This window comes from Capricornis sumatraensis, chromosome 10 (genome assembly GCF_032405125.1).
Source record: "Capricornis sumatraensis isolate serow.1 chromosome 10, serow.2, whole genome shotgun sequence".
NCBI lineage: Eukaryota > Metazoa > Chordata > Mammalia > Artiodactyla > Bovidae > Capricornis > Capricornis sumatraensis.
The window spans coordinates 58,827,975-58,900,063 of NC_091078.1; the positions used below are offsets into that span (position 1 = coordinate 58,827,975).

Sequence of the window (72,089 nt, forward strand, 5' to 3'; positions counted from 1 at the left end):
TAGTTGAGGTCCCTGGGCTCTAGAGCACAGGTGCAATAGTTGTGGCAAATGGGCTCAGCTGCTCCACAGCATGTGGGATCCTCTTGGACCAGGGATTGAACCCGTGTCTCCTGCATTGCAAGGGGGATTCTTTACCACTGAGTCACCAGGGAAGCCCATAAGCAACAATCTTGACAGCCCATCATTATGGGAGACAGAATCATTAGCATCCAAAACCCGTTCACAGTTCCTAAAGGCATGAAGGATTGTGTCTTCCAACAATCCCACAAGGACTGTTTGAGCAGCTCAAGAAGGTAGACACGTGGATTTCCAGGCTTGGAAGTTGACCCTGTAGAAGTTATGGAGATAAACGTGAAAGAAGTAGGGACTGAGGGGAAGCCTGCATGTCCAGTCAAGCCCAGGTGAGTGCGTTTGGTTGGGTAGGTTGCATGCTGCATGACGCCAAGGCTGACGTCCATGTGAATGCCATCCCATGCAGCTGTGTTGGGCAGGACCATTGGGAAAGGCACTATCAGAAGCCTGAGGTCTCACCAGCTGAACATTCCACCTTCTCCAGTTTTTCTATTTTTGCAGCAGAATCTCACTTCGGATACCTCAGCTCTTCACCTGGTGATTTCTCAAAGAAGCAAAACCCTTCACCGCAATGGGACTTGGTTCTGTCCCTATCTGAGTGCCCTGTCGCATTCAACTCCATCCAGGAATAGCCCAGGAAAACATAAACCTGGCTGAGATCCTGGACACCCACAGTGGTAGAAACCCTATGATTGTACCTGAGGAGGTGGGAACTCCTGAGCTGAGTCACGTTAGCAACACACATCCCCATCATATCTATAGTACCAGTAACACTGATAAAACTTTTAGCTGTGCTTATTTGGGCCTCTGATATAGCAAAATACTCTGAGAGTGCCCAGAAAAGTCAGGGACACAGGGCTGCAGACTTAGCATATAAGAATTAATCAATCATTTGCATTCTTCAAATTTGTAAAACCTCAGGGAAAGAAAATCTTTTGCAGAACATTTTTGCAAATTTCCCCATTCCCTCACTACCCAAAGAGGCTAGAAAGATGTTAAAAAATGGTGAACCAAAACTAAAAAACAAAACTATTTTCTCCAAAAGGGCAATAATGAGTTTTACTGTCTCCCCTTAATGTTACAGCCCTTGAGTACATTCAAGGGCTTAGAGCACCCCCTGGAGAGTTACTCTGGGGGTGCAAGATGAGGAAGCCAGGCCTTGAGGAGCAAGCAGAAGAGATTACTTTATTCTTCCATTAAAATCTGTTTTCTTCCTTACAGAAATATGTTCCTTTTAGAAAGAGAGAAAACAATCGTTGACAGAAATGAATTCAATGGAGCAATTCATCCATTCCACTCTTTTTTTTTGGTCCTTTGGTTTTTGTTTTCTGGCCATGTCACTCAGCTTGGAGGATCTTAGTTCCCCAAACAGGGACTGAATCTGGGCCACAAGGATGAAAGTGTCGAGTCCTAACCACGGAACCATCATGGAATTCCCAATTTCTCTTATTCTTTTATTTTTCCTTTCCTTTATTCAGTTCAGTTCATTCACTCAGTCATGTCCGACTCTTTGCAACCCCATGGATTGCAGCACACCAGGCTTCCCTGTCTGTCACCAACTCCCTGAATGTCCTCAAACTCATGTCCATTGAGTCGGTGATGCCATCCAACCATCTCATCCTCTGTTGTCCCCTTCTCCTCCTGCCTTCAATCTTTCCCAGCATCAGGGTCTTTTCCAGTGAGTCAGTTCTTCTAATCAGGTGGCCGATGTATTGGAGTTTCAGCTTCAGCATCAGTCCATCCAATGAATATTCAGGACTGATTTCCTTTAGGATGGACGGTTAGATCTCCTTGCAGTCCAAGGGACTCTCAAGGTCTTCTCCAACACCACAGTTCAAAAGCATCAGTTCTTCGGTGCTCAGCTTTCTTTATAGTCCAACTCTCGCATCCATACATGACTGCTGGAAAAACAATAGCCTTGACTAGATGGACCTATGTTGGTAGTTTCTCTGCTTTTTAATATACAGTCTAGGTTTGTCATAGCTTTTCTTCCAAGGAGCAAGTGTCTTTTAATTTCATGGCTGCAGTCACTATCTGCAGTGATTTTGGAGACCCAAAAATAAAGTCTCTCACTGTTTCCATTGTTTCCCCATCTATTTACCATGAAGTGACGGGACTGGATGCCATGATCTTAGTTTTCTGAATGTTGAGTTTTAAAGCCAACTTTTTCACTCTCCTCTTTCACTTTCATCAAGAGGCTCTTTAGTTCGCTTTTTGCCATAAGGGTGGTGTCATCTGCGTATCTGAGGTTATTGATATTTCTCCCAAGCAATCTTGATTCCAGCTTGTGCTTCATCCAGCCCGGCATTTCACATAATGTACTCAAATTTTCATAAACCTCCACATGGATCCCAGACTCACCCTGGGAACTGGACTAATAGTTTCTTGGGAATATGTGGATATGGGACTAACGGGGAAAATTCTTACTTGACAGGTTCTGCTTTTGTATTTTTAAAGTGCATGTGCTAGAGTATACGTGTGTATACATTTCATGGTTATTATTATTTGGGGGACTATTTCATGAAATCAAGTGAGACCAGATCTCTCCATAGAAATGTTCATTTCAGTCACCTCTCAGTTGCCTTAAAAAATTCATTTACCAAGTGATAAACTATCCAAACATATATTCTAAGAAGAGAAAGAAACACCAGACACCCCCCCGCTTCCTAGCTCGCTCTCTCTCTCTCTCTCATCCTTGCAGGGAAAGCCATGAGAGGACACAGAGAGAAGGTGCCCATCTGTAGGCCAGGAAGAGGGTTCTCACCAGAAACTAACTCTGACAGCACCTTGATCTTGGACTTCTTTTCTCCAAAACTGTGAGAAAATAAATTCCTGTTGTTTAAACCACCCAACTCGGGGCTTTCCTGGTGGTCCAGTGGTTAAGACTCCATGCTTCCATTGCAAGAGTCACAAGTTCATTCCCTGGTTGGGGAACTAAGATCCCACATGCCATGTAGCCAAAAAAAAAAAAAAGAATGTGCTTAGGTTTGATCCATGGTTCAGGAGGATCCCCTGTAGAAGGACATGGCTACCCACTCTGGTATTCTTGCCTGGAGAATCCCATGGACAGAGGAGGATGGCAGACCACAGTCCATGGAGTCACAAAGAGTCAGACACAACTGAGTGATTAAACATGACAACAAGCCATCCAGTGTGTCATATTTTGTTACGGCAACCTGAGTAAACTAATACAATGGATAAATCGCAGCAAAAGCGGGAGATGGGAGAGGGGATCAGAGTGGCTGCATTTTAGAGAATGTGTACTCTTTGGGAGTAAAATAAAGACACAGAGTATCTTCATCAAGCATATATTTTACATAGCAGAGCATACATGTTAAAGACAAAAGAGTAACTAAAAGGAAGGAGAGAATATTTTTCCTCTGATCTCAACACTTCTGACCCCAAATGTGTGCAGGTTTTTTCTCAACACTAATTCTTCGTGTTGTCTGGATGTCCCAGAATTCAATGATGATACTAACTGCCTGGAGTTCGTGCAGACTATATAGGTTAAGGGCTCAGTTCTCCAAGACTGCCTCTGCTTCAGATGCCAATCACGGTCTCAGGTTGGCACCCAAAGCTCTCTGATTTACTTGGCTACTAATGGGGGTTCCCACAACCTTCTCCTCAGGCTTAATAATTTGCTATAGGGAAACACATTTATCAATTTATTATGAAGGATATAATAATGGATACAGATGAACAGTCAGATAAGTAAGTACATAAGGTGAGAACCAGAAATGTTCCAGGGGCAGTGGAATTGGGATGAGCCACCCTCTTGGCACACGGATATGTTTCCCAGCTCACTCCTTTTTCATTAATTTTGGCTGTGCTGGGTCTTTGCTGCTGTGTGGGCCTTTCTCTAGTTATGGCAAGTTGGGGCTACTCTAGTTGCAATGTGTGGATCCTGGACCAGGGGTCAAACCTGTGTCTCCTACAGTGGCAGGTGGATTCTTTACCAATGAGCCACCAGAGAAGTCCCTATGATTGATGATTAATCAATCTGCAGTCCCTCTCCTCCCAGGAGGATGGCAGGGGCTGAAAGTTCCAAGCTTCTAGTCAAGTTTGACCTTCCTGGTGACCAGCCACCCATGAGTCTAGCAAGACTTGTCTCATTAGCACAAAAGATGTTTCTATCACCTAGGAACTTCCAAGGGATTTAGGAACTCTGTGTCAGGAACCAAGAGCAGGGACCAAATATATATTTCTTACTACGTCATAGTAACCAACAGAAGAATAAAAATAGAATGTATATATTCAAAACTGGTGAATGGAAAACAAGGGAATAAAGAAAACTCAATTTGGAAAGGCAGGAAAGAGGGGGAAAAGAAGCAAAGACAAAGAGATAAAGTACAGAAAATGAAGATCAGTAAATAAGATGATAGAAAATAAATAAACATGAATCAGCAGTTACAAATTTACCTTAAACATGGAGTGGTTTTAAAAAGCACATAAAACCTGCATCCCAGCAGAATCCAGATAAGATGGCTTAGGGACAAACCACGTAGGGAGGTGGAATTCAGGAAATAAACAGGCAAGAAAAACAGAGAGAAGCTGCTGCTACTCTCAGGCTGGAAATGACAGGAGGAATAAGTCTTGTCAGACCCCAGAGTATGCTTGAACCCCGAGGAGAGATCTCCATCAGCCATGGAGGAACATGGCTTCCACCAGATAATGGAGCTTAGATGGAGGAGGGGGGACCAAGAAATACTTGATCTCTTCTCCATTCTACAACTCCTGCCTCCCACTGGCGACCTAACCACAAGGCAGCTGGCAAGAGAGCTTGGCTGATGCAGTCTGTGGGCCAGAGCAGGGAAGAGAAGGCAGGGAATGTATCTGGGGTTGGGACAAATGGCACGGCAATCTTCATACTGGATAGGAAGGACTTTAAGACAGTAAACATTAGGGATAAAGAGGAATTTTGCTTAGTGGTAACAGGAACAAGTCACCTGGAAGATATAACAATCCTGTACCTGTATGAAACTAACAGCATAGGCTTCTCATATAAAAATAAAACACCACAGGGGTTATAAGGAGATAACAGCAAATATACTCTCATCTGGGAGGTTTTAAAATATCTCTCCCAGAAAGTGATAGACCCAACAGACGATACTTTTCTAAGTCTATAGAAAATTTGAACAACACAAAAAGCTTCATATATATGTATATATGATGTATATCATCTTCTATTCCCAATAATTTAAAACATACAGTGTTACTGAAAATCTTACAAATGTCCTTCAGCTGGTGAATGGATAAACAGACTGTGGAATATCCATACAATGAAATACAATCCGGCAATAAAAATGCATGAATTATTGACACATGCAACCATATGGATGAACCTCAAATGCATTACGCGACATAAAAGTAGTCGGACTGAACAAGTCACATAGTTTATGATTTTATTTACATGACATTCTGCTGCTGCTGCTGCTAAGTCGCTTCAGTCGTGTCCGACTCTGTGCGACCCCAGAGACGGCAGCCCACCAGGCTCCACCGTCCTTGGTATTCTCCAGGCAAGAACACTGGAGTGGGTTGCCATTTCCTTCTCCAATGCGTGAAAGTGAAAAGTGAAAGGGAAGGTCTTAGAGAAAGCAAAATGAAAGGAGCAGAAGACAGATTAGAGATTGCCAGGTGCTTTGGCGGTGAGGGAAGAGGTTGGCTACAAAAGAGCAGTAGAGGTTGCTAGAATGGCTCTGGTTCTATTGTGGTAGGCAGTCACTGGACTCTGCTCATTTGCTAAAACTTAAAAACTATACTCAAAAACCAGGAACATTATGCATATAAACATTTTCCAACTGAATCCTAAAAGCATGAGTCTATTCATGCTAAGTTGCCTCAGTCATGTCTGACTCTTTGCAACCCTATGGACTGTAGTCTGCCAGGATCCTCTGTCCATGGAACTCTGCAAGCAAGAATATTGGAGTGGATTGCCATGCTCTGCTCCAGGGGATCTACCTGACCCAGGGATCAAACCTGCGTCTCATGTCTCCTGCATTGGCAGGCAGGTTCTTTACACCACTGCCATTGGGAGTCCGATAAATTATCTACACTTTTGACAAAGTATGTGACCACAAAGGCAATATTAAAGCAGGCAATATTAAAACTATCATACACACTAAATTCACTAACTACAGTATAATATAAACTCTAAAGCAATTATAAAAATCTTGCTCCCAGGGAATTTGGGGGAGAGTGGATACATGTATATGTATGGCTGAGTCCCTTTGCTGTTCACCTGGAACTATCACAGCATTGTTAAGCTGCTATACCCCAGTACAAAATAAAAAGTTTAAAAAAAGAAAAATTTTGCTCCCAAACCTCATACTTTTGGAAACTAAGAAAAGACATTTTAAAAAAATCAATGGATCAAAGAATATTATAATATAAATCACAAAATATTTAGCACTGAATAATAACAAAAATGTTCTTTATGAAAACTTGTGGAACGTAGCTGAAGTGGCATTTGTAGTAAAGAGCATAGCCTTGGAATGTAATCACAGATATATTTATATAGAAGACAGGAATTTTACAAAATAATAAGCTAACTATTTTGCTCAAGAACTTAAAAAGGACAACAAAAATTTTTAAGTAGAAAGGAGGAATTCTTTTTTAAAAATTAGCTGTAATTGTAAACAAAGGCACCTTGTAGAGAAGACTGTTAATAAAATAACAATAGAACTGTGGCTATAGCCAAACAAGAAAACTATGAGAATAATGTAGGAGCCAATCAAGCAGGAAAAAAGATAATTTAAAGCCGGTCAAGTGAAGAAGGAAGTAGGCATATTCCAACAAGGAGTGTAGAATTTCATTCCCCTAAATCAGGTGATAAAAAATGGAAAGAGATTGCAATCAAAATTGGTGCCCAAAGGGACAAGTGAAGCACTTGTTTTTAAATCTTACCCCACCTGAAAGGTTTTGACTGGGCTGCCCATGCCTGCCCAGTCCCTGGCATAGACAGGGCCCAAGTCTAAGGGAGATTTAGTATGTACCAATCTATGACTCAGGTAGAACTGGCCTAGAACACAAGTTCCTCAGACCCCAAAGAGGTTTTAGTTTTCAGGGGTTTTAACTACCATGGTTAGATAGCATCACTGACTCAATGGATATAAATTTGAGCAAACCCCAGGAGATAGTGGAGAACAAAGGAGCCTGGCATGCTACAGTGTATGGGGTCACAAAGAGTCAGACATGACTTATCCATAAACAACAGCAACAAAATAGATAACAACATGGATAAACCTCAGAGGGGGAAATCTTTCGAATGAAAAAGGCAAGTGGCAAAATAATAGTATATACAATATCAGTAAATTTTTTAAGGCAGAAAAAAAATTGGCAGAAGCAGATCTTTGAAAGCCAGGTTGATAGACATTTCAGCAGGCAGTGAGAATTGATTGTTGAATGAATGAATCGTCAAAAGATTTTGAGCCAGAAACCGACAGTTGTGCTATAAGAATTATCCAGAAGGTTCTAAACTGGAGTCCACAGACAAAACTCAGGGGGCTTACGTCCTTGCATGGGGCAGGGGGGTATACTTTTTTATCTTCAGGAAATGGAGTGCTTCCTTCAATTATGAATATAGTCAACAAAGCATAATGGTATTGGCAAGATCTGTGATTTTGTCACCAAGAGAAATCACAGATATTTTCATGTCACATTACCTCATCACACTTTGAAATTAAACCAGGCATTAGATCTGCTACTGGACCTCATGACTTAATGAGCTAATAACGAAGTATATACAACACAAGTCTGATTTTTTAAACATTTTAAAAATGCATTTCAACATAAAGATTTCTTTGCAAATCTATGTGCTTTATTTATACATTAAAAAAAAAAAACACAAAAACGATTCTGAGAATGTCCATCAGCTTCACCAGACTGCAAAAAGTGTCCATGATTGCCAAAAAAAAAAAAAAAGTGAAAACTAAGTAAGATGGCTAAGAGGGGAAGGTGGGGCAGATCCTTGGAGGCTGGGAAAAAGTCTGAACCAGTGATAAGAGAGCTGGAATGAGAGGGTGAAGGACAGGAGTGAACTCAATCCCCCAGGTGTCACTCATTTCCTGCCCAGACCCGGCACCTCGAACAGTGCTTGGAACATGAGGCCACTAAATCAAATTTTTTAAATGAATGGAAAATGGAAGTGGTGTGGAGGCAATTGTGAGGTGGAATATACTGGGCTGGTCCACTGAGTGGGCTTATGAGTGTAGAAGAAAGAAGGGTCAAAGGCGTAGACGGTGTTGCACGAAAGCTGGGGCATTCAGTGAGGTCTGGCACTGGAGTAGGTGTAGGAGGTTGGAGACTCGCAGTGAGCTACCACAGGGGAAGGATTCATTCATCTTCTGAGCCTCCACATCACCTGGAATCACACACTGATCTTAAGTTTTAATTTCACCCATCTGGTTCTAAATTGCTTTTCTCCTTTATAAATGAGACTCTAGAGCCATTGTCCCAAAGCACATTTGTCAATCTTCCTGAATGTCTTCCACAAAAGCATGTTGGAACAAAGTTTTTCTAGCCCAGAACACTTAATGCAAGGCATGACTTGCCCTATATGATACCACCCAGGCAAGTCTTGGATCCGGGACCAGAATCATAAAATTTAAGAAGAGGCAATTGGCTTTCATAATGGTTAATTTTGTGTGTTAGCTTGACTGGATCTTCAAATGCTCAGCTGGTTAAACAAATACTGGCAGAATAGGGACAGTGTACTTTCTGCATGACTGTCTTAGAGCTGGGACATTAGTCTTCTCCTATCTTCAGACATGGACTCAAACTGAAACATCGAAATTACACCATCAGCTCTCCTGGTTCTCAGGCCTTCAGCCTCAGACTAGAAGTACAGCATTGGTTCTCCTGGGTTTCTAGCTTGTCAAAAATAGCAGATCCTGGGACTTCTCAGCCTTCATAACCACATGAGCCAATTCCTCACAATAACTCCAACTATATATATATATATGCTCTAAATCATCCACATAAAAATGTTACATACCATAAGTTCAGAGAAAAACTGCTCCTTTTGCTATACTTTAATTCATTAGAGCAGCAAAAGAACATTAAGAAACATGAGGTGATGCATTGCAGTGGGATTTAAGTTTGGTTCAAACAGTGAAGGTGAGGACTGCTTTAGAAGAGAGCAGGAATTAAGGTCATCTGGGGCATATGCTCACACACACCTGTTCCACTTCCTCCTTAACCATTCTTCATGACCTCTGGCAATTTGGCTTCCACCGTGAGGCTCCATTATTAGACCTTTACTCCTGGTCATCTCTAGTCTCTCTCCAAACTCCAACCATTCCCATCCACTAATGATGTATATCTCTAGCCTTAAGCTTTCAAAAATAATGGAATCATAGACAGATGATAACTACTGTCTCCATTTCACAGGTTAAAAACAACAACAACAACAACAACCTGAGGATCCAGGAAGTCTAGAGATGTGTTCAGGGTCATGTACCTGCTGGTAATTAGAGCTGAGACTAAGAAGTCAGGTTTCCTAAATATTAGTTTAACATCCCTTTGGATAACCCAGCTGTCCCTCTGGTCTATGAGCAACTATGAACTATCTCCAATTAGATATGCTTTGTTCAACTCAAAGACTTCAAGCTGCAACATGCAGTCAGAAAGACAGCAGTAGCTTGTAAAAATGCTGACTCTTAAATGGAAAACTGGGGAAAAGTATGTGTCATATAAGACAGTCAAAGAGTTAATATCCTCCATTTGTAAGACAGCATTCTGTCCATTTGACTTATATTTATTGAGAATTTACTAGCTGCTTGACTGTGGTAGACACTAAGAATATCATGGTGAGTAAAAATAGCATGGTTTTTACTTGCATGGGATTTACCATCTAGTAGGCAGAGACAGACTCATCAGAAATCATTGTTGCGGAAGACAGTCACATGCAGCTTCCTGCCTCCTGCCTGGAAGGGTTGCCCTGGGCCTGGAACACTTCCTTACAAAGAGAGAAAAAGCCCTACAGCCTGAACCAGCCATACTTCTTTGTTTTGGAACATCTTCTCCTGTTCCAGGTTTGATGTGTACTTTTTTGTTCTGCTTGGGCATCTGGCTCATTAGCCCTCAGGCATGTCCCCACCTTTTTGAATTTCAAACCCATGTGCGGGAGAGGGTGTCCTTCAACTGCAGCAGAAAAGGGGTCCATGCACCATCTCCCTGTCTTACTCTGGGCTGTGGAGTGAGACCCGCTGACCACAGGGGATGGATGCTGGCTGTTAAAGCTGCTCTTGTTCTGTCTCTTTACGGGGCGAAAGCGTTGTTCCATCCAGAGCCTGTGTAAGTTCTCTCTTTCTTGGCGACCCTGACACCTGCAAACCTGGGTTGACACCCTGGTACTGCTGCTCCTGGTGGGAGGCAACAGGTGTCACTTGCTCCACAACTGCCATAATGAAACCACAGCTGAAGGAAAGAAAAGCCCACTGAGGGAGCATGTAACTGAAGGGTGGATGCGACTGAGCTGAGACTGGAAGTATAAACCAGAACTAGTTAGGGAAAAATAAAAGAAGAGGCAGACACTACCCTGTCCCTTAGGCAAAGGCAAAGGAAATTATGTGCAACTGGCCTATGGCAGGAGGAAATATATTTGAAAAACTGGAGATTTCCCTGGCGGACCAATGGCTAAGACTCCACATTCCCAATGCAGGGGGTCCAGGTTCAATCCCTGGGCAGGGAACTAGATCCCACATGCCACAACAAAGCGTTTGCACACCGCAACTAAAGATCCCGTATGCCACAACTAAGACCTGGTCCAGCCAAATTAACAAATTTAAAGAAAGCTGGTGTGCCCTCGGGGCATAAAGTAAGAAGAGGATGAGACTAAAAGAGGTAGAGAAAGGAAGGTTGGGACCAGACAGAGCAGGACCTTTTAGGTTATATTGAGGATTTGAGTCTGTATCGGTTGAGAAATGGCTGGCACAGAAGTGTCTGTTAAGGACGGGGCTGACACAGTGAGATTTGTCTTTTGAAAAGAGGAGGGTGGCAGCGATGGGAAAATGGATTGGAAAGGAAGAAAGTGAGACCACTGCCCATGTCCAGGAGAGAGACAAGGGTAGCTTAGGCCAGTGGTTCTCAAACTGAGAAATTTTACCCCTTAGAAAACACTTGGCAATGTCTGGAGACATTTTTGGTTGTTCCACTATGTGTGGAGGGATGTCACTGGCATTTAGTGGGTGAAGATCAGGGATGTTACTAAATTATGATACACAGAACTGACTCCACAACAAAGGATTATCTGGCCTGAAATACAAATAGTGCCAAAGACCGGGAAACCCTTGCTCAGACTGTGGTGGTGGTGAAGATAGAGTACATACTGCAGAGATAATATCCACATATTGAAGGTTAATATCCACAGTAATTAGTGGCTGATTATGAGGAATGAGGGAAAGATTATCAAAGATAACCCTCAGGTTGCTGGCTTGCCCAAGTGGATGAGCAGGAGTGGCATCCACTGAAATAAGAAAATTTTGGAGGTGGTGATGATCTGGTAGGAGAAGATAAGGAATTCAGCTTGAAGCCTCATAAACTGAGATGCCTTAAAAAGACATCCAAAGAAGTCAAACAGCCAGTTCTCTAAGTCTACAGCTCAAGGTGGGAATCCTGAGCAGGAGACATGTATTGGAGGGGCTTTTGTGAATAGAAGAGAAGGTGTGGGCATGGATGAGATGACCTAAGAAGGGAGTACAGAGTGAGGAGGAAAGAGGGCCCAGGACTACTTGTTGAGAAACTCCTGGGAGAAGAGCACAAACTAGCAAAAAGCTTCGAGGAGGTGGGAACAAAACCAGGGCATGTCACATCCCAGAAGCTTCAAAAAGGCCTGTTTTCCCCACAGCTTCTCCAACATGGAGTATCACTGATCTTTTTTGGTGATGGTGTTATATTCATTAGTTTGTTGTATTTTTAGATTTTATATATAAGTGATATCAACAGTATTTTGTTTCTTTCGGACTTATTTCACTAACCACAATGCTCTCCAAGTCCATCCATTTGCTGCAAATGGCAAAATTTTGTTCTTTTTATGGGTAATACTATACACACACCCATACACATCACCGTTTCCTTAACCATTCATCTGCCGATGGACACTGAGGTAGCTTCCATATCTTGGTTATTATAAGTAGTGCTGCTATGAACATTGGGGTGCATGTATCCTTTCCAACTTAGGGAAACTGCTGGATCTTATGGTAGCTTTATTTTTAGCTTTTTTGAAGAACATCCATACTGTTTTCCACAGTAGCTGCACCAGTTTACATTCCTATCAACCATGTATGAGGGTTCCCCTTTCTCCACATCCTCACCAACATTTGTTTTTGTGCTCTTGTTGATGAAAGTCATCCACAGATAGTTTTAGCTTTGCTATTACTTGGCTTCAAAAGTCTAATTTAAAGATATCAAAGTTTTAGGCCCAGGAAACTCTTCTCAGCTGCTGGGAAACCCTAGGGGATGTTAAGGTCAGTTACTCATCCCTTCGAGCCAGTGTTGACCTCAGGTCTAGGGGCACCGTCAGTAGCTGTTTGCGGGTTTATGACCCCCTGGGTGCAGAGAGTCCTTCATCTTTCAGTCCTAAGCCTTGTGTTTCATTGACACACAGCTTTCAATGAAAAGAAGCCTTGCAATTCAGCAAGTATTTACTGAATGCGCCACTCTAGACTCTGTTCAAATCCTGTTCAACAGTCCATGTCCATCAGACTTAGGTGAATGACTGGTGCCCTTGCATGCTCTGTGTGTGCGTGCACCCACATACACACACCCAGCTTGGGACCCTAGTCTTTGGGCTCGAAAGTCTCAAAAAACAGGGGTACTGTTCTCTGAAGGCCCTTTTGTCTCATGAAGGGTTTGGCCCTACCTGCACAGGACAGAAAACTAGTGGCGCACAGGACCTAGCTCCCAGGGACACTGTCGAGGTCTCAGCAATTCCTTTCAAAAATTCAGGAGCCACAAAGAGGGATGATTCAACAGAAGCCTGATTATGCATCTTGCTGGGATCATTCCAAGAGTCCTTGGGGGTCACTCAGAGGGGCCACAAGGCTACCTGCTGGTGCATTAGAAACAGACTCCTGGGGCATGTGAATGGCTGCATCTTTGTCACTTTTCCTATTTGGCCTCTTCTAAGAAGTGCTTGGACTGAATTTTGGCCTATAAAATGCAGTGAGGGAGATCATTGATCAGTAAGTAGTGAGAATGTCCCTGGGCATAGTGAAGGCAGTTCTGCTAAACTAAGAGGGAAGGACTCTGATTACTTTGCTCTCCTGGTCCAAGTGACCCAGGGGCCAGTCTGCTTACCTGTCTCACCCCCACCATTACAGGTGTTTACAGGTGTCCTCGACGTCGCGGAAAGATGGCGCACACCCACAGAGTGCCTAGTCTCTGCCCTGCCCTGACCCCACTTCCCCTCTACTGAGGCTTGGTGTAATAGTGAAGGAAACTAACAGATAGGTCAAAAGGCTCTTGGCCTTGACATCAAAGAGGGCAGCACGTAGAAGACATCACCCCCGCCCCACTTTTCCCAGGTAGGCCCGGGCGGGATCGCTAGTGAAGAGCCAAGGCCCCGCTGCGGTTCCCAAACCTCCCCGCCCCCACTCCGCAAGATAGTGAACTAGAAGAGGGAAGGTGAAGAGGTGCTTGGCCAGGACCAGGGGGCGGGCCTAGCACACGGAAGCCCCGCCCCGCCCCGCCCTCGCCCCGCCTCCGCAGGAGCCCCTGGCGCTCTGGCTGCCGGCTAGCACTGCAGCAGCGCCAGTCGCCTTCCTCCGGTCGTCTACGCACAGGTGAGGAGAGGACCCCGCGTCTGAGCCGCTGCAGGAGTGGGAAGCTTCGTGGGGCTGAAATCTGGAAGGGAAGGAAACGGAATCGAAATCCTCAGGGGGCCGGAGGGAGGGACAGAAGTACGCGTGCCCCACGTCCTCGGGCCGTGGGGAGGTGATCCATGCGGCCCCCGGAGAGGTGGACGCATCTTTAACCGAGCGCTTCTTCGGGTCCAAAGGAGAGCCGGGAGCTTGTATGCCTTGACTGTTGTGGGGATTCAGTCCAGAGTGGGGCCTCCTAGATCCTGGGGCGCTGGATGCCGGGGACCCGACATCCTCTTGCAATGGTCGCCAGCCAGCAGCGACAGATACTCGTCATGGATCTTGAAAGGGCGACCTCGGGCTCGCAAGCCGCGAACACACAAAGAAACCTCCCTTGCTGGCGTGCTTTGAAAAACAGCCCTGCCTCAGACTGTGAATGTTGATAATAGGTTGAAGATTTGTTCTGCCCCAGGAGGTGTGTACAGGTGGGAAAATCTGCAGAAGAAGCTCGACTTCTTCGAAAATTTTTTGAATTTAAATTTTCAGCAAGTCCGTTCTTCCTTTTTGCACGGGGGGAGGTGGCGAGAGATGACTCTAGAATATAAGCCCAGCCTTGGGTCTGCCTGGGAAGTTCTAGGTTCATCTGGCCCCCAGAAGGCTTTCCTTTGGAAAAAGTGAAGTGGGTTTGTGCTTTAACGCGGTGCAAGTTTTCGGAACTTCTTAAGTCAGGGACCAAGTTCGCGCAGTCATTCTATGTTCTCTCACCTGCAGTTGGAAGGAGAGATGTTCACGGTGCTGACCCGCCAACCTTGTGAACAAGCAGGTCAGTATCACTCAGCAGGCAGCGAGTATGATTTTGTCGCATCACGCAAGAATCCCAGCTTCAGCCTACAGGCTCTTTCGTTCACGTCCCTGGCAAATGACGGTTTAACTTCTTTGGTGGAAGACTTAGTCTCCACCGGGCTTTTACCACCGGCATTCCACAGATAAAAGTAATTCTTTTCGTCAAAGCGACACAAAACCAGGACTAGCATGCTTGTTTCGCTTAAATGGTTTTTCCGGTTTGCATAATCCATTAATTTGGCCCTTGTGGTTTCCCTTACCCAGCTGTGTGTAAGGTCTGCTTTAGAATATTGTTGATTTTGTGATGAACTGTAAAGTACTTGGAGCTTGCCTCTCTTTCCATCCAAGTTACTGCTGGCCTGGCGCCTACAGCATCCCTTCCCCCTCCGCCCGCCTCCCGCCCCCCGCCCCGCCCCCGCCCCCGTGGTCAGCGTTGTTACCACCTTTTACTGCAGGCACATGGGTAGAATTTGCACACACACGCACACACACATACACACACACTTCTGAGCTTGTCCTGCCTGCCTCTGGAGCACATTTTGCAGTTGCTCTGTGTGGAAGCCTAGAAGGCTCTGGCCCCTCCACTCTTGGGAGGCACCTGGTAATTACAGTGTTTGTCCAGCCCTAATGACAGTACAGCTCTAGGCTGCAGTTCCCTAAATGAATGAGACCTGGTCTAGTCCACTTTGGTCTACGATAGGCTTTTCTGCTGGAGCAAGGGTTTGCTTAAAGTAATCACAGCTTTTTACCTGAAAACTGCTGAAGAGCAGAAGACTGAGGAGGCTAGGCTCGTGGCTGTGGTCAGGAGACTGCTTACGTATCACCCCCAGTTCGGCCCCATGGACAGATGTTCTTTAGTGGTGCCCCTAAATTGGTATTCAAAACACTGATAGTTTAACACATATACTGTAACATCACACATGCAGACTAACTTGTTACATTCCTTCCAAAGGACAAGTTTAACTTGGCAGATTAAACTTCTACCTTGTCTTGTATATAACTGACCTGGCATACACACTGTTTAACAGTTGATGTAAAAATTTGCCTCTGTGGATAAAACGGTTTCTGTCTGGGTCATATCCTTTGATCTGGAATCACAGAAAAGTGAGCCAAGACCACTTCAGAGGCTCTGAAGGTTAACTCCACAGTAGCTGGCCTCCCTCCAGGTGCTATGACAAACGATTCCGCAGTGAGTAACTTGGTGTACAAGTCATTTAACACACTTGGGACCAGTTCTGTAGAATAAATTCCCAGAAGTGGGATTGTGAGGCAGATGGTATACACACTTGCAATTTTGATACATGCTGACAAATTCCCCTCCAGTTCACTCTCAGTGACAAGGTAGGAAAATTAAGGCACCTTGAACATCAGGATGTGTCTGTGGCAGTATTGATATGCAGGGGAATCAGGTGAGGTAGTTAAGAGTTGGCTCTTCTGAGATATTGAGACCCACTGCATGACTGACCTCCCCAAGTAATGAGCACTGTGATGTGACTGGATATTGAGGCTGAATCTAACTCTATATGATAGTAAATACATGCTCTTTTTTTTCTTCCAAGAAAATATCTCCTAGAAATAATATAAACAATAGCTTATGATGATCTAAAAGTAGATGTTCCAGAATAGGACAGGTTCTACCCCATTGCTGTTCAACAGAACTTTCTGTGATGGTAGAAATGTTCTGTAATTACACTGTCCAATATGGTAGCCACTTTTGATTATTGAACACTTAGAAAGTGGCTAGTGCAACTGAGAAACTGAATTTTTAAATTTTATTTACTTTTAATTAATTTAGATACTCAATTGGTAAGACATATTTGGATTCTCTGAATTCATTGATCTTCCTATTATGCTAGTGTTTATCATAGTTCAGCCATTTGAGTCTCACCACTTATGTTTATGCTATAATAGTTCTACCAAGACTATTATTTAGTCAATATTCTACTTTAATGTCTTTTTATCTTTAAAAAAATTAGGTATAAGTTATATATATAGTGATAGGTAGTGGTGGTGGTTTAGTCGCTCAGTCGTGTCCGACTCTTTGCAACCACGTAGACTGTAGCCCACCAGGCTCCTCTGTCCATGGGATTTCCCAGGCAAGAATACTGGGGTGGGTTGCCATGCCCTCCTCCAGGGGATCTTGGGACCCAGGGATCGAACTCGGGTCTCCACATTGCAGGTGGATTCTTTATGCTGGTAAATGCAGGAGACCCACGTTTGATTCCTGGGTCAGGAAGATCCCCTGGAAAAGGGATAGGTTACCCACACCAGTATTCCTGGGCTTCCCTTGTGGCTCAGATGGTAAAGAATCTGCCTGCAATGTGGGAGACCTGGGTCTGACACGACTGAGCAACTTTCACTTCTTTCATATATAGTGAAATGGATAGATCTTAAGTTGTGTCCCTATATTTGGTATTCTCGCCTTCTGGAAGGATTATGTTTTTAGCAAATGGACAATTTATAAGAATATTTTTTAAGGGAAATTGTATCTAAAGGAGCTGGTTTGCTGTGGTTTTCAGTTTTTTTCCAAAGGACCTTGGAAAGTTTGATAAATTTTGAAAAATGCATAAACTCATATACCCCACAATCCTATTTAGATATGAGCATTTTCATTTCCCTAGAAAGTGCCTGCCCCAAACCCCTGTGCAATCACTGTTCTGATTTCTATCACCTGCCTGTTTTAGAGCTTAACATAAATGGAGTCATTTCAGAAAGTTTCTTTCCTTCTTTTCTTTTTTTAAAAATAAACATATTTGCTGCTTTATTTATGAATTTTCATTAGCCCGCACTGGTATGTTAAGACCCAAGTAAATATTTGCTCATAATCATCTGGTTAGGAAATATTAGCTTAAATTGAATAAGTAGAAATAGTCCATTATGATATATTATATATTATCATATATTGCATATAATTATCTTTACTTAGAGGCTATATATTTAGTTGACAACTCATATGCTACATTTTTTTCTTTTGCATTTACATGTTATGATTAAAATATAAAATATAAACCCCAGAGATTACATGACCCCTTTGGGAGGGAACATGTGGATTGGGGTCTACTTACTCTTCATTTGTAAAGATGTCTACGTCTTTACTATAGACACAGGGAAAATGACTGAGATTGAATTCTTACTGGGCACCCACACATCTTCAGAATTCAGACACATTACCATTTGTTTGACAATGTCACCACATACTAAACTTTATAATCATTGATTGTATCTGAAATACAATAGGAATTTCTTATGTATCTGAGGTTATTTTTAAATAGAATATTATATCACCTGCTTTAATAGAAAACTCATAATTTTCAAATGTACATTGAAATAAATGTTGCTGGAAATCATCTCAGGGACAACCAGTAATATGCATAACACACTTTGGGAAATACCAGAGAGCTAGACTATGCACACCCTCCTTGCAAACGCTGTTTTAGTCCACTCTTTGGAGGAAAGATACTCAAATGGGTATTTGAGCCCAGTTGTAGTTTTAAATGTTTGGGTCTCAAAAAAGCCAGAGGAAGTGACTTATGCATGCAGCTAAGCACCCAATTCACAGATTCTACGGAGAAGGGCAGGGCCCTGCTCCTGATTCCCCCTCACATGTCTTCTGGGTTTCCTCATTTTAGGCCTCAAGGTCCTCTCCCGAACTCCAGCCATCATCGCCTTGGTGGTCTTGTTTTTGAGCACTGTGGTGCTTATGGCTATCACACTCATCCAGACACACCAGAAAGAGGTCCTCTTTCCAGGACCAAAGGTAGGTGTGAAGGGGTTGGCACTGAAAGGAAGAAATGGGCTCTGGCATCAATGACTCTCAAGCTATGAGTTAGAAGAGAAGAAAATTCTTGCCCTTCCTCACCTCCAGCTGGAGCCAGGGAAAGGCGGGGTAAGGCCCAGGGAGAAAGACTGGACATGCTAGGTTTGTGGTGTTTGAGGTGACAGATTGATAGTGGTGACACCTTCTCCTAGGATGATGTGGTCTTGCTTTGACTCCTGACTGTTGGAACCAAAGCCAGACTTTGTTGCCAAGAATTATGGATGGCTACCAAAGATTTACCAGCTTGTCAGTCTCCCCAGATGACCCGACCCTGCTCATGAGCGGAGACCAGGAGACTCAGGCTCTTCTTCTGGCCTAGCCTGGGTAAACAAAGCCAAGGACCTGAAAAGTCTCCTTGATCTGTGCTGTGCCACCTCTCTTGAGTCTAGAAGTATGCCATGATCCCTCTGACTCCTCCCCCCACCGAAAGTACTCAGGACCTTATGCTAAGTTCCAGAGACCTCTGTCAGCCCTCAATAAAACCATCCCCGAATGGATGGACTCTGGTAGACAGAACTGTACAAAGCGTCTCCCTTGGCTGTAAGGGTGACAGGAGGTGATCCCCTGAGGGACTGTCAAGTGAAAGGTGAAGAGAATCAGTGAGTCCTTCAATTATTCTGAGTATAAGTCAGCAAACTTCCTCCATAAAGAGCCAGACAGTACATATTTTAGGTTTTGAGAACCATTTATTGTCTCTATTGCATATCTTCTTTTCTTTTTCTCTTCTTATGACTCTTTAAAGCTATGAAAACCACTCTTAGATGGAGGGCCATAGGAACCATGTTATTTGAATCTCATTTAGAATTTATCTTTGACCTTGGGTCTTTTCTATATCTTCCTGCTGTTAGGGATTGTTCAGAGGCTATATTTGATATAGAGGTTTTTAAAAGATAAAAAGAACCATTTTTGCCTTGACTCTGTGGTTGAGTTTGATCTACCATCCAGAGTCCACTTTGCTAAAGGATTAGAGGAAAATCTGTTTCTTTCTGTCTGTCTGCCTTTAAATTAATTAATTAAATTTTTTCTGGCTGCAAAAAGAAGCTTGTGGGATCTTAATTCCCCAACTAGGGATCCAACCCAGGGCCCCAGCAGTAAGAATGCTGAGTCCTAACCACTGGACTGCCAGATAATTTCCTAAAATCTTTCCTAGATAATAGAACTTTGTTCTTTTATATTTTACTTAAGAATCTCATCCTCCCATGAATAACATGAATAAAAAAGAAAAAGAAAAGCCTCATGCAGCTGTCCTGTGGTGAGAGGAAAACAAATTATCTGGCTGTCCAAAGACATTAGCTAAGGCCTAGAGAAGCTGTTTTCCCAAGCTCCAGGCACTGCCTTCTTCTATAAACTGTATAAAACCAGGAGTGCAACTAGAGGAAATACCATCTCCTTACTCTTTGTAAATTGCTAGTCAGTTGAGTGAGCATTTTTCCCTGAATTATCTCACTGAAATCTTGTGCCAACTATGGAAGATGGACAAGCCCTGTCACCACCATTTTGCAAGTGAGGAAACATAGGTTTGCTCAGTGGATGAGCAACATTCCTTTGCCCACCACCAGGGCTCTCTTCATTTACTTCCAACTGTTCCTTGATCCTAAGTTCTGAACAGGGAGCCCAGAAGAAGATACTGTCCTCTGATAGGAAAACATGTCCTCCTTTGCACAGGAGGGGAGGAGCAGAGGACGGGCACAGAGACAGGAAGGTGCTGAATTACAGGAGCAACTTGGGGGGCAAGTAACCATTCTCAGACCCTAGTGCCACCCTGTGCATGCATGATCAGTTGCTTCAGTCGTGTCTGACTCTGCAACCCTATGGGCCATACCCCACCAGGCTCCTCTGTCCATGGGATTTCCCAGGCAAGAATACTGGAGAGGGGTTCCATTTCCTCCTTCAGGGGATCTTCCCAACCCAGAGATTGAACCCATGTCTCTTACATCTCCTGCATTGGCAGGCAGGTTCTTTACCACTAACGCCACCTGGGAAGCCCAGTACCACCCTTAGACCCCATAAATCAAAGGAACCAGCTCTAGCTGCACTCTGGGTACACCTCTCCACGGGACAAGGGAATGTGCCCACCAAGAGCCATGCTTCCCCTTCTAGAACATGCTTAGGACCCCAGAACCCAGGGTCTGTGTGGGCCTTCCCCTGAGAGCAGACCTCGCCACTGATCTGAGGGGTGGCAAAGGGGCAGCTGCTTGCAGGGAGACTAGACAGAGTGTGGGCATGGTCTACAGTCTGAGCTAGCCCACCTTCTACAGTCAATGTACAGGTGCATGAGGCTGTTCACACTGTGGACTTGCCTGTGGATGAGAAGACAGGTGGCGGGGTAGGGGAGGGGGCAGGACAGGGCAGAAGTCTTCTCTTATAAAGAAGTGTCCCTTGGGCCCTTCAAATGTGAGGGATAGGCTGGTTAAGACAGTTGTTTGGGAAGATGAGAGGTAAGTTCAAACTGGAGGGACATGGAGAAATTAGAAGACCTGAAGAGTAAATTGAGTAGAGAAAAGTGGGTCCCCAAGCAGTGTGGAGGATGTTACTGAAGGAGACCATGTTTAGTTCCAGTGTTCAGAGGGGTTTCCCTAGTCAAGGGTGCCTGTGCGAGATGGTCATCTGGGGGTGACCCCAGGAAGCACTGTGCAGCGTGGAAGTGAGACAGAAGGGAAGGGGCTTCTGTCCCAATGGAGGGGCTGATACCCAGCAGGTTACCACTGTGGGCAGCTGGGACTGCCCTGGGAGCCAGTGCAGGACTCACCTCAGGGATGAAGTCTGTCACGGGCATACAGAACACCTGGCTCGGTCATCCGAGTCCAGGGCGTATTTACACACCAGCTTCCGTTAGTCATCGGTTGAGGGCTGCTCCCTGGGGGACATAAGCCCTTTAGTATTTCTGGCATACTGTGCGCTTAGGTTGGCTGGGCCAATGGAGACGGCCTTCAGGCAGGTAGAAAGTGCATACATAAGTGGACATCACAGGGGTGAGGGAACCCTGTGACTGTCACCCCGTAGGTAGACTATTTTCATTCCAACTTTGAAAATGAGAAAACAGAGGAACAGAAAGGGCAAATAGCTTCCTGCGATTATACAGATTAGAAATAACATAATTGGCATAGAAGGAAGAAAAAAAGCAGAGAACAAAGGCCTTAGGCAAGAGTTTGGAAGGATCGGTATGTATATCCTCATTAGCAGACACAGTTCAGAGAGGGGATTTTTAATTTCTTCAGCCCCCGCTGTAGGAGAATGAGTTGTGTGACATTGGAATATTGGCTCAGGGGCTCATCCTGTTTCCCTGAGAGAGTTAGGTGTGAGAAAAGACAGATGTTGTGGCCAGCTGAAGTGGAGTGGAATGACAGCTTGGAAGGGGGCCCTTCACATGCAGCTTTTCTCAGGCTGTCCAGAGACCTGTCCTTCTGTTGTGCAATGTGTGCTGGGGGTGGGAAGGGCAGTGTGGAGGTGGAGGCAGTGAATATTAAAAAAAATGAAAAAATATATAAATTTTTCATTGTCTATGTTTTCATACCTTGCCTCATCTTGCCTTTGCGTGCAGCTGGTGGTTCTGAGGGGCCAGCTCCATGGTGGTCTGACTATATAGGGGGCCCTGGAATGTTCCTCAAGACCCATATGAGAGGTCAAGATATCTGGCTATTAAATCCAATGTTGGCCCACCTGACCTTGTTTTATCTAAGTGTTCCATTCAGTTCAGTTCAGTTGCTCAGTCATGTCCAACTCTTTGTGACCCCATGGACTGAAGCACGCCAGCCCTCCCTGTCCATCACCAACTCCCAGAGTTCACCCAAACTCATGTCCATTGAGTCAGTGATGCCATCCAACCATCTCCTCCTCTGTCGTCCCCTTCTCCTCCTGCCTTCAATCTTTCCCAGCATCAGGGTCTTTTCAAATGAGTCATCTCTTTGCATCAGGTGGCCAAAGTATTGGAGTTTCAGCTTCAATATCAGTCCTTCCAATGAACACTCAGGACTGATCTCATACAGTGGAACTATTAAAATTTAGGCAGTGATGGAAATATCCCCAGTCCCTTTATCATTGTTACTGGTTTGACCTGCTCTATCAGCTTGAAGAGTAAACATGACAACGTTGCCTTTGTTTTCCACCTACCCTGGCGCTTTATTATCATTAAGTCTGATATCTGCCTCTTGAGGCTTTACCCTCCCAACGCCGTCACAGTTGCTGAGAAGCCCTGAAGCCTCTCAATCCCATCTGATCAATATCCCAGTGCCACTGCCACTGCCGCTTGCACCCACATGGTGTCACTGTTGAAGAAGGGCATGCAGAGTCCCAGGTTTCAGGCACACTGCTTTTCTGCCATGACCTGCTCAGGTCACATTAGAGCCCAGGTTGGGTCACACAACTCTCCAAAGCACAACAACTGGACTGGGCTGTGTTAAAACCATCTCTTTCTAACCCTCATCCATTCTCAGTCATCAGCCTGGGTATCAGGTGCCCTGTGCCCCACCCTGGTTTACCTCTTGGAAAACAAGAGTTGGGTAATTGGTTTCTTCCTTTCTAGAAAGCCCTGGCTCCTTATACACATTGGTCATTCTCCTCTCCACCCAGATCTGCACACCACTTAACTAAGAGTTTGCTGTCAAGGGTCTTTTGTCTGAACAAAGTCTGCCATACCATACCAGGCGCCTTCTTACTAATCAGTCACCCTGTTAAGACTTGTTTTTCTTCAACAAATATCATATATTAATGCATCTCTATGGAACCTAGAAAGATGGTACTGCTGAACCTATCTGCAAGGCAGCAATGGAGACACGGACAAAGAGAACAGATTTGTGAGCACAGAGTGGGAAGGAGAGGGTGGGACGAATGGAGAGAGTAGCAAGGAAACATATACATTACCATAGGTAAAGCAGAGAGCCAGCGGGAATTGGCCGTATGACTCAGGGAACTCAAACTGGGGCTCTGTGACAACCTAGAGAGGTGGGATGGGGTGGGAGGTGGGAAGGAGGTTCAAGAGGGATAGGGCATATATATACGTACGGGTGATTCATGCTGACGTATGGCAGAAACCAATACAATATTGTAAAGCAATTATCCTTCAATTAAAAATACATTTTTAAAAAGACTTGTTTTTCTTAGAACTCAGGGAAAGTATAGGGGCTATGGGTACAGGTTTGAGAGTCAGACCCCAGCTTGATCCCAAGTCTGTGACCTTGACTAATTATTTACCTCTGTGAGCCTCAGTCTTCCCATCTGTCAAGTGGGGATGATGATAACACCTGCCTTATAATATGCGACACTAAGGCCCTTTCTGCACTGCCTGACATATTATAAGGGTTCAGCAAATGCTTATTACTATCCCTATTCTATTATAGTAAGAGTAATGATGATGATGATGATAAACACATCTAAGAAAGCTGATCATGTGATCTTTGCTTTTGCTTTTCCTAGAAGCTCACACAGTCCATGACCATGGTTAATATGGAAGACTGTTTCTTTTTGGTTGACCCACTGAGTGTGTCTTCAGTTCTGCATCAGGCCAATTTTTTTTTTTTTCTGACGGTGCACTAAACAGAGGGTGACTTGCTGCTTTTCACCCAAACATCACCCACTTTATTGAACTGAATGAAATTCATTCTCCTCTTACACCTTCCTCCATGGAACCATATTGAGTTGCACTGATCTAGGCAAATGAGCTCTGAAAACTGGTTAAAGACCAATTTTTCCACTTTTGAAAATGACAGTGAAAGATGGTGGGGTGGGGGTGGATTGTGTTAGTAAGAAGTAGCCCTGGGCCTCACAGCTGCTGTCAGCACATCAGCAGGTGCACAAGGGGCCGCCATCTCTCCTGCAAATCTCAGAGCAAAGTCGCTGGAGGCACCCACTGTGGTGAAAGCTGAATCCCATTTTTCTGGAGTTAAAAATGAAAATGGACATTCTTCTTTCTTTCTGATCTTGGCCCAGGAACCCTAAGCGTTCTTCATGAAGGGTTGGAATAAAGAAGATTTGGGGGTAGACAGTGTGGTATCCTCTGGAGTGGTTGCCTTCTTACGCTCGCTCTCCTATCAGTACCTGGCCTGGAGGGGCCGGTGGAGGGGTAGTGAGCAGACTGGCAGCAGAGGGAAGGAAAGCAAGCACTGACACAGAGGCTCAGACCTCTGGAGTGCCTGATTTCCTTCAGTTTCAATCTGTGCTTTAATCTCATGGGGAGCCTCTGCCTGGAACAGATTGTGAACAATGCCTCCCTTGTTTGCCATAGAGAGGTGTCATGTCAGGATCCCAAGCAATACGCGTCATCAGACTGAAGAGCCAAGTTGAAGAGGCTGTTCCAGTTCAAATACCAGTGTAGACAGGGTGTTCTAAGTCTTAATAGAATGGAGGAGCTGGAGTAACACTTTTTTATTTGCTCCTATTTCAAATGAAGCAGGTGCTCATGGCAGAGTTTAGAATCAGGGGATTGGTTAAATGAATTACTGTACATCTCACAGTCAATGTGATGAATGTCTTAAAAATCATGATGTCAGTATTTTTACTGATAGGGAGAGATGTTCTTGACATACTGTTTTAGTAAGAAAAGAGCATTGGAGAAGCTTCTGTGTAGTATAATCCTGTGTTGATTTAAAAAATATGAAACATAAGTGTATATGTAGTTGTATGCACAGAAGACCATTAGAAAAGATATATAACAAGGTGTTAAAACAGTAGTTGGGTTTGAAGAGTGTTATTCACTTTTCTTTCCTCTTTTTCTTGCTTTGTAATTTTATTTATTTTTCTTACTGGTTTTTCTATGTAGCCTGTATTTATTGAACAGCCAGTAAGCATCAGGCAGATGGTCTCCTATTTACTTCCGAAAGGAAGTTGTCTGAAAATGATGGAATCCAGAGAGGTTAGGTCTCTTACACAATATTGGAAAAGTAGGAATCCATCCGATTTGACCTGCCTCCAGAACCCAACGTCATCTTCCTCTCTGAGACAAGCTAGGCTAACTCAGTGGCAGAAGAATTGGGGAAAAGCTGCCACCCAGAAGCCTTTGATGCCCTGGGCTGACTCCAGCCCAACCAGGTACTGACCTAGGTCAGCATAACTCATTCCTGTGCCCCTTGGCTGCTACTGCATGCTCTGTGCTGGGCAGGTCTGGTCCAGGGCCTGGGCTGGGCCACGCCTTAAAGCAAAGCTCTCTGGTAACTGCCTCAAGCTGTGTGAGATGGCTGGCAATACCCTCCTGTCCATTCTTCCACACATGAGTCACCAAAGTGAGATGATATATCAACAATCTTTCGTATTTTGTTTTTTCCTCCTTAAGTACTTCCTACCATGGTTTCCTATTGGTTGCTTATTCCCAGGCGGATAGTCCTGGAAGTTTGGAGAAGAAATGGCAGCAGGTGACTGACGATTCATTTTCCTCCTGAGACCCAGGTAGCTTCTGACCTCCCTCACCTCCATCCTGCAGAAGCTGGATGAACAGAAATCAGGAGATTGTCTTTGCATGCACAATCCTTGGGGTACTCATCTTTAATCTTGGATGCATATCGGAGTCACCACAGGAGCTTTAAGAACTGTTTGTGCCTGGGTCAATTGACAGAGATTCTGATTTAATGAGTCTCGGGTACAGCCTTGGCATTGGGAGCTTCAAAAGCTCCCTAAGTGATTCCACTGTGAACCAAGGCTAAGAACTGTGGCCTAGAACACCTGACCCACCTCCGCCCCACCCCTCTCTCCAGTCTACAGAAACGAAGTTAGTTTGGAGAAAATAGTTTTGTCTTCTTGGTCAGGTTCTATATAAAGGAAGCGGTGTGGGTTAAACTCTTGGGACGACTCAGGGTTCTCAGTGGTTCTCTGGGAAAAGGGGTCCTCAGAGAGGCTGAGCCTGTAATTAACTCTCTGTCCCCCCTTTTATTCAGTATGGAATTGTACTTGATGCCGGGTCTTCCAGAACCACAATCTATGTGTATCAATGGCCAGCAGAGAAGGCGAATAATACTGGAGTGGTCAGTCAGACCTTCAAATGCAACGTGAAAGGTAAGGCCCAAGGGAAGAAGGGAGAGTCCTAATGTCCTTTGGAGGCCTGCAGAAGTCCTGAAATACTGCCTGGAGGCGAGGAGTGAGCACTGGGCTGGGTGTCAGGGAAATATGAGACCTCTTGTTAGCGCTGCTACCCTTCAGTACAGTGACCTTAGGCTAGCCCCTTCCCTTCTCTGGATTTCAGATTTCTCATCTGTAAAAGGGGAGGCAGGGATGTCAAGAACTGTGAATGGTGTGGTACGGATGCTGGTGAAAGACCCAAAACTCCTGTCGGAAACACAGGAGAGTTTATTGCTCACACAAATGCCCAAGGATCAGCGTTTTCTTGTCCTGGTTCTCTGAGCCCCAATTTGCACAGGGTGATGTGTAGAGAGCACCAGATGGTACCTGCTTGCACAGTGGGTTGTATTACCAAAAAGGAACCCTGAGATTAGAGAACCTGAAAGATTTATAAGGGGTGCCTGCCTTGCTCTGGAGGGAAACACTATCCATATCTTCTTAGCCTGTTCATTATGCAAATATCCCTGAACAGATAGTCCAGAACAACAGCAGGGAGTGCCGCTGCTCATAAGACATGCAGAAATGCGAGAAACTCATGGAAAATTATACTCCAATAGGAAAATTATACTCTAGTTGGCTGTATATGGTGGGAGGGGAGGGTAAAAAGAGAGAGAGATGGACCATCTGTAAAGAAACAGGCTTGTGTGGCTCTGTTCCAGTAAAGCTTTCTTTATGGACCCTGAAATTCTGAATTTCCAATAATTCTCAAATGTCACAAAATATTATTAAAAAAATGTTCAACACCATCTAAAAATAATGCACGAGTATCTCAGTTCATAGGCTGTATAAAAGAACGTGGTGAACTGTATATGGCTAAGGAGCTGCCAACTCTGAAACAGAACATTATCAGTGTCTTTAATGACCCTCCATGCGCTTCCTGCTTCCTCCACAATATATCCTGAATGTTATGTTGACTATTGACTTGTTCTTTTTAATAGTTTTGTCCTTATGCATTTAGTTTTTCCTGGTTTTGGAAATGCAATCAAGCGCATATTTATACAATCGGAAGCAAACCTTTATTCTGTAATTTGCTTTGTTCATTACCACTTGGTTTTTAAAATCCATCTCTGTTTGTATGAGTACCTGGTTCATTTTTCCCTGTTGAGAGATATTTGTATTTCCCTGGTTACTAATAAGGTTAAGTATCTTTTTATATATTTATGACTATTTCTGTTTCTGTGAAATGCCTGTTCATGTCTTTTGCTCATTTTTCTACTGAATTGCTTGACATTTTCCTATTGAGTTGTGGAATTCTTTGTCTTTATTCTGAATATGAATGCTTAGTTATATTACTATTATATTGTTGCTAATATCTCTCACAGTTTACGGTTTGTCTTTTAGTTTTTCATGATGTCTTTTGACGAATAAAAGTTCTCCGTTTTTACGAAGGTACAGCTATCAGTCTTCTCCCTTTTCGTTTGCTCTTTTGTATGTTTTACTTAAGAAATCCTTCCCTAACTTGAAGTCATAAAGATATTTTTCTGTTGAAAGTTTTGGACTTCCCTGGCAGTCCAGCGGTTAAGTCTCCGTGCTTCCACTGCAGGGGTCACAGGTTCAGGCCATGTGGCACAATCAAAACAAAAAAGTGTTATAATAAATTTGTCTTTTACAATTAAGTCTTCAGGCCACAGAATCAAGCCCAGTTAGTGAGTGTATATGTATGTGCCACCCTCTTTAGAGCGCTATGATTTTGGACTTGGTCTGGATCTTCCCAATGAGTGTACAGGACAGGTTACAGGGATACCTTCAGCCCAGAGGATGAGTTAGCCTCTGGGCCAGTCACCCCAAGCAACTTCCTTCATTTCCCTCAATAAGCTGCTCAGATAGAATACTCTCTTGCAGATCGTGGTATAGAAAATGTTGGGAAGCAGAATTAGCCTTTCCCATAGAGAGACCAGGAGTTGTCTCTGGATAACCAGGGTGCATTCTGATCATCTGCCCTTCCATGGAGGGCAGCCAGGAGCTTGCTGACCCTGGGACATAGGTGTCACAGTTAGGGTCTTAAGAAGCAGATGTGCAGATAGAGGCTGGGGTGCAAGGGAGTGATGAGTGATCCACACCCGTGGAAAGGAGGCAGAAAGAGGAGGACTGCATAGAAAGAGAAGTCAGATTGCAAGTCAGGCGTAGCAGAGCTCCGGCCGATTAGAGGCGTCCTGCACTGGCTATAAATGGTCAGAAATGACTGGATGGTGATTCCTCCTGTCACTGTCAGTTATTGGATATTGCCAGCTTGGGAAGAAAGTATTGACTAAGACAGTTTTCTGCAGCTAAAGAAAACCCCGAGGGAACTAACCTCTAGACACTAAGCCTTATTTGAAGGGGCATCTGTGTGGCACTTCTCTCGGCTCCTCACAACAGGGAACTTCCATGTCCTCTGAGCACTGCTTGCATCGTTACCTGCAGTTCACCAGCAGCAGCAGCCTTTCTGAAATTCAGCCAGAGATCCCATCTCTGTTCTCCTAACTTCTGAGCTACTTCTTCACTCTGAAGCATGAAACAGGATGCTTTTTTAGGAAAGACAGACCAGCCACTCCAAGCAGAGATGATAATGTAGGATAGTGATTAAAACATCACCCTCATCCCTACTACGAAAGCTCTGGAAACTTATCTGAGCTCTCTGCATCTTGACTCCCTTATCTCTAAAATAAAAAGCATAACCCACCCCACAGGAATGATTTGGATTAAATGACATAATATGTATAAACAGGTCCACGGGATTTTTCGGGCAAGAATACTGGAGTGGGTTGCCATTTCTTCCTTCAGGGGATCTTCCCGAGAGCCTGGCGGCTACAGTCGATGAGGTCACAAAGAGTCAGACACAACTTAGCAACTGAGCACCAGCACATATAAAGCAGGTAGCAAAGCCCTGGCATACAGCAGGCACTCAATAATTGTTAGCTGTTAACTATGTGGCACCACACTTGAGAATTCTCAGTGGATATTCTTGCTAAAAGGCTGTTCTAACATAGCTGTAAGATCTGCCTCTAGCCCTGGGAGGACAGTTCAGCAAAGTCAGTCGTGACGGCCTCAAACTGTAGGAAGAGGTGGCACTTTCGTGGGGAGAGACCCAGGCAGTCTCTCAGGGGCAGGGGCCCTTGGCCCACCCTGGTTGTGATTTAGGGGAGGGGCAGGGTCATGGAGCCCACACCACATCCATAAATGGATCTTCTCTCTTTGATCACAGTACCCTCAGGGATCCATATATATACTTGGAATGACCAGAAGACCACAAACTACAGCTCAAATAACAGAGCTGAAGTTTGGCAAGTGTCATCCACTGGAAGACAAGTAGCTTCGCCAAGCATGCTCTGGGTTTCCAGTTTCTCGGCTGCAGATTTCCCCAGGACTCCCTGCCTTGGCCAGTGTGAGGGAGTGGTGAATGTGTGCTTGCCTAACGGTGTTTTCTGAACACCCAGGGCCTTAGAAATACCTTTCTCAGGGCATTCGTGGTGGGTGTCCGTCCTCAGGTGCTGCTGTTTTCTGTGAGCTCAGTGGGTGCTGCCTTAGCTCCTGCGTACCATGCCGGTGTCTGTTACTCTGGCTGCTTATTTTTAAGCCATCCTCTGAGGGTCACTGGTTCCTTGCCTGTCCCTCATCTCTGTGCAGGATGCACTGCTCAGGCTTCCTGCTGCCTACTCTCAGAGGTGACAGTCATGTTTTCCCTTTACCCCAGCAGTTAAAAATGTTTTTCAACTCCACTGAGACTAGACTTAACCATCTCCATTGAAATACCTTAAAAAGTTGCTCTAAGAATTTTTTGGGATCACATGTACACCTGTGGTGTATTCATGTCAATGTATGGCAAAACCAATACAGTATTGTAAAGTAAAATAAAGTAAAAATAAAAATTAAAACAACAACAACAACAAAAAAGTTGCTCTAGGAACCAGGTCGCTACAGTGTTGAAAACCATCTTTTGTTCAGAACATGTCTTTTGCTCCTGTCCCACCTCAAGTAAGTCTTATGCCAGCTGTCTAGCCCTCTCCTCTCAGATTGGAATCGCAGTTTTAGCTCTTTCGTTGGAGCGCCCCAGTATTCCATGAGCCTGTGAACCCAATCTCCTTTTCCCTCTGGGAGGCTTAAGGGAACCTTATGAAAATAGGTCCCTGAGGGACATGCTCAAATACCCCACATTTCAACATGCTAGCAAGGCTCCTAACCAGTTCCTGTCCAGAGATCAGCTCTTGCAGAGATGTATTTTGTTTGCTCTAGATTGAACTACACAATCTCCTTCCTATAGTGTGGTGGGCTTGATTGATTGATTCATATATTTAATAAATATTTACTTGGGTACTTGCTATTTGCCAATAACTGTTCTTGACACTGGGAATTCTAAAATAACCAAAATGTACAAAGTCTCTACTGTTACAGAACTTACAGTCTAATGGAGAGACAGCAAATAAGTGGGTATATGACGTCAGTCAGAAATGCTGTGAAGAGAAAGTAAGCCAGCTAGGTGGATAGAGAGTAATCATGCGATTTCATGGGAGAGCAAAGAAGGTGACAGCTAAGCAGAGAGCAGAGTGAGATGAGGGGGTGAGCCATGCATATGTTTGAGGGAAGAACGTGCTAGCAGAGGGCATGGCAAGAGAAAAGACCACGGGTGGCAGCGGCTCAGCATTTTCTAGGAAAAGCAAAGGGGCCAGTGTGACTGCAGCAGAACGAGTAAGAGGTTCAAGTGAGAAATGAGGCCAGAGCTGTCGCAGAGGCCAACTCGGGGAGGACCTTGAGATGCAGTTAAGGGGTTTGACTTCTACGCAAATGAATTTTGTTCAAAGTATATTGGGAAGCCATTAGGAGATTCTGACCAGGGAGCTAACATGAGATGACATCATTTTAACAGATCGCTCTGTCAACGTAGAACATGTAGTCAAGAGATCAAGATTAGAGGCAGGGAAACCAGGGCTACTAGAGCAGTGCAGGTGGGAGGTGATGTTTGGGTGGTCTAGACTAGACGCGTGCTTCTCAATGCAGGGCAGTTTTGCCCCCCCAGGGAACATTTGTGGCTATCTGGGGACATTATTTTTTTAATTATTTTTATTTATTTAATGGATTTATTTGGCTGCACCAGGTCTTAGTTGTGGCACATGGGAATCTTAGTTCCCTGGGATCGAACCCAGGCCCCCTGCATTGGGAGCATGGAGTCTTAGCAACTGGACCACCAGGGAAGTCCCTCTGGGGACATTTTTGGTTTCCACAACTGGGGTTTGTGGTGCTGCTGGCATCTAGTGGTAGAGAGCAAGGATGCTGCTAACCATCGCACGACTTGCAGAACAGTCCCCACAACAAAGAACGATCCAGTCCAAAAGGTCAGTAGTGCGGAAGCTGAGAAACACTGATTGAGAATGGTTCTGGGGAAGGAGTGAGAAGTGCTGAGATTTGAGCGGTATTTTGGAAGTAGAGCCAACAACATTTTACGATCATTTTAATGTATGGCATCCTGGCTGATGGCACCTGAGCATCAGTTCTGACCTGAGTGACTGTGTTCATGAAGGTACTGCCTCCTGAGAGGGGGCAACACTGGGGGTTGGGGCTGTGGCATGGATTAAGGAATCTGGTTTTGAATATATTAAGCTGGAGGTGCCAATAAATCATCGAAATCAGGGGACAGCAAACTTTTTCTGTAAAGAGCTAGAGGATAAATATTTTTCATTTGTTGGCCACGTGATCTCTGTTGTAACCATTTAACTCTCCTACTTTAGCAGCCATAGACCATCTGGAGACAAATTAGCATGTATGTGTTTCAAGAAGACTTGATGTATGGACACTTGTATATGCCTAACAGGATATACCCTAAGGACAAAAAGAACTTCAAGAAATTTAAATTGTTTTTAATAATCCTACAACTGGTGGTAGTGCTGATATTGTCATTGTCATACGGAGACTGTTGCATGTGGATTGTGAAATAAAGCAAATGAGTTATCAAGTTGGAGGGGCTGGAGAACAGGATTTTTAGCATAGGAAAAGGAAGATAAAGATACAAGATCAGTGAATTCAAGGGAAAAATTGAAGTTCTTAATTAGAAATACCACTAAGAATTCATGACGTTTTCTCCTGAAATAAAGTTTTCTCTAGGTCTGTCTTCTGGAAAGGCTTGCAATGAGCAACTTGACTTCTAAATTTTGGATACTAGATACTATTACTCAATAAAAGAAATCAGGATTTCTTGGAGAAATGGCAGATTCCAGATCTGGGGCAGGAAGTATATAGGTCACTGATACATCTCATCATATCAGAAAGCAGAAAAGTTCTTAAAGGTTTCTGGGATCATGTCAAAAGGACTCAGCTGCCAAACTGAAGAAAGCACCACTGGATAAAAACGGGCCATCAACAAGAATAATAACTGCAATATTACATATCAAACATATCTGTACATTCATAAGCCCTTAAAGATATTAAACAAACAAATAAAATCCCTCATTGGTTAAGAATATACTGGAGATGCTATTATATATATATATATATATATAGCACATATATAAATTTTAAAAATTTATTTGGTCACGTGGCATGTGGGATATTAGTTCCCCAACCAGGGATTGAACTTCCGCCCCCTACATTGGAAGCGTGGAGTCAACCACCGGACTGCCAGGGAAGTCTACAATCAATATTTTTTAAGCTGGTAAATAAAGGGAAAGAATCAAGCACATATCTATCCAGCCTTCCCTGTACAAACTGTATTATAGGATAACCAAGTAGTTAATGATGGGGAAGTTTTCTTCTTTTAAAAGCATTTTAGATGAAAAGTGAAACAAGAATGACGGAAATAAAATATCACCATTTCACAAACCCTAATAGGCTAATGGATCTAAGCAATGATCATTGATGCCTATTAACAGCACAAAGAGAGAAAACAAAAAGATGCTTGTGCTTCTTATTAGAAATGCACATCCCTAGAAATTACTCTTTCTGAAAAGTTCAGACCTGAATCTGATTAAGCCTCTGTGTTCAGTTACCAATTTATAGAAAACACTGAAACCAAATAACATATTAACTGAACCATGGAGATGCGGTCAGCAAATTCTAGACTTTAGGAAACTATAGGACAAATGAAATTTCAAGGGAAAAAGTGTTTAATTACAAAGAAAAATTTGAAAGAGAGGGCAGAATCTATATATTAAAGGAGACTTAAAAGACATGGCAACCAATTATAATCGATGGGATTTATTTGGGCCCTAGTTCAAACAAATTAGAGGTAGAGGGAGAGAAAAAATATGAATATGGAGGAAATGTTAATCTTAATTAGATATTTAATTATATTAAGTGATTATTTTTTAAACTTTTAGATAGACTAATGAGACTACGGTTATGTTTCTTTAAAAGATCTCTTATCTTTTAATGATACATACTGAAATATTTATAGAATGAAATGATACCATGTCTGCAGTTTGCTTCATGAGGAGAGACTGGGAGCGTGCAGATGGGGCAAGATTGATCACTGTTAAAACTGCAAGATGGGTGCATGGGTTTGTTGTACTCTTCTCTCTACTTTTATTTATATTTGAAATTTCTGTAAGGACAACCTTTTTTCAAAGCAGGTCTCAGCTCATTTTTTTTTCACTTTTGTAATTCTTTCCTTCTACATTTTGGGAATTGACTCATCTGTGTGGCCACATGGAACTTAGCACATACACTGTTTTCAATCCCCTACAAAAACCCGTTAATTTCCAGAGGTGATTTGCTTTATTTAAAAGTTGTATGGCTCTTGTTGGTTCCTGGGAATGCTAAGAAGTGATGAATGCTTGCTCTTCAGGCTCTGGTATCTCCAACTATGCGGAAAACCCCCAAGATGCCCCCAAAGCCTTTGAGGATTGCATGCAAAAAGTCAAGGGGCACATTCCAGTCCGTCTCCATGGATCCACCTGCGTTTACCTGGGGGCCACAGCTGGGATGCGATTACTGAGGTAAGAGCTGGAATGGCACAGAGGAGCCCATTGGACCAACACAGCCAGGAATGTGTTGAATCTTTCCAAGAATATAACTGTATTTCTGGGAAAGGATCCCATATTCTGCCATAAATTTAGGCTTTAAAAGTTGGGAAACTTTTAGTTTTAATACTCAGAAAGAAACAGTTCTATATTTGATTCCCTTCCCCATGGTGATTTTATTCAGAACTCTGAAAAAAAAAGTAAAGTAACATGAAATCTAGTCATGGGATGTACCTCTAGTGTTCTTGAAAAGTAGAAACTGTTTCTGACCACCAGGGATTTCCCTGGTGGCTCAGTGGTAAAGAATCGGCCTGCCAGTGCAGGAGACCCAGGTTTGATCCCTGATCTGGGGAGGTCCCCTGGAGAAGGGCATAGCAACCCCCTCCAGTATTCCTGCCTGGGAAATTCCATGGACAGAGAAGCATGGCAGGCTATAGTCCATTGGGTCATAAAAGAGTTGAACACAACTGAGCGACTAAATAACAATTTTAATACCCGTGCATTTAGTTCCACTAAATGTAAGCCACTATACTACTAAGCTATTTAGTTTCTATCCACATACACAATGTCACCAAAGTATCTGCTTTCAAATAATGGGAATTCTGCTCCTTGCCCCAAAGCCTTTGGAGTTACTATAAAAAGTAAACATCTCATTTCATTCAATTAAGCAGTTCCTTCTAAATTTTCAGCCATGACTTTTAGCCCCATTGTATTGTTTTTGAATGTTCTTTCTCATTTTTTTTCTCCATGAGAATATTTCCTTGACCTTGAAATAAAAGAAAAACAGTTTTTAAAAAACCCATCAAACTTAAAACTACTGAAAATTAAAGGGCAGATGCTGCCGTAAACTTTGAAAATAAGGCTTTCTCCCCAAAAGATGACACTCATTTGGTTGCAAAGTCACTTTGTCTATGATCCTAGGAATGTAAAATTACATGTATTTTCTTCACCACATGCAGAAACTTCAAAGGAACAAACAGAGTCACTTTCAGATGATAATCAAAAAGATCACGAAGCACTTTCAGTTGGATTGAGCCTTTTTCTTGTAGTTTTTTCTCTCATTTTTTTTCCTATTCCTATGTCCTGGTTGACCAAGTAGAATGTGGAAGTCAGGTTTCTTTCCTTACTCTTGGATTCTGCAGTATGTTTTCAAGATTACTGTGTTTACCTGAAATTGAAATGATATAAAAATCCCTTCCTTCTGTCTTTTCTTTCTAATGGAAGCAAAGAACTCAACTTTGTCAACTTCGTCTTGGTTGCTTTTTTCTCCCAGTCCTCTCAGTGAGAAATCATTCAAAGGCTCTGTAATTTATAGCCATGAAAAAAAAACATGGAATAGAAAGTTTGCCACTTAGCGAGAAGGTGAATGTTACGCTTGAATAAATTAAATGCTGACGCTTCTTTGTGAACTCTTCCCCAACTTCCTGATGGTGATCCATTTCTTCTGAGGAACTAGTTGATATTTTACTTGCTAGAAAAGTCAAATATAGAAAAAACAATAATTTGAGTCCCTGGGATGGGAACTAATAAAACTAGGAAAATTATTCATTATTTTCCAAGCAGTGATAAATTGCTACTGAACTGGAATGAACTTCAGCTTGTGGCACTGCTCTTTCTTCTTCAGCCAAGAGTGAGCCAGGGTACCCCGACTTTCTTTAACCCACTGATGAAAGGGAAAAGAGTGTTCCAAGTGAGCCTTCTTCCATAAAACGGCACAGATGAATGACACAAATACACTATGTCATGGGTGACATGAACGCTATGTCACCACTCCTCCGTGGGTCAGCACACTAAAGGATTTCAATTCAGGGGCAGCCATGATGGCCATCATATCCCCTCATGCCAAAGCCCTCCCAAAGAGCAAAGCAAGGACAGCGAAAAAACCCTCTTCCTTTCCACCTTCCTCCTAAGCTCCCCATCCTTCTGGCCTGATGAGGGTTTCTTTGTATAGTGCCCCAAGCAAATACTTATGCTACTCGTATGCCTTCACTAATCTCCTCTCCTCTGCTGATCTGAGACAGAGCAACAGTGATTGAGTAGGAGGCTCTTCAGCTGGTTGCTAGACAGCAGAATAGGAACAGGTAAGGGAGGAGAGAACAAGTGATATTTTTACTGGTAGCTATTTCCCTGCTTGGCAGTTTGACAGGTAACAAGTGCAGCCTGACTTCATGGTTGCCTGGGAAGCTTCAATTTGCAGAGGGGGGTTCCTGTGTCGTACCTACATCTGGAAAACGGTCCCTGCCTGAGGGAGTGGGGAGGTTATTTTAAGACTGTTGTCTGGGCACTCAGCCTTTTATGTTCTGTGCCTTGCATAGGTTGCAAAACGAAACAGCAGCTAATGAAATCCTTGAGAGCATTGAAAACTACTTCGAGTCTCAGCCCTTTGATTTTAGGGATGCTCAAATCATTTCTGGGCAAGAGGAAGGGATATATGGATGGATTACAGCCAACTATTTAATGGGAAATTTCCTGCAGGTGTGTGAAAACAAATGGTTTTTAATCTCACTGTTTATTCTGTCCCCTGGGGTTGGTAGCTTAAGCAGAGGTGCATGCTGACAGGGCCATCTGTCCTGCATCATTTCTTCAGGGAAACAGCAGTGATACAAGAAAAGACATGTATAGCTGGGACAAAGCCTTGGATCCTAAATAAGACAAATGCATGGGGGAGGGGGAATATCATTTTACCAACCAACAAGAAATGTGAGGGGGGAGGGAGGATCTAAATCTTGCAGTAGGCCATGAGTCTTTTGAAATACAGCTAGAGAATGACCCTTCCAAGAAGTCCTCTGGCCGTTAGGAATTTACAGAGCCCTCAGGCAGCCTTCTGCCCACTCACTCTGTGTCCTCAGGTCTCCTCACACTCCGCTCTCCACACTCCCTGCTCCTTTGGGGCAGAGGAAAGCTGACGCGGAAAAATAATCACCGTGTCACAGAGGGTGTAAACTGAGGATGCCTACCATGTCCAGCCCAAGACCTGTTTTCTTCTCCCTTGAACATATTTTTAGAAGTTAATTAATTTAGTTAATATTTTGGAAAATTCACATAGAAATCCATGATTCTAGTGTCTTCTGGACTCCCTCACTCCCTAAAAGCTGGAAGAGCCAGTCACAGCAGACTCACATTCCTGCATGCCAACAACCAACTGGAACAGAGTCTATCTCTCATGCATTCCCCAGATGGCCACAGTCCTCACCATTCCCTGTTGTGCACACCTAATCTACTTACTCATTTATGTTGCCTGTCCAGTCCCTGAAAGCATTTGAGTTCACCACCAGTGAAACAAAGGAGAGATCTGGCCCTGAATGCACCCCATGTCATACTTCTTAGCAATAAGAGATGGATCCTGGGTGATGAACCCTGGCCAATCAGAGACGGCACCTTTGGTCTTTTTTCTTGCTTCTTTTTCCAACTGTGTAGAAGAGCCTATGGCATATGTGGGTGCATCCGAGTGGAAAGGAGACCACAGGTGCCCTGGATTTGGGTGGTGCCTCCACCCAAATATCCTTCGCAGCAGAAGAGAAGGTGGGGCTGAACACCAGTGACATCATGAAGGTGACCCTGTATGGCTATGAATACATGCTCTACACACACAGCTTCCAGTGCTATGGGCGGAATGAGGCTGAGAAGAGGTTTCTGGCAACACTCCTTCAGGTACCTGAGCCAGGGGGCAACAGGTGTTCCCTTGGGGGTCTTGGCTGAGGGGAAGATGCCTTGCCTTCTGGGGTCTGTCCTCTCCATTCCCACAGGGAGTTTAGCCACCCCTCTCTAACTGGGCTCCTCTTTCCTCTCTCCTTTTATTTCTAGCAATAGTTAAGGCCCCTTCCTCCAGCTCTGGCCCGAGAAGCGGTGCAGGGTAGAGCAGGGAGAGCAAGGCTCCTCTTAACTTCAGATGGGAGAAAGGAGGCAGGGGAAATCACCCTTTGCCCAGGGTGAATCCAGGTTTGAGAAGCTAACCTCTTAAATTTGGCTGGCCATGAGGGCGTGTGTATGTATATTTGTGCACACACTCCTACAGGATTTATTAAAGAATTACTGTCTATGTATCCAACAGTCTACAGTAGAGAAGTGAATATTCCACCTGGGTGAGGTTTCATTTGAACTTGAGAATGCAGGTCTCAAGGTGTAAACCCAGGTCTGGGGGCAGAGGTGGGACACCCCTTCCTCTCACTGTATATAGTCAACTCACAGGGACAGGGGGCATCTTCAACTTGCCTGATAACATGTGGATGCCTGAGAGAGTGGCTTTGCCCTCTGAGCCTTCTGACTCACATGTGGGGAAGGATCCTGGTGTGATGGGGATCACCCACAAATGCATGTCCCGACCTGCCTAGCCAATACTTTCATGTTCCAAAGATGTGTTGCCAAGCCCCAACTTAAAGGTTCCCAAAGCTTATTGCATCATGAACGCTGCCTGAGTAATTGCTTCCAGTCCAGGTCTCAGTTCCTGGACTGAAATATAAATGGCTACAGAGTGTGGTGAGAGTGACACCTAGATATATGAAAAAGTCAAAGTGTTAGTCAGTTGTGTCCAACTCTTTGCAACCCCATGGACTGTAGCCTGCCAGACTCCTCTGTCCATGGAATTCTCCAGGCAAGTATATTGGAGTAGGTTGCCATTTCCTACTCCAGGGGATCTTTCTGATCCAGGGATCGAACTCAGGTCTCATGCATTGCAGGCAGATTCTTTACCATCTGAGCTACCAATATATACGTTGCAAATTATTTTCTTAATTAAGGGGTCTCCAGTGACCCCAAGACTCAAGTCTCACTCTGATAGCATGTTAGACATTAGGGACATGCATTCACTTTCTCTCCCTTGTTAGGTAAGATTTTTTTCTTCTGGTTTTAAAGTAACACATATTCAGTGGAGTGAAAAAAAAAAAAAAGAAAATACAGACATAAAGAATATAAATAATAAACAAAAAAACTTGGCATTACCATCATCAACATATTATTGCATTTTATTCCAGTTTTTTTTTTAATGCAAGAATATGTGTATTTACAAATTTGGCTTCATATGGTATATATATGGGCTTGCCAAGCGGTGCTAGTGGTAAAGAACCCGCCTGCCAAAGCAAGAGACATAAGAGACACAGGTTTGATCTCTGGGTTGGGAAGATCCCGTGGAGGAGGAAATGACAACCCATTGCAGTATTCTTGCCTGGAAAATCCCATGAGTGGAGGAGCCAGGCCAGCTACAGTCCATGGGGGTTGCAAAGGGTCAAACACGACTGAGCAACTGAGCACAAGCATGGGCAGTATTCCAAATACATTATTTAACAAGAAAAACTATGTTGGTCATGTAGTTACAAAGGAAAGTACATGACCCTTTCATGCTAATGCCCTGCAAAGACTAAATTCAGGGAAGATTTATTAAATGTTGAGGGACTAAGTAACTTGGCACATTGGCAAGTTTTATTTCAGGAATGCTGTAACAAATAATTCATGATCCAAAAAGAGAACTGAATTAATCTTTACCAAGCTTCTTCTGGCCAAAAATAATTTATATTATTTTGCTTCTTCTCCAAGCCAGGCCAGAAATGACTTATTTTAATATTAAAAAAAGTCTAAGTCAGATTTGGAGGGGAAAACTAAATGATTAGTTGTTGATTTGATTTTTTTTTCTTTCAGTGATTATTTCAGCCATAGGGTGACCATGATGTAATATGTTACAAATTAGACATAACAACTTTTGAACACCATAGATTTTTTCACGCCACTGAAGCAGAAGGGGCCCATTTGCTGCCTCCACAGTCATAGTAAGATCTTTCTGTAGGACACTCATATCAGCTGAGTGTTGGACTTCTGTAGGATTCTGCATAGAATCCTTTCATTAAAAGATTACATTATTTTGATGTGTACCTCAGGTTCCTCAGCAGTAAAATAAGAGAGCTGAGCTAAGTGTTTTCTGGGCCAAGATTTTACTGTAGAGGATAAAATACACTTTAGTAGCTTTGAAATTACACAGAGTTCAAATCCAGTTCCTTGGAAAAGAGAGCCCATAAATCGAACCAAACACATTTTGGAATTTAGCATTAAATAAAGGAAACATTTTTCACCATAGATAGAAGACTGGATAATCATCTGGAGAAAGTAAAAATCAAATCCCTACCACAATCTTAATACCAAATAAATTACAAACAGATCGAAGATTTCTATGTAACAGGGTATTTATTACATCATTGTTTTGTAATGGCACGTGATTGGAAACCAGCTAAATATTCCTCTAGATGGGATTCCCTAAATAAAGTACAGTTTATTTGTACAGTGCAGTTCTATGTAGCTAGCATGAAAGAAGCTAGTGTAAAAAGAAGAGGTCACTCTTACATGGACAATGAAAGGAAAATCTCAAAGATAAAATCTTAAGTAAGAAATGCAAGGGACAGAACAGTGTGTATAGAGCACTACCATTTATGATTTAAAATTTAAAGAAAGAAAAAGAGGGGAAAAGAAAATGTAATTGCACATGCATAGAAGAAGTATACACAGAATCTGTCAGAATACACTGTAACTGGCAATAGTGGTTACTTCCAGGGAGGGAACCTGGGTGGATAAAGTGGGTGGGAATGAGCCTTGATTTTCACAATACGTTTATTTGTGCCTTTTTAATTGTTATTTTTAGATGGATAGATAACATGCTCTTCAAAATGGTCAATTAACCTAAACATATCTTGCTTTCTCATCAAAACGGAGTTCATAAACCCTGCTTCATGGAGCTGTGCTAAGTGCTGGAGCAGAGCCTGGTATTGTGCCTGGTGCAGGGTGACAATCCCCCCTCCCCAAGCAGAGTTATCTAGACAACCTGGGACTTCCCTTCCACTGGACGCATTTTTTCCATTTCTCTCTTGGCACTGGAGGGGAACAACAGTGAGGACTTGCAAAAGGAAAGTACTTTGACCTCCACAAGAGTGATTGCTAACACCTTACTCTTGTACCTATAGGATTATACCACTGAAACCACGTTCACCAACCCTTGTTACCCTCAGAATTACATCACTACCTTCACTGAGGCACAGGTGTTTGGCAGCCTGTGTACAGAGGACCTGAGACCTGAAAGATATAATCCCAACAACATCATCACTTTTGAAGGAACTGGGGACCCATCACTGTGTAGAGAAAAGGTGGCTTCCCTATTTAACTTCAGTGCTTGCCATGATCACGAAGCTTGTTCCTTTGATGGGGTGTATCAGCCAAGAGTTAAAGGGTCATTCGTGGTAAGAGCAAAACAACAGAGATTCCTTTTCCCCCTACTGATTATTTCTCACCTTCCTGTTTTTCCTCTGCTGAGGTGTTTCCCACCTTGTTATTCCCTGCCCTGAAACCTCCATTACATCGCATTCTGAGAAATGATTTCCTTCTGTACGACTTCCTTACAGGCTTTTGCAGGATTCTACTACACAGCCAATGCTTTCAACCTTTCAGGTAGCTTTTCTCTGCACACCTTCAACTTGAGCACCTGGAATTTCTGCTCCAAGAATTGGAATCAGGTCAGTATTTAAAGAAGAAGGATCCATATTGGTACAAAACAGTAGAGCAGAGTAGATTTCATTTGCACCTCTGTGTGTGTGTGTATGTGTGTGTATGTATGTTCTGAATTTGACTTTTATGCTGTTCTCCTTCACCACATCTGTAAGATGGGAGTAATAAGGAACCCTACCTCACAGCTGTGTTGTGGATTAAATGTTCTATTCATGGGCACAATGTTTATAACAGTGTCTGGCATGTAACAAGCACTCTATAAACTTCAAGATTGCTCTTCCATGATATTGCATGCGTGCTAAGGCGCTTCAGTCCAACTCTTTGCGACCCTATGAACTGTAGCCTACCAGGCTCCTCTGTCCATGAGATTCTCCAGGCAAGAATACTGGAGTGGGATGCCATTTCCTTCTCCAGGGGATCTTCCCAACCCAGGGATCGAACCTGCATCTGTTATGTCTCCTGCATTGGCAGGCGGGTTCTTTACCACTCGGTTATGTTGTAAAGGGATTTTTTTTAAATACAGGAGATGTGGTGTGTACATACAATGGAATATCACTCAGCCATTAAGAAGAATGAAATTGTGCCATTTGCGGCAACATGAGTGGACCTATTATGCTTAGTGAAATAAGTCAGATGGAGGAAGACAGATACTGTATTTTATCACGTATATGTGGAGTCTAAAAAATGAAACAAATGAACATAAAACATAGATTTTTTGTCATTGTATTATTTTGTAGTAACTTTAATGATTAAATTCTCTGGGTGATAAGATTCTTTAAAATATGACTGCTGACCTAAGCTGTTCTGAAATGCACGTTTTCAAACCTGCCTCCTCCCTGTTTTGAACTTGCCTTCAGCTCCCACTGCTGCTGCCCCAGTTTGATGAGCAGTATGCACGCTCCTACTGCTTCTCAGCCCACTATATCTACCATTTGCTTGTAAGTGGATACAAATTCACCGAGGAGAGCTGGCCCCAAATACATTTTAAAAAGGAAGTAAGTCAAAGCACAAATTGTTTTCCTCTTCTTCCTCTCAAAAATAGATGTTTGTTTGTATGTGTGTGAAAGAAATGTAGGAGATAAGTGGGAACTGGGGATTTAAACTTGCTGAATGGGAGCCAGTGCAGCTTGATCCCTGGTGAGCTTATAAGAGATAATGGAGAATTTAGAGGAAGTGGTCATCAGAAACCTTCTATGTGAGCTGAGGAAGCCAAGAACTGTGGACTCTAAGCTCTGTGGGGGCAGGACTTGCTTGATCATCCTCACATTCCTAGCACTCACACAAGGCTGAGAACATACAAGGCTCTTGGTAAATATTGTTGCATGAATCCATAAATATGTTAAAGAACTGAGACTTTTTATCCTGACAAGAAGTTTCAAATATAATAATTTTGTTAAGAGGATAGTAACTAACTGATCTCCATTTTACACAGATGTCAGAGGGAGATCTATTCTTTAGAGCGCAGGGATTAAGTCAGCAGCGTTAAGTAAGAATTTGATCTTGGAATGAGTCTGAGGTCACTGTATTCACTTTCAAGTGTCCAGAATGGTCTGACGCTGGAATGACAGCTGACTGGTGAGGAGCCTCTGTACTTTGCTTTCAGGACTCAGCCTTGCTGTTGTGTTGATCCAGCACTCTGTTCCCCAGATTCCTGGAGGGTTTTCTCATTTCAGGAATAGCAGATGTAAAGCCTGAAGTATGTCTGGAGTCAGTCTGTTCAATATGAGCTTCAGCAGTAATTAGATTAAAGCAAGCAATATCCAGTATTAGGCTTGTGACTGTTTTACATAGATAAAATTGAGTCAGCTGTAAAAAAATAAGGATGTCTGGAGACAGATAAGGACTGCTGGTGGCATGTACTCTCCAAGCTTTGTTTCTAATTAATCTAATTACCAGGAAAGCACATTATGATTTTCCATTAAATACCAATTTGGGGGGGATACATTAATTCTAGGTTTCAAGTTCCTTTATTTTATTTATAAAGAATTTAGTATCAGTCAAATCAGTATTCAAATGTGAGGATATAAAAAGACTTCAGGAAATCTGCCAAAGATTTATATCCAAAATATGTGCGGGATTTCCTTGGTGGCTCAGTAGATGAGAATCCACCTGCCACTGCAGGGGACATGGGTTCAGTCCCTGGTCTGGGAAGATTCCACATGCCAGGGACCACTAAGTCCATGCACCACAACTACTAAGCCTGTGCACCTTCGAGTCTGTGCTCCGCAACAAGAGAAGACGCCGCAGTGAGAGAGAGAGGATGGAAGATTACAAATGTGAAACATTTACATATTTCCAAAATGACCTAAAACCATGCAAACAAAAACTGATGGAACTACCAGATGGAACTGACACAGTCTGCTTCCCACTTAGACTGACCTTCTTTTCCTAGAAACTGGTCCTGGGTTTGGTAAAACATGCATCACCTGTTTCTTTAGCTATAGACTCTTCTGTACCCAGTGATCAAAAAACTTCCACTGCTGTTAACTGTGCCCTCTTCACTCTGGCTGTGATGAGGCTGTGAGGATTCATTCTCTGCAGTGTGGGAGGTTGGGCACTCAAGCCTTTGTGGTCATGATGACCAGGGTTCTAGCCCAGCCTTTGCAGTTTTTGAACGTAGGCAAGTCCATTGACCTCCTTAGGCCACAGTTCCTGGGGGTATCTCAGGGGGGACACCATGGTGTGTCCTAGGGATATAATCTGTGCCTCAAGCCCAGCCCTGAGAACTGAGCCATCTCCTCTACTCCACAGGTGGGGAACAGCAGCATAGCCTGGTCTCTCGGCTACATGCTCAGCCTGACCAACCAGATCCCAGCTGAAAGCCCGCTCATCCGCCTGCCCATCAAGCCATCTGCCTTCATGGGCACCCTCGCCTTCTTTGCAGCAGTGGCCTTACTGTGTCTGACATATCTCATATACTTGTGCGTGTTGTCCAGGAATCAGAGGCGCTCCCAGCATGCCTTGGACAACATGGTGGACTCTGAGTGAGCCTCACAGAGTGGTTCCTAGAGCCTGAGAGCTGCCCGTAACCAGCTTGGGGGGCACCAGACAATGCAAGCAAAATGTCCACCTTTGGGAAACACAGCTAAAGTCCAATGTCTAGGTCCTGTGCCTCTCAGATACTGATTTATGTCAAAGCACCTCTTGCGAAGTCCCTCAACTGTTCAGTGCACATTCCTCTGCCAGAGACCCCGCCACCCACTAGCTGACCTATTGGGGAACAGAGGAGAGACAGGCCATCAAGGTCAGCCTCCTTATTCCAAGTTTCCCACAGGAAGAGTAAGTTGAGAAGATGACAGATGAATGTGGAAGAGTTGACCTCAGGGCTCAGTTTGCATTTTTCCTCCTTCAAAAATGCCATAGTCCTCCCAGTAGGGTTGGAAATTGGCAGGTGTCTAGTAAGCATCTGGTCCAATTAAATATCTCATTTTATGGCTTCTTCTCATTGGTCCTTAACTAAGAATTTCCTTAACAACCATTAATAACATTGAGCTCCCTTAGCTTGGTAGAATATTGTATCTGGGGGAAAATCCTCCTTCACCCCCAAAGACAGTGGCCACAGCAAAGCTTCTGTCATGCAGGCAGAACCTGAAGGGCACAGCCACACAGAACATCTACCAGAACACTACAGGCCATTCCTGAAGTAGGATTCCCTCTCAGGGCTCTGGTCATTAGATCGCCACCTGTGTGTGTATCATCCTCGTCGCCTCCCCTTCCCATTGCTGTGTGCCCTTGTAAAATGTTTATTCCTAGCAAGGCTATCATGCTCCAGATCATTTTGCCTTTGCTAGGCTTTTGCTTAGGGTTGTCTTTCCATCATTAGCACCCTGTGTATATTTCACCCACCATTCCCACAGGTCCACCTGATGCTGTCACAGGACATCCTCTTCTCTGATTTGCTTATCAATCACTTTCCTAGATGGTAGGTCTTTGTGCAGTAGCCAAAGTTCCTGACTTTGAGGGGGGAAAGGAAGCTGCAGGGATATTTAACTCCAAAGTGGGAGGGGACTATAGCAAGTCCAATGGCTACAAAGTAAAAATCAACATTCTCTCAGATTATAGCTTGTTCACTGAGTACAGAATAAAGGAGACTTATTTTATTGTGACTTGCAGTGTGTGTGTGTTACTGTGCATATGGTACTCTTTCTCTTAAGGACCCAAGGTGGCATCTATGAAAAGAAGCTAAACAACTAAAAAAAGTTTATTGAGCAAACTCTCCTAGTGTATTAAGAAAGTCATACATCAATATCACTTTTATTCTGGAGAGCTAAAAGTGTTTTACTTTAATAAACCTTCAGTTCCTTGAGATAACTGAGTCCAACATTTCCTTACCTTATCTGACACTGCAAAGCTTCTGTGAGGCTACAACCTGCCACTCATATCTTGATTCCCAACCAGAAAGGCTGCTCCCATCCCAAAGTGCACCACTGTTCACAGTTTTCCCTGCCTAGACTGTGGGTTATCCTCCCACTCATCCAAACCACCGTATTTCTCAAGGTGCAATCCCAGCTCTACTTCTTTCACAGAGCATTCCTTGCACACACTCATGCACGTGTGCACACACACATCATGATCTCTCTCTTGGATTACCTTTTAAAAACTACATAAATTCTCATATTGTTGCTAATCATGCAACTGGACTACAAAATTCTAATCTAATCTCAACTCACAATTTCCATGACTTCTTTAAAGGCAGAGTGTTCTCTCCAGGCTTCCCTGATAGTTTAGTTAGCAAAGAATCCACCTGCAATGCAGGAGACCCCACTTCAGTTCCTGGGTTGGGAAGACCCACTGGAGAAGGGATAGGCTACCCACTTCACTATTCCTGGGCTTTCCTGGTGACTCTAATGGTAAAGAATCCTCCTGCAATGCAGGAGATCTGGGTTCAATCCTTGGATTGGGAAGATCCCCTGGAGAAGGGAAAGGCTACCCACTCCAGTATTCTAGCCTGGAGAATTCCATGGACTGCATAGTCCATGAGGTCACAGAGAGTTGGACACAAGTGAGCAACTTTCAGTTTCATTTTCATTTTCTCCAGGAAAGAAAGTCATATTCAAAGCATTAGGAGGATTTGGGTAGAAATCCTCCTTACGGCAGAAAGGGCCCTAGGGCAGCCTCTAGGAACTAAGAGCGGCCCCTGGCTGACAGTCAGAATGGAAGAAGGACCTCAGTCCTACAACTGCAAGGAGTTGAATTCAGCCACCAACCTAAGTGACCTTGCAGGCAGATCTCCTCAGAGCCTCCAATCATTTCAGCCTTGTGAGTCTCTAAGCAGAGAACCCACCCAGACTTCTGACCTCCAGAATTGTGAGGTCAGAAATGGGTGTTGTTATAGGGCACTGAGTTTGTGGCCACCTGTTACACAGCCATAAAAAATTAACACGACTACAGAACTCCAAGCCCGTAAGCTCCGAACAGGGCAAGTGCTTACATGTGAAATATGTACTGATGATAAGTCACTAACTATGATTAGGTGTCACAAATTATGCCTACTTCTTTTAATAACCATGCAAGAAAAACATGGGCTCAAAGGTAAAATACCACACCAGCAAGTGTTCTTGCCTGGAGAATCCCAGGGACAGGGGAGCCTAGTGGGCTGCCATCTCTGGGGTCGCACAGAGTCAGACACGACTGAAGCGACTTAGCAGCAGCAGCAGCAGCATTACCAGCTAGTAAGCAGTTTTGGAGATGGAGATTGTGAGTTGAGAGTCTGGTTAAGTCTAAAATACATTTGGAAAAAACAAATTAAAAAAAAAAATGGGGCATTCCCTGGATTCCCAGTGGTTAGGACTCCACACTTTGACTATAAGGCAACTATATTATGTCCATCATATTTCCCTTCACAAAGTCAATATCATGACAGTTAGGCATCTGACTTTAGAATTTTGTAGTCCAACATACCCATTCATATATAGTTGTGTGATTTATGACAGAAGTATCTCATCAGAGCGGTAGTGAAAAATGTGGGACAATTGGATTTCCACATGGAGAAATAAGGGAAATTCAACCCTTCCTCTAACATTTTCAAAAATCATTCCCAGGGACTTTCCTCGTGGTCCAGGGGGTAAGACTCTGCCTTGCAAAGCAGGGAACATGGGTTCAATCCCTGGTTGGGGAACTGAGATGCCACACGCTGCAGAGCAAGTCAGCTGACGCGCCACAACTAGTGGGCCTGTGAGCCTCAACAAAAGATCCTGCATCATACAACGAAGATCCTGTGTGCCAAAACTGAGATCTGATGTAGCCAAAGAAACAAATAAGGATTTAAAAAATATCATCCCCAGGTAGTAAGTGTGAAAGATAAACCTACAAAGGTTTTAGAATAGAATGTAGGGTGCAAAATGTAAGATCTTGAATAAGGAAAGGGTTTCTTAAACACTACACAAAAAGCATTAACCATAAAGGAATACTGGATATGATGGATCACATTAGATTACTGTGATTAATTAATCTACTTGTCAAAAGCATTAAGAATGAAAAAACAAGACTTAGCATGGGAAGAGGTATCTGCAAAGTGTATAGCTGATTAATTGTATGAAGAACCACAAATCAGTGAGAAGGCAGATGACCCAGTTTTTCTCAGTGGGCAAAAGGTTTGAAAAGAAGTTTTACAAAAGAAGAAATCTAAATGTCCAATAAATATAAAAAGGTGCTCAATTTCATTAAACAGGTCAGGGCAATACAAATTAAAACTACAAGATAGCACAATATACCCATTATCCTGGCAAATTTTAAAGTCTGACAATACCAAGTGTTAATGAAAGTATAGAAAAATGGAATTCTCATTCACTTCTGGTGGGAATGAAAGTTAGTGCAACCACTCTGGGAACCTGTGCTATTATCTAATAATGCTGAAGTCATGCATATCAGATGGCCAGAAAATTCCAGGCCAAGGTATATATCTTTGAGATATGTGTTCTAATGTATATCAGGATACATGCTTAGGAATGTTCTTACCAGCAACCAAGACTCCCATCTCATAAAACGAAAGAATAAATAGTAACATGTTGGTACTAGAAAATATCATACAGCATTAAAACAAAAGAACTACAAATATATACTCAATATGGATGGATCTTACAAACTTACAAACCTAATGTTGAGGTTAAAAAACAAGTCATTAGGTAGGTAGGTAGAATAATTCCATTAATATAAAGCTCAAAAACAGGTAAAACTAAACAAAGAAGGTAAAATTGGTACTTTTTGTATGGAAAGAGATAAACAGGTACTTCAGTCTGCTAGGGCTGCCACTGGAGAAGGCAACGGCACCCCACTCTAGTACTGTTGCCTGGAAAATCCCATGGACAGAGGAGCCTGGTAGGCTGCAGTCTATGGGGTCGCAAAGAGTTGGACACAACTGAGCGACTTCACTTTCACTTTTCACTTTCATGCATTGGAGAAGGAAATGGCAACTCACTCCAGTGTTCTTGCCTGGAGAATCTCAGGGACGGCGGAGCCTGGTGGGCTGCCCTCTATGGGGTAGCAGAGTCAGACACGACTGAAACGACTTAGCAGCAGCAGCAGCAGGGCTGCCATAATAAACTACCACAGACTGGGTGGCTTAAACAACAGAAGTTTATTTTCTCACTCTTCTGGAAGCTAAGAAGTCTGAGATTAAGGTGCTGGTCAGTTCAGTGCCTCGTGAGAGCTCTCTGCTTTGTATATGGCTACCCTCTCACTGACCTTTCCTCTGTGCTTATGCAGAAAGGGAGAGTGAGCTCTCTGTTTTTATAATCATCTCATCATGATTAGTGAACCCCCCTCATAATCTCATCTAACCCTAATTACCTCCCAAAGGTCCCATACCCAAACACTACCACACTGGGGGTTATGGTTTCAACATATGACTATTGGGGGCATACAAGCAGACAGTCCATAAAAACAGGACTTATGGAGTGACATTTCAGTTCAGTTCAGTCACTCAGTCGTGTCTGACTCTTTGCGACCCCATGGACTGCAGCATGCCAGGCTTCCTTGTCCATCAGTGACTCCCAGCATCTGCTCAAACTCATGTCCATCCAGTCAGTGATGCCACCCAACCATCTCCGCCTCTGTCGTCCCCTTCTCCCCCTGCCTTCTATCTTGCTCGGCATCAGGGTCTTTTCAAATGAGTCAGTTCTTCGCATCCCGTGGCCAAAGTATTGGAGTTTCAGCTTCAACATCAGTCCTTCCAATGCATATTCAAAACTGATCTCCTTTAGAATGGACTGGTTGGATCTCCTTGCAGTCCAAGGGACTCTCAAGAGTCTTCTCCAACACCACAGTTCAAAAGCATCAATTCTTCGGTGCTTTCTTTATAGTTCAACTCTCACATCCATATATGACTACTGGAAAAACCATATGTTTGACTAGACGGGCCTTTGTTGGCAAAGTAATGTCTCTGCTTTTAATATGCTATCTAGGTTGGTCATAGCTTTTCTTCCAAGGAGCAAGTGTTTTTTAATTTCATGGCTGCAGTCACCATCTACAGTGATTTTTGAGCCCCCAAAAATAGTCTCTCACTGTTTCCATTGTTCCCCCATCTATCTGTCATGAAGTGATGGGACCAGATGCCATGATCTTAGTTTTCTGAATGTTCAGTTTTAAGCCAACTTTTTCACTCTCCTCTTTCACTTTCATCAAGAGGCTCTTTAGTTCTTCTTTGCTTTCTACCGTAAGGGTGGTGTCATCTTCATATCTGAGGTTATTGATATTTCTCCCAGCAATCTTGATTCCAGCTTGTGCTTCATCCAAGCCAGCATTTCACATGATGTACTCTGCATATAAGTTAAATAAGCAGGGTGACAATATGCAGCCTTGACGTACTCCTTTCCCAATTTGGAAGCAGTCTGTTGTTCCATGTCTGACAGTGAGGTTCTACAAATGGGTAGTAGTTACAGGTATTCCCTTTCTCAACCATTTATACACTTTCTGTATGTCCTACATGACATTTAAAAATAAAATTATAGATCTGAGCTAACTCAGGATTTGCTACCTCCATGATGTTCATAAAGTCTTTCAATCTCTTTGACCATTAGATTTTCTCATGTATAAAATGGAGATAATATCTACCTCCTGTTACAAATTTTAAAAAGAGAAAATGTAGCACTCAGCTAGCACCTGGCACAGAGTATAGCCAATGAATAAAAGTATAAAAAAGTATTTCCTTCACCTATTTATTCACTCATTATACATTTACCAAGGGCTTCCCAGGTGACTCAGTGGTAAAAGAATGCACCTGCCAATGCAGGAGATGCAGGAGGCTCAGGAGAGATCGGTTTGATCCCTGGGTCGGAAAAATCCCCTGGAGAAAAAAATGGCAACTTACTCCACTATTCTTGCCTGGAGAATCCCACAGATGGAGGAGCCTGACAGGCTACAGTCCAGTGGGTCACAAAGAGTCAGATATGACTAAGCACGCATGCACTAACATTTTCTATCAGGTGCTAAATCTCTCACTGGGCTGAAAGACTAAGGTTGGAAGAGAAAAGAACCAACTTTCCTCTTGAAACATGTGAGACACTAACACCCCCTACTGGAGCTATGGGGAAAACTCTTCCTGGTTATGCACTTTTTTCCTCTCTAATTAAAGATGCTAAAAAAAAAATAGAATTCAAAAATATTTTTAATTTTATAACATAATGAAACAATTGGAAATTTAAACATTTGGTAATATCAAGGAATTTCTGTTAATTTTTGTTTAGGTGAAATAATGGTATTGTGCATTTCTTTTTCAAGAATAATCCTGTTTACCTACCACTTATGAAAATAAAAACAAAAATAAACAAATGGGACCTAATCAAACTTAAAATCTTTTGCACCACAAAGGAAACCATAAACAAATGAAAAGACAACCCTCAGAATTGGAGAAAATATTTGCCAATGAAACAATTGACAAGAGATTTATATACAAACAGCTCAATATCAAAAAAATAAACAACACAATTTAAAAATGGGCAAAAGACTTAAATAGACATTTCACCAAAGAAGATGTACAGATGGCCAACAAACACAAGAAAAGATACTCAACATCACTAACTATTACCAAAGTGCAAATCAAAACTGCGATGAAAAAAGAAACTGCGATGAAGTATCACCTCACACCAGTCAGCATGGCCATCATCAAAAAAATCTACAAACAATAAATGCTGGAGAGGGTGTGAAGAAAAGGGAACCCTCTTGCACTGTTGGGAATGTAAACTGATAAAGCCACTATGGAAAAGGGTATGGAGGTTCCTTAAAAAATTAAAAATATGACCCAGCAATCACACTCCTGGACTATACCCAGGGAAAACCATAATTCGAGAGACACATGTACTCCGGTGTTCATTGCAGCACGATTTACAAGAGCAAGGACTCATGTCAAGCAAGGACTCATGTCAAGCAACCTAAATGTCCACTGACAGAGGCAAATGGATAAAGAAGATGCAGTACACATATAAAATAGAATATTACTCTGCCATAAAAAGGGATGAAATAGTGCCATTTGCAGAGATATGGAAGGACCTAGGGATTGTCATGGACTTCGCAGGTGGCGCTAGTAATAACCTGCCTGCCAGTGTAGGAGACGTGAGACTCAAATTCTATCCCTAAGTGGGGAAGATCCCCTGGAGGAGGGCATGGCAACCCACTCCTGGACAATCTTGCCTGGACAAGCCCCAAGCTCCACAGAGGAGCTTGGCAAGCTACAGTCCCTAGGGTCACACAAAATCAGACATGACTGAAACGACTTAGCACGTACACAGAGATTGTCAAAAAGAGTGAAGTAAGTCAGAAAAAGAAAAACAAATATCCTATAATATCACTTACATGTGTAATATAGAAAAATGATACAGATAAACTTATTTGCAAAGCAGAAAGAGAGTCACAGATGTAGAAAACAAACTTACAGTTATCAAGGGGGAAGAGGAGTTAGAGGAATTGGGAGATTGAGATCGACATATATACACTTCTACGTACGCGATAGATAAATCAGTGAGAACCTCCATAACACAGGGAACTCTACTCAATAATCTGTGGTGACCTAAATGGGAAGGAAATCTTAAAAAGAGAGAATATATGTATACATATAACTGATTCACTTTGGTGTACAGCAGAAACTAACACAACATTATAAAACATTTTAAAACAGCTATACTCCAATAAAAATTGAAAGAAAAAAGAATCTTTACCATTTAGAAACTTTAAACTATTTCAGATGAACTGATATGTCTATTATAGCAGTTAGGATTTAACCCCTGAAATAGAACAAGTAGGAGATACACTGATACACACAATTTCAATTTCACGAGGAATTGCTTTTGTTAGTAACTGATGTGATTGTAGAGGCTATCGAGGCAAGTCTGAAACCCACAGGGCAGCCTCAGCTAGATTACCTAGGATAATTCCCCATACTTAAAAACAGCTGATGATGGTTTTGGTCCCTTTAGATTGATAAATAACACAGGACTGTAGCCTAGCCACGGTGACACGTAAAACTGACCACCACATTTGTGAATTGATTCAAAATAACATAGAAGGGAGAATGCAGACGGAATAGGACAGGCCCATGGTGGGTTTCTGAGTGATTTAAAGTATATTTTAAAACTCTCTTATTGTAGAAAATTGTGACGTACACAGAGCAGACAGAACTATAGCAAACGGGTACATGGAGGTTTGCTATAGTTCTGTCTGCTCTGTGTACGTCACAATTTTCTACAATAAGAGAGTTTTAAAATATACTTTAAATCACTCAGAAACCCACTGCTTTATATTTGGTATTTTTATTTCTGATATTTTTCTCTACATTTTTCACATAGTTAAGATCATACTGGAGTTACAACTTTATATCTACTTCTTTTATAGCACGTCATTACTTATTTCATTAGCACTTTCATATCTCATTAAAAATTCTTCCCAAATATTAAACAAAAGGATTAATAATTCAGGCACCGACATCACACAAACCTGGTTTGAATCCCGGTTTTTCTACTCACTGCTGAGTGACCCTGGCCTACACTTCTTAGGCGCTCTCTATACCTCAGTTTCTTTTAATATAGTCATCCGTTTGTTCAGCTAATACTGTGAGTATCCTCTGAACCAGATCCTGTTCTTTTTTTTTTTTTTTAAGGATAATTGCTTTATAGAATTTGTTGTTTTGAACCAGATCCTGTTCTTGATGCTGTGGCTACACCAATTAAAAAAAACAGACAAAGTCTCTGCTCTCATGGAACTGACATTACTGGAGGAAACAGACATTAAGGACATGTTGTGCAGGGGATTACAACTAATCCAGAGAAAAATGAGGCATAGTAAAGGGGATAGGGAGTGCAGCGATTGCTACTTCAAGTCAGGAAAGTCTTGTCTGATGAGGGGACATCTGAACAAAGACTTGCAGGAAGTGAAGGAGTCAGCCATTTGAAATTATTTGGTAGAAGAGCATGCTAAGCAAAGGAAACAGCATATGCAAGTAGGAGCGCATTCAAGGTACAGAAAGAGGCCAGAGTGACTGGAGGAGAACGAACAACTAGGAGATGTGGGAAATGGGGTCAGAGTTAACAGGAAACAGTCTGTGCAAAACAGAGTCATGAAGTGGTTTTAACAAAGGAGGGACATTTGGCTTCTGGTTTAGAGGGTTTACTCTCTAGTTGCAGTGATAAAAATAAAGCGAAAGGGGCAAGGGGAGAAACAGGAAAATCAACTGGTAGTCAATTAGAAACATACCGACAAAAATTGCTAGTGGCAAGGACCAGGCTGGTAGTGCTAGAGACTCTGAGCAATAGTCAGAGCCCCAAGATTTGCTGTTGTATTTATTAACATGTGGGGTGAGAGAGAGGAGGAGTCTAGGATTATTCTAAAATTTTAGCCTGCTGCTGCTGCTGCTGCTAAGTCGCTTCAGTTGTGTCTGACTCTGTGCGACCCCATAGACGGCAGCCCACTAGGCACCTCCATCCCTGGGATTCTCCAGGCAAGAATACTGGAGTGGGTTGCCATTTCCTTCTCCAAAATTTTAGCCTAAGCAACTAGAAATATGGGGTTGCCATTAACTGAGCAGTGAATGCATCAAAGAGAGTTAACTCTGCATTGTACCAGCACAAATCCACAAGTATGGAAAAGAGGAGAAAAGAAAACAGCAACAACAGCTTTGGCACCTGAATAGCTGATGGCCTAGGGTTAATGGCTTAGCTATCCAAGAAAGCCTAATCCTAACTCAGTGAGGAAACTGAGAATCAACGTGTTTAAACAGTAGCATCTTTAAAAAGTTCAGGAGTTCATGGTATCATGTACAGCTGGAAGCTGAGTTCGTGGGTATAAAATAAAGATGGTTAAAAGGTTAAAACAGTTTAAAGCTGTTTAAGAATGTAGCTCCCTAATCCCTTCACCTATTCTGCTAAAGAATGATTATCTCTCCCCAACACAGGCAGAGGACTGGACAGCACAAGTCACAGCTGAAGTTGGAGGTATCATACCCAGAACAGCAGGATTTAGAGAACCAGACAGAGCACACAGACTGTTTAGATCTCAAGTCCATCCCTTGGGTTCTGTGTAACTCTCCCTCCAGACAGGACTTTGGAAAAGTTTTCCATTATGGGAAACCCAAACAGCCCAGGAAAAAGGACAAAATGTGCTGACATTTGGAGTTCCCCAGTCAGATGAAATTTGAGTCAAGAACTTAGAACTTACATCAGCTTTTCATCCTATTCACCAACATCCACGCTCAAAAATGAGATGATAAACAAGGATTGCCAAGTATCTAGGCAGAGCCTCATTGTACTTTTACTGGAGTGTCAGGAAGGAATGCAATTAGATGTTGGTGTTCTATCAGACATCTTTACCCAGAGTCTGTCTTATTTCTACCTCCCCACTATCTTTTCTCCTTTGCCCTATTCTTTCCTAAAAAAAAAAGAAAGAAAAGAAAAACAAAGTAATATTCCAAGAGGCCCCTGGTTTTGTTGCTTTGTTCTTATCTGCCTAAAACTCACCTCTGAATCATCTTAGAACTTGACCTTTCTTCAGGATGAAAGTCTCATTGCCTTTCTCTGGATTTCAGAAACCTAGTCAAAATACACTGTATGGAGTGATGTGGGCCCCATCAAGCACTCCTAATGGTGTGTAAATTGGTGTCAACTTTCTGGAAAATTATTGGTAATGTGCTGTAAGATTTTAAATGAGCAATCCAACAATCTAACTTCTAGAAATTTATACTAAGGAAAAATTGTAATGTGAATACTATTAGTAGTAATACAAACTGAAGTGCTTATGAATATACTGATACAATGTCTAAAACTTGCTTCAGAATAATCATATGTAGTGGGTATATTTATATTTTGTCATATGAAAGCCACTATATACATAGTCCCATTATAGTGTGCTGTAAATATATAATACACACTGGATTTTGAAGACTTAATGCCAAAAAGAAAAAGTGAAATATGTCATTAATAACTTGCATATGGGACATCTATTAAAATAATATTTTGGATATATTGAAAAAAAGAATATGTATCATTAAAATTAATTTCACCTATTTCTTTTCTCTTTGTGAAATCAATGACTAGAAAAGTTTAAATCACATTTAAGTAACACTTTTAATTATAAAGGTGGCTTGTGTTAATATTTGTGGTTTACATTATGTTTCTATTGGACAGCACTGGTATAAAGTTTATATACCATCAGTCTGACATATCTGCAGGCTTCACATTCTTCGGATTCAACCAATCTCAGATCAAAAATATTCAGGGAAAACAAAATTCTAGAAAGTTCCAAAAGGAAAAAACTTGAATTTGCCATATGCTATAAACCATTTAGAGCAGTTGACCCAGTTGACTCTTCAACAACACTACGGTTAGGGGTTCCAACTTTCTGAACAACAAAAACAGAAAGAGTTGGCCCTCCATATCCGTAAGTTTTCTATATTCAAGGTCACCAGTTATAGATTCAACCAACTGTGGATCATGTAGTATTGCAGTATTTACTATTAAAAAAAAATCTGAATATAAGTGGACACTTGCAGTTCAAACCCAGGTCAACTGTATTTACAACTATTTATATAGCTTTTATATTGTGTTATGTATTATGAGTAATCTAGGGATAACTTAAAGTATACATACAGGAAGATGTGTGTAGGTTACATGTAAACAGTAAGTCGTTTTATATAAGGTACTTGAGCCTCTGCGGATTTTGGTATCTATGAAGATCCTGGAACCAATCCTCCATGGATACCAAGGGATGACTGTATTCCTATCAATAAAACAAAATTTTGCATTAAACATGAATATGTTTGAATGATTGACCATAAAGGGGTAATTATTGAAATTAGGTTATGGGTTCAGTTCAGTTCAGTCGCTCAGTTGTGTCCGACTCTTTGCGACCCCATGAATCGCAGCACACCAGGCCTCCTTGTCCATCACCAACTCCTGGAGTTCACTCAGATTCACATTCATCGAGTCAGTGATGCCATCCAGCCATCTCATCCTCTGTCGTCCCCTTCTCCTCCTTCCCCCAATCCCTCCCAGCATCAGAGTCTTTTCCAATGAGTCAACTCTTCCCATGAGGTGGCCAAAGTACTGGAGTTTCAGCTTTAGCATCAGTCCTTCCAAAGAAATCCCAGGGTTGATCTCCTTCAGAATGGACTGGTTGGATCTCCTTGCAGTCCAAGGGACTCTCAAGAGTCTTCTCCAACACCACAGTTCAAAAGCATCAATTCTTCGGCGCTCAGCCTTCTTCACAGTCCAATTCTCACATCCATACATGACCACAGGAAAAACCATAGCCTTGACTAGACGGACCTTCGTTGGCAAAGTAATGTCTCTGCTTTTCAATATGCTATCTAGGTTGGTCATAACTTTTCTTCCAAGTAGTAAGTGTCTTTTAATTTCATGGCTGCAGTCACCATCTGCAGTGATTTTGGAGCCCCCCCCCCAAATAAAGTCTGACACTGTTTCCACTGTTTCCCCATCTATTTCCCATTAAGTGATGGGACCAGATGCCATGATCTTCGTTTTCTGAATGTTGAGCTTTTAAGCCAACTTTTTCACTCTCCTCTTTCACTTTCATCAAGAGGCTTTTTAGTTCCTCTTCACTTTCTGCCATAAGGGTGGTAGGAATTCATTATATCACATTCTCTACTTTTGTAATTTTCCATAAAAAATGTTTTAAATATATGAATAAAGCTGTTTTCAAGAAGGTGTTCATTCCTGTTTATACAATAGTAAAAAGTGAGAAAAAATGTCCAGTACTTATAACAGTAAGATCAGTTCAGTCACTCAGTCATGTCCAACTATTTGCAACCCCATGGACTGAAGCACGCCAGGCTTCCCTGTCATTCACCATCTCCCAGAGCTTGCTCAGACTCATGTCCATTGAGTCGGTAATGCCATCCAACCATCTCATTCTCTGTCATCCCCTTATCCTCCTGACTTCAATCTTTCCCAGCATCAGTGTCTTTTCCAATGAGTCAACTCTTCTCATGAGGTGGCCAAAGTATTGGAGTTTCAGCTTCAGCATCAGTCCATCCAATGAATATTTGGGACTGATCTCCTTTAGGATGGACTGGTTGGATCTCCTTGCTGCCCAAGGGACTCTCAAGAGTCTTCTCCAACACCACAGTTCAAAACCATCAGTTCTTCAGCACTCAGCTTTCTTTACAGTCTAACTCTCACATCCATACATGACTACTGGAAAAACCAAAGCTTTGACTAGACAGACCTTTGCTGGCAAAGTAATACACTTTCTAGGTTTGTCATAGCTAGGAGCAAGTATCTTTTAATTTCATGGCTGCAGTCACCATCTGCAGTGATTTTGGAGCCCAAGAAAATGAAGTCTGTCAGTGTTTCCATTGTTTCCCCATCTATTTCCCATGAAGTGATGGGACTGGATGCCATGATCTTAGTTTTCTGAATGTTGAGTTTTAAGCCACCTTTTTCACTCTCCTTTTTCACTTTCACTAAGAGACACTTTGGAAACAGTGTCAGACTTTATTTTGGGGGGATCCAAAATCACTGCAGATGGTGACTGCAGCCATGAAATTAAAAGATACTTACTCCTTGGAAGGAAAGTCATGACCAACCTAGACAGCATATTGAAAAGCAGAGACATTACTTTGCCAACAAAGGTCCATCTAGTCAAGGTTATGGTTTTTCCTGTGGTCATGTATGGATGTGAGAGTTGGACTGTGAAGAAAGCTGAGTGCCGAAGAATTGATGGTTTTGAACTGTGGTGTTGGAGAAGACTCTTGAGAGTCCCTTGGACTGCAAGGAGATCCAACCAGTTCATTCTATAGGAGATCAGTCCTGGGTGTTCATTGGAAGGACTGATGCTAAAGCTGAAACTCCAGTACTTTGGCCACTTCATGCGAAGAGTTGACTCATTGGAAAAGACTCTGATGCTGGGAGGGATTGGGGGCAGGAGGAGAAGGGGACGACAGAGGATGAGATGGCTGGATGGCATCACTGACTCGATGGATATGAGTCTGAGTGAACTCTGGGACAGGGAGGCCTGGTGTGCTGCAGTTCATGGGGTCGCAGAGTCAGACATGACTGAGCGACTGAACTGAACTGAACTGAATGCACACTTTAGTTCTTCATAACAATAAAGGAATGGTTAAATTAATTGTGTTCACTCATGTGCTGCATGCAATCACTAAATAGTAAAAGTAATATCTAACATTTGAATTCTAATTATATTCCCAGCTTTGTGCTAAACAAATTATATCATTATATCATTTCATAGTCACAATAGTCACGTAGTCACAATAAGGTAGACAAACTTCATATTCTCTGACCTCTTTCCTTCACTCCAGATTTATATATTTAATAGCCTGCCAAGTGACATCTATTAGCTGGAATAAAGGGTAAAGAATAAAACAAATCAACAGGAAGAAGTGAATGGGAAGAAACAGAAACTATCTACAGAAAAGAAAAAAATTTTTTAAAAAGGAAGTTTTGATTAATTAAATTAGTTAAATCTACAGGCCCATATCACTGATGAACATGGATGCAAGAATCCTCAACAAAATTCTAGCAAACAGAATTCAACAACATATTAAAAAGCTCATACTCCATGATCAAGCTCAGTTTATTCCAGGGATACAAGGATTCTTCAATATATGCAAATCAACCACTGTGATACAACATATAAACAAACTGAAAGATAAAAACCATATGATCATCTCAACAGATGCAGAAAAAGCCTTTGACAAAATTCAGCACCCATTTATGATTAAACCTCTTCAAAAAATGGGCATAGAAGGGACTTACCTCAACATAGTAAAGCCCATATATAATAAACCCACAGCAAACATTATTCTCAATGGTGAAAAACTGAAAGCATTCCCCCTAAGATCAGGAACAAGACAAGGGTGTCTACTCTCAACACTGTTATCCAATGTAGTTTTGGAAGTCCTAGCTATAGTAATCAGAGAAGAAAAAGAAATGAAAGGAATCCAAATTGGAAAAGAAGAAGCAAAACACTCACTGTTTGCAGATGACATGATACTTTACATAGAAAACCCTAAAGATACTATCAGAAAATTATTAGAGCTAGTCAGTAAATTTAGCAAAGTCACAGGATACAAAATCAATACACAGAAATCACTTGCATTCCTATATACTAACAATGAAAAATCAGAAAGAGAAATTAAGGAATCAATCCTTTACTACTGCAACAAGAAGAATAAAATATCTAGGAATAAATCTACATAAGGAGACAAAAGAACTGTATACAGAAAATTATAAGACACTGAGGAAAGAAAGCAAAGATGACATAAACAGACGGAGACATATTTCATGTTCCTGGGTAGGAAGAATCAATATTGTGAAAATGACTATACTGCCAAATGCAATCTACAGATTCAACGCGATCCCTATCAAATTACCAATGGCATTTTTCACAGAACTATAACAAAAATATTTCACAATTCATATGGAAATACAAAAGACTCCAAATAGCCAAAGCAGTCTTGAGAAAGAAGAATGGAGCTGGAGGAATCAACCTTCCTGACTTCAGACTATACTACAAAGCTACAGTTATCAAGACAGTATGGTACTGGCACAAAAACAGAAATATAGACCAATGGAACAAGACAGAAAGCCCAGAGACAAACCTATGCACCCCTAGATACCTTGTTTTGACAAAGGAGGCAAGAATATACAATGGGGCAAGGACAGTCTTTTCATGTGCTGCTGGGAAAACTGGACAGCTACATGTAAAAGCATGAAATTACACACTTCCTAACACCATACACGAAGAGAAATTCAAAATCAATTAAAGACCTAAGTGTAAGACCAGAAGCTATAAAACTCTTAGAGGAAAACATAGGTAGAACACTCGATGACATAAAGCAAGATCCTCTATGACCCACCTCCTACAGTAATGGAAATAAAAACAAAAGTATACAAATGGGACCTGTCTGATTAAACTTAAACACTTTTGCATAGCAAAGCAAACTATAAGCAAAGTGAAAAGTCAATCCTCAGAATGGGAGAAAATAATAGCAAATGAAACAACTGACAAAGGATTAATTTCCAAAATATACTGTCAATGGACATCTCAGACATCTATTGTTCTTCTGTCAATGGACATCTAGGTTGCTTCCATGTTCTAGCTATTGTAAACAGTGCTGCAGTGAACATTGTGGTACATGTGTCTGTTTCAAGTTTGGTTTCCTCAGGGTATATGCCTAGGAGTGGGATTGCTGGCTCATATGGTAGTTTTATTCCTAGTTTTTTAAGAAATCTCCATACTGTCTTCCATAATGGCTGTTCCATTTATTGAGCTTATACTACTCAATACCAGAAAAACAAACAACCCAATCAAAAAGTGTGGAAAACATACAGATGGCTAACAAACACATGAAAAGATGCTCAACATTGCTCATTATTAGAGAAATGCAAATCAAAACTACAATGAGATATCACCTCACACCAATCAGAATGGCCATCATCAGAAAGTCTACAAAAACTGCTGGAGAGGGTGTGAAGAAGAGGGAGTCCTCTTGCACTATTGGTGGGAACGTAAATTGATACAGCCATTATGGAAGACAGTATAGAGATTCCTTAAAAAAGTAGGAATAAAACCACCATATGACCCAGCAATCCCACTCCTAGGCATATATCCTGAGGAAGCCAAACTGAAAAAGACACATGTATCCCAATGTTCACTGCAGCACTATTTACAATAGCTAGAACATGGAAGCAACCTAGATGTCCATTGACAGAAGGATGGATAAAGAAGTTGCGGTACATATACACAATGGAAAATTACTCAGCCATAAAAAGAAATGCATTTGAGTCAGTTCTAATGAGGTGGATGAACCTAGAGCCTATTATACAGAATGAAGTCAGTCAGAAAGAAAAAGATAAATATCGAATACTAACACACATATAGAGAATCTAGAAAGATGGTACCAAAGAATTTATTTGCAGGGCAGCAATGGAGAAAGAGACATAAACAGACCTATGGACATAGGGAGAGGGGAGGAGAGGGTAAGATGTATGGAGAGAGTAACATGGAAATTTACATTACCATATATAAAATAGATAGCCAATGGGAATTTGCTGTATGTCTCAGGGAACTCAAACAGGGGGTCTGAATCAACCTAGAGGGTGGAATGGGGAGAGAGATGGGAGCGAGGTCCTGGCGGGGGGGCATATATGTATACCCATGGCTCATTCATGTTGAGATTTGACAGAAAACAACAAAATTCTGTAAAGCAACTATCCTTCAATTAAAAAATAAATAATTTTTAAAAGGAAGTTTTAATTAATATTCAAGAGAGATAATAGAAGATATTGCTTCGACGAGACAGCAACACTTTTTTTTTTAATGCAGGCGGGATTAAGAAGAAATAATTGAAAATAATTGAAAATTAATAACCTAATAGCAGACATTAAAAACTAGAAGGGTTAGAAGATGACATTTTATCAAACCCTCAGAAAGTAGTGAAAAGACAAAGGAATGGGCTCACACCAGTCAGAATCAGTTCAGTTCAGTCGCTTAGTCGTGTCCGACTCTTTGCGACCCCATGAACCGCAGCATGCCAGGCCTCCCTGTCCATCACCAAAGTTTACATCACAGAGTTTACCCAAACTCATGTCCATTGAGTTGGTGATGCCATCTAACCATCTCACCCTCTGTCGTCCCCTTCTCCTCCTGCCTTCAATCTTTCCCAACATCAGGGTCTTTTCAAATGAGTCAGCTCTTTGCATCAGGTGGCCAAAATATTGGAGTTTCAGCTTCAACATCAGTCCTTCCAAAGAACACCCAGGACTGATCCCCTTTAGGATGGACTGGTTGGATCTCCTTACTGTCCAAGGGAGTCTCAAGAGTCTTCTCCAACACCACAGATCAAAAACATCAATTCTTTGGCACTCAGCTTTCTTTATAATCCAACTCTCACATCCATACCTGACTACTGGAAAAACCATAGCCTTGACTAGACAGACCTTTGTTGACAAAGTAATGTCTCTGCTTTTTAATATGCTGTCTAGGTTGGTCATAACTTTCCTTCCAAGGAGTAAGTAAGCATCTCATAATTTCATGGCTGCAATCACCATCTGCAGTGATTTGGGAGCCCCCAAAATAAAGTCAGCCACTGTTTCCACTGTTCCCATCTAATTGCCATGAAGTGATGGGACCAGATGCCATGATCTTAGTTTTTTGAATGTTGAGCTTTAAGCCAACTTTTTCACTCTCCTCTTTCACTTTCATCAAGAGGCTTTTTAGTTCTTCTTCACTTTCTGCCATAAGGGTGGTGTCATCTGCATATCTGACGTTATTGATATTTCTCCCAGCAATCTTGATTCCAGCTTGTGCCTCATCCAGCCCAGCGTTTCTCATGATGTACTCTGCTTATAAGTTAAATAAGCAGGGTGACAATATACAGCCTTGACGTACTCCTTTTCCTATTTGGAACCAGTCTGTTGTTCCATGTCCAGTTCAAACTGTTGCTTCCCGACCTGCCTACAAGTTTCTCAAGAGGCAGGTCAGGTGGTCTGGAATTCCCATCTCTTTCAGAATTTTCCACAGTTTATTATGATCCACACAGTCAAAATTATCATCATTAAAAACTCTACAAATAACAAATGCTGGAGATGATGTAGAACAAAGGGAATCCTCCTACACTGTTGGTGGGAATGTAACTTGGTAAAGTCACTATGGAAAACAGTATATAGGTTCCTCAGAAAACCAAAAACAGAATTAGCATATGATCCAGCATTTGATCCAAACAAAACTCTAAGCCAAAAAGATAACATGCACCCACATGTTCACAGTAGCACTATTCACTATAGCCAAAACATGGAAACAATCTATATGCTCACGGAGAGATGAAGGGATAAAGAAGATGTGGTACATGTATACAATGGAACACTACTCAGCCATAAAAAGAACAAAGTAATCCCATTTGCAGCAAATGGATGCAACTAAAGATTACCATACTAAGTGAAGAAAGCCATACAGAGAAAGACAAATATCATATGATATCACTTATTTATGGAATCTAAAAATATGACACAAAGGAACCTGGGTATGAAACAGAAACAGACTCATGGACATAGACAAGAGACTTGTGGTTGCCAAGGGGATGGGAGTTGGGGGTGACGGAGTGGGAGGTTGGGGTTAGCAGATGTAAGCAATTATATACAGAATGAATAAACAACCAGGTCCTACTGTATAGCACAGAGAATTATATTCAATATCCTATGATAAACCATAATGGAAAAGAATATTTTAAGAAGAATGTACATGTATGTATAACAAAACCACTTTGCTGTACAGCAGAAATCAACACAACATTGTAAATCAAACTATATTTCAATTAAAAAAAAAAGAGGGGGGAGACAAAGGAATGAGGAAAAGGAAAAGATTTTAAAGTCAAAAGAATTCTAAAACCAGTCCTCAAAGGTCCCTATTTGCATAACACAAAATCAAGGAAGACTTCCTACTAGTCTGCTAATCCTCCCATCCAGCGTCCAGCAAGAATCTGATCTCTTTTTTATCTACCGGAAGACAAGGAAGCCCACAGCTCTTAGAACATCCACCTGCCACACGCTTAAATATTGAATACAGTATTACAGAGACTAACTGAAGATGGATTCTGTGATAGATTAAGGACTTTATCTATACAAACGGGTTGGCAAAGGATGGTCAATTCTAGCTACTGCCTGTTTTGGTAAATAAAGTTTATTGGAGCAGAGCCACATCCATTCATTTTTGTGTTATCTGTGGTTGCTTTTCCACTAAAACAAATGAGATCAATAATTGTGGCTGAGATTCTATGGCCACAAAATCCAATACATTTACTATAACGCCCTTTACAAAAAAAAAAGTTTGCTGATTTCTCATATAGAGTATTCCTTTTAGACCTAACAGTCCTTGGAAGTTGATGTTTTTCATCCTTATTTTACCACAAGGGAAGCTGAGGTTTAGAGAAGGCAAATGGCATGCCCAGATTTGCCGGGAGCCAGCGTGAGGAACTCCGCCCATGGCAAAGGTCATGAAGAAGGAGGCCCGGCATATGCAAAGGTGTGATCAAGCCTCAGGAAACCCCGTTCCCGAGCATCTACCCCCAAAACCAGAGTACTTTACGGGGAGCTCTCCCCCATAACCATTTCTCTCAGAGAAGGAGTTAACTTGCAGCTCCAAGTTAATAAAAATTCCTGGGCGTGACAAGAGTGTTTCAACTTACGAACTCTGAAGGTTCTCTGGCCTGCTGGATCAGGCTCGTCCAGCCACATGTGATTGTTTACAGCCTCCCAACCTTGAGAGGCACGAGATGCTTTAAAACTTTCTAAATACAGACTCTTTTGAGAAGTAAGAAAATTAGTATAGTATAGTGGGTTGATTAGAAATTATATTGGTAAAGGGTTTTTTCATTTGTCCTGACAATAATCACTGCTAATTCCCTGCCCTGGGTATGACAAGGATGTCTCAGGTCAAACCTCTCTGCTGACAGACTAGCTTGTGTGACAACCTCTCAACCATAAACAGCACAGAGAGTTTGGAGTATTAGCGTAGGGCTTTTTTCATTGATGAGTCAATGTTTGCCATCAGGCCTCCATATCCTTAGGCACCTGGGAATATATTAATCAATATATTTGGAATATAGAAAAGGAAATATAGTAGTTTTTTGATGTTAGCAATACTAGACTTTTTGAGTTAATGAATTTTCTCTTTTGTTATAGATCACTGTACTTTGTTATAAATCACTATGCTATGTAAAAATGTAACTTTATCACTATCTTAAGACAAATAGATCTTAAGGGGAACATTGGTGAAGGGTTTACATTTGTTGAGCCAATATTTGCTGCTAAATCTCCATATTCCTGCCCTTATAATGAATATAACTAGCATATAGGAGAAATAAGTATTAACCTTTAAGATTAATCATGTTAAACCTTAGGTTAAGTAAATTCCTTTCTTGATTGTAACTCACTACACCCTCACCCTATAGGAATGCAACTTTATTTGGAGGGTGGCGCCTGATTTAAGAAAAAATCACCCCTGTAAAAATAAGTTTTCTAGTTAACTGACCCATATCAGAAAGGGCCATAAAATGTCAGCAGACCTCATGGCTAGAAGATGATGTAAAAACCCATAAGACCTTTGTATAATTTTATATGAAGCACCTGATTGTGACAAGGGTCAGGTCTGCTGACCCCCGCGTGACTCTGTATTCATCCCTACGTATAACAAAAAAGTACATAAACAAACCTGAAAAATAAAGAAATTGGATCAGTTTCTGGAAAGACTGATTCCCCGTGTCATTTCTTTCTCGCTCCCCGTTTTCCTGGCTGAATTCCCATCTGGTACGAGGGTACGCACCAAGCCTACTGACTTTGCCGGGGCTTCTAAGATCGGACCAGGGAGGCCTCAGTGCCTCCTCTCCCTCAGGAGAACGGAAAGACGCCTGTGGCCTTCGTAGGTGGTGATTACTATTCCACGTAAACCAGTTATTCAGCCTCCTTTTCTCCATTAATTCTCCTACTACACTATCTGTTTCTAATCTCCCTCTATATCTGTAATTAAATAAGTTTTTTCCAGGACGCCGATTTCGTCCCCACCTTCGAATTACCCTGGATCCACCTGGGCTGGACCCTGGCACAGATTCAGATAGTAAATATTGGGAACATGATAAAACTGTCTTTTGACAATCACATACTGTCTCCTATTGGAGTAATTTCCCCACCTAATGGGACATTTGTCTCATAAGAAATCAATGAGAGGACACAGTAGGTCACAGAACTCCGATATTGAGGTATCAAGTGAAGTGAAGTTGCTCAGTCGTGTCCAACTCTTTGCGACCCCATGGACTGTAGCCTACCAGGCTCCCCTGTCCATGGGATTTTCCAGGCAATAGTCCTGGATTGGATTGTCATTTCCTTTTCCAAGGGATCTTCCCAACCCAGGGATCAAATCCAGGTCTCCCGCATTGTAGACAGACACTTTACCATCTGAGCCACCAGGGAAGTCTATTGAGGTATCAAGCCAGCCAAGATAACATGAGTATTCTTGCTGGAGCTGAAGGCCATCCCATGTGCCTCTGTCCTTTTACTTTATCAGAAGTGACCCTGTCCACTGATGTAGGAGCACCAGCCTTGTTCTAGTATTCCAACCAACCCTCTACTTTTGTTGTTTTTCAATCACTAAGTCATGTCCGACTCTTTGTGACCCCATGGACTACAGCACACCAGGCTTCCTGGTCCTTCACAATCTCCCAGTTTGCTCAAATTCTTGTCCATTGAGTCAGTGATGCTAACTATCTCATCATCTGTGGCCTACTTCTTCTTCTGCCCTCAATCTTTCCCTGCATCAGAACCTTTCCCAATGAGTCGGCTCTTCACATCAGGTTGCCAAATATTTGAACTTAAACTTCAGCATCAATCCTTCCAGTGAATATTCAGGGTTGATTTTCTTTAGAATTGCCTGGTTTGATCGCCTTACTGTCCAAGGGACTTTCAAGAGTATTCTCCAACACCACAGTTCAAAAGCATGAATTCTTTAGTGCTCAGCTTTCTTTATGGTCCAACTCTCACATCCATACATGACAACTGGAAAAACCATAGCTTTGATTATATGGACTTTTGTCGGTAAAGTGACATCTCTGCTTTTTAATATGCTGTCTAGGTTTGTTATAGATTTTCTTCCAAGGAGCAAGCATCTTTTAATTTCATGGCTGCAGTCACCATCTGAAGTGATTTTGGAGCCCAAGAAAATAAAGTCTGTCACTGTTTCCATTGTTTCCCCATCTATTTGCCATGAAGTGATAGGACCAGATGCCATGATCTTCATTTTTTGAATGTTGAGTTTTAAGCCAGCTTTTTCATTCTCCTCTTTCACTTTCATCAAGAGGCTCTTTAGTTCTTCTTCACTTTATCCCATAAGGGTGGTGTCATCTTCGTATCTGAGGTTATTGATATTTCTCCCGGCAATCTTGATTCCAGCTTGTGCTTCATTCAGCCCAGCATTTCGCATGATGTACTCTGCATATAAGTTAAATAAGCAGGGTAATAAAATATAGCCTGACATACTCCTTTCCCAATTTGTAACCAGTTCATTGTTCCATGTCCAGTTCTAATTGTTGCTTCTTGACCTGCATACAGATTTCTCAGGAGGCAGGTAAGGTGGTCTGGTATTCCCATCTCTTGAAGAATTTTCCAGTCTGTTGTGATCTGCACACTCAAAGGCTTTAGCGTAGTCAATGAAGCAGATGTTTTTCTGAAATTCTCTTGCTTTTTCAATGATCCAGCGGATGTTGGCAATTTGATCTCTGGTTCCTCTGCCTTTTCTAAATCCAGCTTGAACATCTCAAAGTTCTCAGTTTATAGGGTATTATAGCCTCCCTTTGAGAATTTTGAGCATTAATTTGCTAGCGTGTGGGATGAGTGCAATTGTGCCGTAGTTTGAACATTCTTTGGCATTGCTTTTCTTTGAATGAAAACTGACCTTTTCCAGTCCTGTGGCCACTGCTGAGCCTTCCAAATTTACTGGCATATTGAGTGCAGCATTTTCACAGCATCATCTTTCAGGATTTAAAATAGCTCAGCTGGTGTTCCATCACCTCTACGAGGTTTGTTGGTAGTGATGCATCCTAAGGCCCATTTGACTTCACATTCCAGGATGTCTGGCTCTAGGTTAGTGATCACACCATGTGGTTATCTGGGTCATATTTGTATAGTTCTTCTGTGTATGCTTGTCACCTCTTCTTAGTATCTTCTGCTTCTGTTAGGTCCATACCATTTCTGTCCTTTATTGTGCCCATTTTTGCATGAAATGTTCCCTTGGTATTGTTATGCTCCGAGCCCATATCTCCGAACCGACCGAGAGAGCAAGTCCACCACAGTAATGCAAAAACAAGAAGGGAGTTTATCTCTAGCGCGCTAGGGCTCAAGTCTCATCCCACACAAGGGAATCCGACAAGAGCCCCGAACAAAGGAGTATGGCGGCTTATATACAGGCAGTTCTTTGTCTCAGTTACAGGAGTAGCTGGCGTTACATGATTGGCCAGGCAGGATGAGCGCATATCCTGTCTCTTTCTGGTAAACATGACTCAGGTCCTAGAGCCTGTCGTTTGGTCCCTAACAGTATATGTAATTTTCTTGAAGAGATCTCTAGTCTTTCTTATTCTATCGCTTTCCTCTATTTCTTTGCAAATGGGTCTCACTTGGGTGCTTATGGGTAAGCTCCTGCACACTAAGAGAAAAGTTATATAACCTAAAGCTGTCAAACAACTTGTTAAATAACACAGGACACAGGGAGGGATCACCACTGTAAAAAACTCAACACTATCCATTGCAGTCCTGCTTCTGGTTTCCATTTGGCCTGCTCTCCTTTTCTGGAAGCATACTTTTGCTTTTTTTAAACTAAAACTCTGGCTGTTTAAAACTGTGCTGTCTGTTGATTGAATCATTTTCTTTGGGAGCACAAGAACAAAAGTATTGCCATTTTGCTGGTAACACTACTTCCTCTGGTACAAGTACAAACTCCATTTGCACTGGAAATTCTTTTTAAAACAATTTTTTTCTCCTGGTTGTGCCATGCAGCTTGTGAGATCTTAGATCCCTGACCAGGGATTGAACTCAGCCACAGTAGGGAAAGTGCTGAGTCCTAACCACTAGACCACAGGGAATTTCCTAAAACGATCTTATAAAACAGATAGCAAATCTCAGAAACATGCTCAGCAGACACATTTGCCCTGAGGCAAGTTCCAAGTTCCAAGTTCCATATAGTTCAGCAACTCAGAAAACGTTCCAGCCACTGTCAGTGCCCATAAAGCAGAAGTAAATGTTTTTCTGGCACTCTCTTGCTTTTTTGATGTGTGAATCACAACAACCCGTGGAAAATTCTTCAAGAGATGGGAATACCATACCAGTTTACCTGCCTCCTGAGAAATCTGTATGCAGGTCAAGAAGCAACAATTAGAACTGGACGTGGAACAACAGACTGTTTTTAAATCGGGAAAGGAATACGTCAAGGCTGTATATTGTCACCCTGCTTACTTAACTTATATGTAGAGTACATCATGCGAAATGCTGGGCTGGATGAAACACAAACTGGAATCAACATTGCAGGAGAAATATCAATAACCTCAGACATGCAGATGATACCACCCTTATGGCAGAAAGTGAAGAAGAACTAAAGAGCCTCTTGATGAAAGTGAAAGAGGAGAGTGAAAAAGTTGGTTTAAAATTCAACATTCAGAAAACTAAGATCATGGCATCTGGTCCCATTACTTCATGGCAAATAGATGAGGAAACAGTAGAAACAGACTTTATTTTCTTGGGCTCCAAAATCACTGCAGATGGTGACTGCAGCCATGAAATTAAAAGGCACTTGCTCCTCAGAAGAAAAGTTATGACCAACCTAGACAGCATATTAAAAAGCAGAGATATTACTTTGCCAACAAAAATATGTCTAGTCAAAGCTCTGTTTTTTCTAGTAGTCATGTATGGATGTGAGAGTTGGACTAAAAAGAAAGCTGACTGCTGAAGAATCAATGTTTTTGAACTATGGTGTTGGATAAGACTCTTGAGAGTTCCTTGGACAGTAAGGAGATCCAACCAGTCCATCCTAAAGGAAATCAGTCCTGAATAATCACTGGATGGACTGATACTGAAGCTGAAACGCCAATACTTTGGCCACCTGATGCGAAGAGCTGACTCATTTGAAACAACCCTGATGCTGGGCAAGACTGAAGTCAGGAGAAGGGGATGACGGAGGATGAGACAGTTGGATGGCATCACCGACTCAACAGACATGAATTAGAGTAAACTCTGGGAGTTGGTGATGGACAGGGAGGCCTGGTGTGCTTCAGTCCATGGAGTCGCAGAGTCGGACATGACTGAGCAACCGAACTGAACTGGTCAGTGTAAATACAGGTCAAAGTCATTCAAGACCTTATGCATATTAGGTGTCCTGAGGAATACCCGTTAGGGGCAGCCGAAGCTCTTGCTTCCTTCCAGAATGCCTCTGACAGATTCTGATCCTTTCTACCCCCAGGTGGGACATGGACAAGTATAAGAAAAAGTGAAAGTTAGTCCCAAAGTCGTGTCTGACTCTTTGCAGTTCCATGAACTGCAGCCTGTCCTGCTTCTCTGTCCGTGGAATTCTCCAGGCAAGAGTACTGGAGTGGGTTGCCATTTCCTTCTCCAGGGGATCTTCCTGACCTGGGGATGGAACCCAGATCTCCTGCATTGCAGGCAGATTCTTTACCAACTGAGCCACTAGGAAAGCCCATAGACAGGTATAGTGGCTAAAATAGTGACCATAATGAAGAAGGTTATTAATGCTGGCATAAGAAACAATGGCAACTAATTCAATCTCAGACCCATTCCCCCTCTTCCTGAAAATCAAAGGATGGAGCTGAAAGTTCCAACCCTCTAATCACAGAGTTGGTTCTCCAGGCAACCGGCCCCCATACTACTTTTAAAAGTCACCTTATTAACATAACAAATACAGCTGAGTTAAAAAAAAAAAGACACCTTTATCACTCTCAACATTTAGGAAATTCTAAGTTTTAGCCATCTGAATGACCAAATAAATATTTTCCTTATAAATCACAATGTCCCACTTCTCTTCCTCCTCCCAGTATTCACTCCATTCATTCAAGGATGCCTGCATCAAACCGAGGTGAGATGCGAAGTGCTTTGAGAA

The 72,089-nt window shown here is 42.3% G+C and overlaps 1 protein-coding gene across 1 annotated transcript; it reads left to right on the forward strand.

The window, feature by feature from the left end:
- The first annotated feature begins 14,654 nt into the window (after window positions 1-14,654).
- On the forward strand, window positions 14,655-44,969 carry ENTPD3 (ectonucleoside triphosphate diphosphohydrolase 3). The gene is made up of 10 exons (XM_068983005.1): window positions 14,655-14,694; window positions 18,344-18,471; window positions 26,394-26,511; window positions 34,328-34,478; window positions 36,818-36,977; window positions 37,920-38,153; window positions 41,444-41,716; window positions 41,879-41,989; window positions 42,839-42,976; window positions 44,733-44,969. The coding sequence occupies exons 1-10, from the start codon at window positions 14,655-14,657 to the stop codon at window positions 44,967-44,969; spliced, it is 1,590 nt and encodes a 529-aa protein (XP_068839106.1).
- The last annotated feature ends 27,120 nt before the right edge of the window (window positions 44,970-72,089 follow it).

Coding starts and splice junctions, on each gene's coding strand:
- ENTPD3 (XM_068983005.1), top strand. CDS start 14,655: ATGTTCACGGTGCTGACCCGCCAACCTTGTGAACAAGCAG. Junction 14,695..18,343: donor CCAACCTTGTGAACAAGCAG/GTCAGTATCACT, acceptor TCCTCATTTTAG/GCCTCAAGGTCCTCTCCCGA. Junction 26,512..34,327: donor CTTCAAATGCAACGTGAAAG/GTAAGGCCCAAG, acceptor CTTGCTCTTCAG/GCTCTGGTATCTCCAACTAT.